The sequence below is a fragment of the Ovis canadensis genome, chromosome 3 (assembly GCF_042477335.2).
Source record: "Ovis canadensis isolate MfBH-ARS-UI-01 breed Bighorn chromosome 3, ARS-UI_OviCan_v2, whole genome shotgun sequence".
NCBI classification, from domain to species: Eukaryota; Metazoa; Chordata; class Mammalia; order Artiodactyla; family Bovidae; genus Ovis; species Ovis canadensis.
In genome coordinates this window covers 193066342-193127289 of record NC_091247.1, presented here as the reverse complement: position 1 = coordinate 193127289, position 60948 = coordinate 193066342, and the positions used below count along the sequence as shown (strand labels likewise).

The window sequence follows — 60948 nt, the reverse complement described above, 5'->3', positions numbered from 1 at the left end:
ATTGCCACATATCTATCTCCCAAACCTGAGTCTCTCTTCATTCACTGGTAGAAAGGTTAACCCAGGTAGAATTCTCAAGCAGCTCTTACTATTGACCAATAAGGACAAGCTCTCTCAAATTAAACCTTACATTGGGTAAAATTACCCCTGGCCTTAAAGTTCCTGACTTCCTCTCTCCCTGTTTTTCAGCTCTGGCTAACTCTCTGGACTAAGTTTCTTTAATTTTTTTCTCCTGACTTTTCTCTGCCCTCTCCACTCTTCACTTTGAATTGGATGTACTGTATAAAATGAAGTCTAGATAACTCAGCCAGTCCACTGAATTGAACTTAAATACTGGATAAAATAATTAAAACCACATTTTAAGTGGTTTTAAACTAAAAGCTAATGTGAAAATGTTGGAATTTGTACCAATATAAACATATTAAACTTAAGACCATATTCAAATACAGTTAAAAATTACATCATGTTCCTTCTACTAGAAATCTTAAAGGATATATATACATAAAATTCACCTTCTGAGTCATGATGTAATTTAGATTATATTTTATTAGACATTCTTTACAAATTTAAAATACTGCTATTTTTACATGCACAGAGGAAAATCAGTTTGGATAATTATATTTAGGCATTCATTAAGATCAACCACAAAATAAAGACACTTTATTGTGTCATTTATCAACATACTTGATATGTATATCTAAAGTGCATTATGTTACAAAAAATATAGAAATTCAGCAGCACCAAGATACATTTACAAAATAAATACATCAGTTGACAAAATAAATTATGGTAAATGTGATAATAATAATTGGATTAGCCTTGGCAAAAAAAAAAATATTCACAATAACCAATGTGCAGTTTCATAGAGCAATGGGGGAGACAGTTTTATTCCAATGCATTTACAATATTTACAGACAATAAATATTTCTAATACTTTCCACATGTTCATTATTACAGAATCCTGCAATACGTCTTCTGAAGGTCTCTGCTGAAAAATTCAATGCCTCCTGCAAAGAGAAAGAAGCAAAAAAAAAAAAAAAAAAGAGGAGAAAACAGGTTAATTTTCTTTGCAAATGAAGAGACATAAAATAAAGATGTAAATTAAGGAACATAGAAACACAATGAAAACTGATTCAGGGGACTTCTTGTAAATATCTTTTCCAAAAGGTGCCTGTGGGGTCTACCCAACTCTCCAGAATCCTCTGCTACAGGCAGGGTCTTTAATCTGATCTAATGATCAATGTAATACAGAAAGGAAAATGGGTCTGCATTTCTAATTATACTCTGTCAGGAAAAGGAAACCCTTTGAGAATTTTCCAAAGCTGCTAACTGGCAAGTTTGGGAAGAGGAGGGACACATCTGAGAATTCAGAATAAGGCCAGGTTGTGTTATCCATCATTAAATACACCTTGCTTAGAAGTTTATTCCCCAGGGATGCCCAACAGAGGTGATGCAAAGGTTGCTTATCCTTTTCAGGTTCTCATTTGGCCAATCTCTCACTCAGATTAATGGGCTGTTGTGAAGGTTGAGTGTGTGATTTGGGGTAAATGTTAGAAGGATGAGTAATTAAAGTATGTTTGGCTGATGATTTGAGGATGAGGATGAGGATATCTGTCCTTCTTTAGCTGTTCTTAAATACTAATGAATAAAATGATTTTGGATTTTTGTTTTTGAAGCCAAAACTACGATAGAATTGCTGCTAGTTTTTTGACTGGATCTTACGTTAGAAATTGGGAAAGTTATTTTAAATTAGAGAATAGGAATCTATTAATTCAAAAGTACAAAATAGCAATATTTCACATCACTGTGTTTGTTTTATTACCCAGAATAAGTTTTCACTTGGGACTGACATGGTTTCTAACCCTTCTAAGCACTATAATGACAGTATTTTCAGATGTGTGAGTTTAGTTGTTCAGTTGTGTCCCCTTCTTTGTGACCCCATGGACTGTAGCTTGCCAGGCTCCTCTGTCCATGGAATTCTCCAGGCAAGAACACTGGAGTGGAGAAGCCATCTCCTTCTCCAGGGGATCTTCCTGACCCAGGGATTGAACCCGGGTCTCCTACATTACTGGCAGATTCTTTACCGTCTAAGGCACCAAGGAAGCCCATTTTAAGACTAGCGACTTTTTCTCTGCTTCTCTCTCTGCTTTTTTCTTCTCTGTGTGTGGTCTATTTTGGGGAATACCTACTAGTGTCAAAGACACCAACTATGGAACAACTAGGAGCAACAGCTACGGAATGGAAGCAGTTGGCTGCATCACTGCATTAACAGCCAGAATTTTACATGTCAGACCTGCACGATTGTGTGACCTACCCAAAAGCAAACTCTTGACAATTTAGGAATTTTATGTGCAGCTTGAAGAATGAAAAGCAAGTTTAGCATTTAGAGTGTTTTAACTTCTTAAGGAATCGAACTCTTCAAGAATTTTGTTTGGATGAGAAAACAGCTCCTAGTAACAGAGGACAAAAATAGTTTACTATTAAACTTTTTAAATGGTGGGAAGATATGGATGGATGTTATGAATAAAGTCCAAAAGGCAACTGTCAAACTCAATCATTTGGGTATTGTACTGATTGCAAAATGTTTTGTTACTAAACGGTATCTAGTGAATTGTATTTAAGAGTAACACAAGCAAGGAGGGAATGAATAGCCTCTTGAACAATTTATTCCTCAGAAGGAAAGAAAAAGGAAATACATTAAAGGACCAAGGAAAAGCTCTTTTAATTATATTTCACCCTGCCCAGCCAGTTTGTTTGTTATCCTTCCTTCTGATTTCCCTTTGACAAAGGCATGTAGTGGGACAGTCAGGTAAAATATATACCATGACCTAAAAGTATATGTATAAGCACATTACACATATGAGTATGACAACACTTTAGAGCTCTTCTGAGTGCTGAAAAGCTTTCACTTTTTTTTTTTTTACATCAGTGTTTACCAAGGTAAATTATATGAGCCCCACTGTATCTGGACATCTCATGTGCAACATCAAAAATTCTAAAATATAATTTCCAAAATTTAAAGCTGTGTATTTCTCACTGAATGGTTCATGTAAAAGGATCCATACAGTGTAGGCTCAATAGTTGCTCTTAAGAAATACCACCACTATTACATATTGTAATAAAGTTCATGCTTGCCATATCATTAGATCTCTAAGCTCATCGCATTAATGCAAGGAGATTGAAGAGAGGATGCTAATAAAAGGTGAGTTGCTTATAAAACTTTAAAATGGTTATTCTGAAAAGATTCTATTCGGATGACAAAATTTGCATGGTCCCATATGTTCTCATCAGTACATTGCTGAATTTCCCCACTCTTGCCTACACCTCTGTTGGATTGTATTGAGAGAATGTCAACATTTGGCTGCCAAACATAAAGTGCTTTCCATGAACATCTCTCAGAACCAGGGAACAGAAAGGAGAGGCAGAAGCATTCTATTTCTTTCAGTCATAGGTGTGGATTTGATTGGGCACTGCCTAGTTTTTAGTAAATCTACTTTAACTTAGAGACAGTTTGGGGATATGAACTGACAAGAGCCACTTTCAATTCTCCAGATACTTAAGCGCATTGCAAATTTAAATGAATAGAATTCACTGAAACGTATTTCTACTTCTGTTTATGTATATATACAAAATAGATAAAAGTAGATTTTGGCAATAAAGCCCTTGAATTAGTTATAAATATGTACAATTAGGATCATATCTAAAAATACACTGAATGTGATTAAACCAATGCATTAAACCAAGATTTATTGTTTGTTATCCTTTATACATCCATTAGATATTTGCAGAATAGATCACTCATTGGGCTAAAGACTCTTCTAGTGCCACTATCTGTTGATTACTATTTAAGCTACACTACTTAGCCAATGTCATTGTCATTTCATATGCTTTTGAATGATGGGTTTTGTCAATTTAACTCAAATATCCCCTTTGAAACATCACTCTGTTATCCAGTCTTTACCAGTCAGAGGAAAGGACTGGAGAAGTGACAGGGGACTCCTTAAATAGCAAGATCATTAGCTGCATAGAATGCACCCTGTGTTGTTTCCCCCTTCCTTTTAAACCCCACAGAAGGGCTGTACTAGAAATTAAAAAATGAAAAGATCCCATCAGTGGAAATGCAGAGGTAAAGAGCAGCACCAGCACAGTGCTGGCCTAAGTGTCAAGAAAGGAATAAAGCCAGTTCTGAGGACCACCACTCCCCGTTGCCAGGTCTGCTCAGCTGCTTTACCTGTGGAAGGCTTTGGTTTTCAAATCGTATTCTAAAATGAGATGAATACTTACCCCCTTTTTGCCTCACAGAAACACACAGATAGAGAGATGGATGAATGGATGATAGAGCCAGAATGAAATCTCAAAGCACCTAAACAATAATGAGCTGCAATTTACTGAGTATTTACTCTATGACAGGCATTTAACCCGTGTAATCTCATTTAATCTTCACCTGACCCAGTGAGGTTGGCACAAGCACCATCTTCATTTTACAGAAGAGGAAATCTGTCTTAGAAAGACTAAGGTTGTGAACGTCAATAAATTCAGACCCAAGACTTGAACTTAAGGGTTTCTGGCTCCAAAGTCTGTGAATGTGAACAGCTGCAAGCTAAGGATAAACAAGCCACATAGATGTGGTTTTATTATTCCTACTGCAAAACCCTATAGAAAGTACCTCAACTTGTCAGTGGACAAATAGATACCTGAGAAAAACTTATGTCCTTCCCAATCTTTACTTAGAAATTTTCAGAAATCATGATTTTTGTTTCTGGTAGAAAACAGAGTTAAATTCAACTAAGTAAATTCAAAGTCTGTGTGTAAAATTTTAAATTTAATCACATGAAAATAAATTTAATTTTTAATTAAATAAGTTTAATTTTTCATGGTAGGATATTTTCTGTAGTGTTTGTAGATCATATCAAAGCCTTCTTTTTTTTCACCCCTTGAAGGGGGAAAAAAAAAGGAAGAAAAAAGAAAAATAATCATAAAGTTCGACTTGGTATAAGAGTGGGGGAAATAAATACAGTTCTCTAACAAATGGTTAAAGTGCACAAGCTTCTAAAGCTTGAGGAAAAAGATAAAAGTTGTTAATAGAGTATTAAAGGATTGGTATTGGGGTTTGCTGGTGGAGAAAGAAGCGAGTGATTAAACACCTTGTATGTTGAGGGGCTAGGACATTTTGCCTTAAGGCAGGCAATATTCTGAGCCATCTTGGTTTTGTAAGCTTTTTACAGCGTGGCGCGATGGACCGAGGCACAGATCGGAGATTCTAGGTCTGTGCAAGCCAGGGCAGAATGGAGTCTCCACACTGTACTTGGGGCACAAGGAGGGGCTAGGGGCCGGGAAGCCGGTTACCGTGAGTTGAGCTCCAGCGTTGTTGCGGAGATGTCAGATAGGTAGTCCTCTTCCAGCCCAGTCCCAGGCACGCCCGAGGTCAGCCAGGCCGACCGAGTTCGCCGTTTCTTCTTCTCCTGCTCCTTGCGTTTTCCAGGCTTGCTTTTCTTTTTCTTGCCGGGCGTCTTCAGTGGCTGCTCTTTGTATGTCTCCACCTTGTTAGTTTCCTGAGTCAGGTATTTGCCCTCATCATCAGACCCAAATCGGACGGGGTGGTTCTTGGTGTTGGGAGCAGGCTTGGAGTTGGGGGACACCTCCGAGGTAGCTCTGATTTCGGCTGTGTGGATTTCCGCGATCAGATGGTGGAGGAAGAACCGACGCCGTAAGTCTTGGATGGACTTCCCCTTGTCATGGAGGAGCTGGTGCTCAGACACAGCCCTTTTGCTGTAAAGAGGGAAGAGCAGGAGAGGAAGAAGACGGTGACAGTTTAATATCTGACCGGGACCACAAAGACGTGGGGAAAGCCTTTGAGTGGTCTAATTGGTCCCACAGGCTAAGCTAGAGGGCTGCAAGCTGGCTGAGCAGGGAAGGCAGAGATGGGAAGGGAAGAGCCAGCCTTTAGGAGGCTCCAGCCTAAGTCCGAGCTGTGCTGCTCCCCAGGTCTGTGACCTTGTTGAGAACATGAACATTCTTGGGCCCTTGGGGCCCCATCTTTTTAAAAAGATCAGATTCTACAATGTCTATGCTCTCTTCTCGATTTAAAATATTGAGTCATTGTTTCAAAAGTATGGACAGAAACCACTGAGCTTCTTTTCATGGTTTTGGGGGAAATAAAGCGTCCTAATCTGGGAAACAAAAAGGTGGCTGATTTCCCCTAAGTACTCACTCCAGGCATACATGTGCATGAGCGAGTGTGCATACATGTGCACGAGCGAGTGTGCATACATGTGCACGAGCGGGCGTACATGCACACACACTGATCCCCACTTAAAAGAAAATAATAATAATATTGAATCTCAAAGAACAGCAAGCTCTACTAGTAAAAGCAAACAAAGTCTGAAGGATGAAGTGAGCTGTGAAGTCTGTCTAGGAGACCACCTGACTACCACACTGAATTTGGACATGATTGATATTAGACTATAGGCTACCAAGAACCTATATATGAAGGCCAACTGTCAGAGCACGCATATTTTTCCGTAAAGTAGTGGGTGGTCTCTTTTAAATGGCTGTCTTTGTGTGTTTAAGTGAGATCATTTTATTTCCTCTGTGCATCATTTTTCTTTTTAATTTAGAATTTCAAACGTATTATCCTTAGGGCTTAATTAAGAAATTCCCTTTTCTATTTGTTCTTTGTCTTAGAAATATCTCTGGGCAAAAATATGAAGTGGTTTTTCTATTAAACAACACTGTAATGAAAATAGAGTGAAAAAAATAGTTTTCTATCTGTCTTTTTAGATGACACCCTGACTCTTGCTTAAATGTCCATTCATGTATTCTTTTATTATTCTGTATGTATTAACCAAATTTAAGGATTACATACATGAAGCAGTCATATTATATCTGCTATAACCACACTTCACATAACTTGAATTTCTACCATTGAAATAACCCTCCAAAGTGGCTCATTTTCAAATGTTTCTGAAGGCATTTCACAGGGCTGGATCCTGTGTATTTTCCCTCCCCAACACAATGATAGATTTATCTGGTCTCGTATTACTTTCATTGTTACAACTTATTTAACTCTTCAGAGAAATATGAGAATAAACAAAACTCTTCATTTTACAGATGGGGAAAGTGAGGTTCAGAGATTAAAGACTTCACACTTGCTTCTTCCCTGGTGGCTCAGACGGTAAAGTGTTTGTCTATAATTCGGGAGACCTGGGTTCGATCCCTGGGTCGGGAAGATTCCCTGGAGAAGGGAAATGGCAACCCACTCCCATGCTCTTGCCTAGAAAATCCCATGGACAGAGAAGCCTGGTGTCCATGGGGTTGCAAAGAGTTAGACAGGACTGAGCAACTTCACTTCACATGATAACAGGCAGAACCAGGGCACTCCAAAGATGATGTCTTCTGATTCTAAAACCAAGACTGTTTTCCAACTTCCCCAACCCTTTCTCTTACTGAAGTGTATGTTGAGGAAACTAGAAGGGAAGGGCATAGAATAAAGAGTCTGTGTTGGGAACCATGGCAATGGGCAAATGGACAGCAATTTATCCACTTCCTAGAAGACTGAGCTTGTTGTCCCAAGTACATTTTCATCACCAAAATAAAGAACCAGGATTCCTAGGGTCTGGATTATCACTGAGGGAACAACAGATTGTCTAGTTATATTGTGAGTCCAAGAAGAGGAAACCACGGAAACTGTCATTATTTCTCAGACCTTATGGCCAGAATACCAGCTCTCTTTCAGCATTTTAGTTGTGTGCACTGACTTTAAGCCGTGTAGCTTGTGCAAAAAAGACATGACTTAATGGAAAGGAATTTAACAGGAGCCTGGTTTAAATGAGGCATGAAGGAGTCTCTCTTCCTTTTGGAAGGTGCCACATGTGACCAGATTAAAATTCACTTACTTTGTGGCAATAGTTAGTATCCTGGAAACTTTTAGTGACCTACATGGAGGCTTTGCTACAATAGATTTATATAGTCTAATAACGGTTTTAAAGAACAGGACTGATACACTTACATGTTTCATAAGTATTGTACTTTTATAAGTATCTCTTAGCACAATGTCAAGTTAAAAAGAAGTTCTTACACATGATCATTTTTACTATTTGGAGCTTTTATTACTTTCTCAATTCCTGGCAGATAGCCATTCATCTGTATTGCTCTCCAAATGTATAACACAGCCCATTCTAGCTTACCCTGAAGCCAGACTTTTAATAGTTGGTCTGTTCTAATCAAGTCTCCGTTGCTCATGCCTCCTCTGACTGGCATATATGCCTGTCATCCTGGCTAGCCTGTCAAGTGTGAGTCACAGTGCCTTCCTAGCTCGGGCACTGCACTTTCCCAGGATGGTTCTCATGGGAAATGGAGTGAGCATTCTCTCCTGTTTTACAAAAAGCCTACAATATGGTACAACTTTGTCTAGTTTAAAATAGTACATCTCTTGCTGAGGTACAAAGCTTCATTCTGCCTTTGGGGGGGTAATTATTAATATAGTAGAAAACACAGATTTTCTTAAATGCCAAATCTGAAATGCTGTAGCATAATTGACTTACTGGTTCAAAGACTTCTGCATTCAAAATATTGTGAAGAATAGCTTTCTGGCTGAGCAACTGCATTAGAGGATCAGGAATAGCATAGTATCTATACTGTCAACAAGGAATCAGGTCCATGGAGTGTTCTATTTATTTTCCAAATAAGACATTAACTGAGCCAACAGTAAATGAGTAGCATGTACAAACTAGATGTACACAGGCGGTGGGCAATTCCTTCCAAGAGGGAGGCTTTCACTTTAGATAATTCTGAAGTACTTAAGTTGTAAATATGGCCTCAATAATAGTCTGTTACTTTATCTATCTATACACATTATATAGCACAATGGTCCACATGGCATTTATTACATCCCCAACATGGAAAAACAAGTGTCCTATGTTCACGGTTTCCTTTGATTATTATTTTAAAAAAGGAAAAAATGTGAAGGAAATGTGTAACCTCTAAATTCAGTCAAAATATAGCTTTTCTGTCTTTAAAAATCACTCTCTAGGGACTTTTTGGGGAAGAAGATTAAATTTCTAAGGAGCTCTCAAGGAACACAGGGAATAGCGGAGTGATGGGAATTCCTTTTTTCAGCACAGGAAGAGGCAGCATGCTCATGCTGATGCTAGGCTCCTAAGAGGAAGGAGTCTGGGTTTGAGAAGAAAAGTTCTGTGGCCCATGGAAGAGTCAGGGTCAGGGTGTTAGAGTTAAGATGACTCATCAGAAGTCCCTTCCAACCCAAATGACTCAGTCAGAAATTATGCTTTTCATTAAGTGGAAGAGACCCAGTCTGGCTCCTAAGCACATCAGCCAGTGATGTTTTAGGTTTCTGAATCTGCTGGGGTTCTCTCTCTAACTAAAACACAGAGACTGTCACCTGCCGAAAGCCCTGTTCATCTGGACGAGAACGTCCATAGGTATCCAACCAGTGGCTCAGACAGTAAAGAATCCATCCGTCTGCAATGCAGGAGAACCAGGTTTGATCACTGGATCGGAAAGATCCCCTGGAGATCTTCAACCTGGCAACCTACTCCAGTATTTATGCGTAGGAAATCCCATGGACAGAGGAGCCTGCTGGACTATAGTCCATGGGATCGCAGAGTCGGACACGACTGAGGGACTAACACAGCCTCACTGAGTAAAGTCCTTTTATACTCACAGGTCCAGAAGATTCACAACTTATATTGCCATGGCCTGGGAACTGTTACTGTTGTAGTAGTTTCCTCTCCTTTAAAAGTTAGCCTTTTTTAAGCAAACGTCTAAAGCAGTTTTCCTAATACTTGGTGTGAAAAGTAATTGGGGGATAATACGATTTGATTATATGTTAAAATTTCTTTTAAGATACTACGCCGATTTATTGTAATAGCAGACTAATGTTTTTCTAGCACACAAAAATGTACTGTTACTTGGCAATAATGCAAAAATAAATGACTTGTTTTTTTAAAAAAAACTCCATTTGGCCGTAATAATTTGATGAAACATGTTTATCTGCTGATGATTTCAGCCTCCATGAAAAACCATGGCTGTAATGTGATGATCTATTAGCCATTAACTATAAGAATGTTTTGTGGTAGTTTTATAACCATCTGCTGAGTGTGAGTGTTTAACTGCAATATTATATTTCACCCACAAACAAAACTATAACAGAGACTCTGGCTGCTAAGTGGTTTCTGATGTGTATTTTGCAAGGTGCAACAATGAAAGAGTTAAAAATAGCCTCTAGAACTAACTTAGCACCATTTTAATGCCATAACTGTAGATTTAATCATGGTCGATTTACTGTTTCTCAAAAGAGAAAACAGGTATTTCTTAAGCAACTGTAAAGAAAAAAAAAAATTGGCTCTGTTCCAAGACAGTATTTCTTGGCCAAATAAATACAGTATTTAAGTGTGCTTTTAAAATTTTAGGCTTCATTTATATTTATATATGGATTTTACATAACTGAATTAAATATGAGTCTCAAAATGAGCAAATAATCTGAAGACAATTTCCAGAAATACATCAGCAAAATCTTGATTTGAAGAATACAATGCAGCTTTATCTTCAGTACAATGTTCTACACAATTTGCCTTAGGAGATTCATAATAGATTTTCATTTCGGTGCCAAGGTTCAGACATGTCTAAGATAATTTCATTTAAGGATTTTCTGCTTTAATAATAATAGACCAAAGGCACATATTAAAAAGTTGCCTTTTGGTACACCCTCGGGAATTTATAAGGAAGCACCAGGAACCTGATTGTAAATATTAGATATTGCTATTTTTATTGTTATTGTAAAAGTTCCCCTTAATTCCTTCACCAGAGGCAAATTCGTCTCAGTTCTCACACTTTCTGGTTTTCCCATCCTGGACACTGAGAGTGCAGCTTAAAGATCACCCAAAGATGGTATTACATACATTCATAAACTGCTGGGTCCAACGGATTATGAAGCTAGTGTTACTTTCCCACTTTTCCAACTTTTCAGTTACACAACATGGTGCTATTTCTCTGGTGTGCTTTGATGTATGATTAAAGTCAAAATTATCCTTAAAGAATAACCAAATGAAAATGCCAAGATAACAGATTTTCTGTCTACAGTGCAAATATCTGACTGCAGATTAAAGAGCTGTTAGCAATAATTACAAGGGGGGGGGGAGTTTCCACACCTAATACTCATTTTGGAATCGAGCACTCTAGCGTTCTTAAACTGTATCAATACCGATGTTGGAGTTGTGCCATTGCAAAGTTGTTACTACTTCATTATATAATATGCCTACATTATGTAATGTGGTCCATTTTATATGCTTAAAATTATGTCATTCATAATAAAATTAGATGTAAAGTTTTTGCTTTTCACACAAAACCTGCCACCCACATTCAGTAGGTACGTATACAAGTGCACACACACAGAGGTATGCCGCCTGGATACCTCAGCTTCCTGCGAGTTATCTTAAGCTTTTCACAATCCTCAGGGTTTCAGAATCTTCCCAGGTTCTGAAAATAACCCTTTTCTCTCAGTAGAAGAGATTTTGCTAGAGTAGAATCAGTAAATCGCTCCCTCTCATGGAAACCCATGAAAGTTGTCTCTTGCCTGTCTCCCGCTGAGGTTTACCCAGTTCTCCCGCCGGCTTTGAGGACCCGGGCTCAGCTCCGGGCAGGTAGCGGATCTCGCCGCTCTATAATAACCCGGGAGAAGAGCATCCATGACCGCGGAGGGCCCTCGGCAGCGCCCCAGCCTGGTGACCTCTCCCCTTGGCCTCCCCAGCCCTCACCCGGCGCCCTGGGGAGGATCGGGCACTTACAGTCGGCGGCCGAGCTCCTCCACGGAGCGCCCGCAGGAGGGCACCGAGTAGCTCAGCAGGAACACCGCGACGCTCCATTGCTGAACTAGCTTCCACAGCATCGTATCCTCTCGCTCTGGGGACCTGCAACGGAGAGGAAAGGGGCCCAAAGTGTCAGTCTGGCACCTCCATCTCCCAGCACAACCCCGCAGCCTCCCTTCAGCCTGCTCTCAGAGAGCTTCTTCAACTTCAAGGGCATCTCCCAAGTTGCAAAAAAAAAAAAAACAACAAAAAACTTTCACTGGAGTCTCCCGGCACTTACTTATTTAGGAATCAGCTACTCCAACTGTGTTTTTTTTCCAAACCACACAGGCAAAAAAAGGGACCGAAAAAAGGGGAAGAAAAGAAAAAATCAGACGCGCCTCCTCAGAAATAATAACCGAAATGAAATGGTTTTATATACGTATCAATGATGAGCAACGTGTTTACACGTCTCCCATAGCAATGTCTAATTAATCTGGCCGGCAGTACCCGGGGTTCGGGGAGCAGGACTAACTCCTTCCTAAAAAACAGAAGGAAGTTTCCCGCTCCGAAGTCAGCTTCTTTGCGAACCAGGCCGGCTTGTTCCAGAGCCACTTGTAGCGAGACCCGCATATATATACCTAGCTGTCTGTCTACCTCCTCTGGTGGGCTGGTTGCTTCCGGAAAGTTGACTCCACACACCCTGAGAACAAGTTTTAAGTGCGTGTGTCGTCGATCAGGAGGGCCAGGTGGCGGCGAGGGCGGGTTACCAGCGGCGCGGAGGGGCGGCGGCGGCCCCGCTTCACGGCCGGGGAGGCATGCTGGCCGGGCGGTGCAGGTTGGAAGCGAGTTGAAAGCCGAGCTGGGCAATGTTCACACGCTCTCAGGGAAACCTGCCGGAGAAGTGAGCGAGTCGCAAAGAGGTGGCGCCCTAGGAACGCGCGCGGGCCGAGAGAGGGCGCGGGCGCGCGGGGGGCGGGGGCGGCGACCCGAGCGGGCCCAGCTGGGCCCGAGCGAGCCGAGGGGAGCCCAGAGCTGGGAACGTCCCGCCGGCGGCCGGGCGCCCCTCTCCCACCCCAGCCCCGCCGCCCCCGGCGCTGCCCCGAGCTCGGCCGAGCCCCACCCCGGAGCGCTGGCCCCGCCGCGCCGTCCCGGGACCGGGGGCGGATCCGCACGTTCCCGCCCGGTCCCTCCGGCCCGGGACTCCTCGGCGGATCAGCCAGCCCAAGTCCTGAGGGCGTGCGGACCGCCCGGGGGCAGCCACGACCCCCGGCGCGCAGCTGCAGCCGAGTCCCGCGGGACGCGCGGGCGCCCAGGCCGCCGGGGGCGGTCGGCAAGGAAGAGGCCGAGGAGCCGGGGCGGAGAGCCCGGGCGCCCGGCATCCTCGGCGGGGAGGTCGCGGGCCTTGGGCCAGTGCCTTACAGGAGCCCTAAGCCCGCCTGGAGGGCTCGGCAAGCGCGGTGGGAACCCTCCTCCCCGGCCCTTTCCTGGAACAAGCTGAGTGGGGAGCCTTGGCTAAGGATGGGGGAATCCTTCGCTTAGAATGGTAAAAATGGTTCCAGACTTCAGGTCGAGATGGCATTTCTAAGTGTCTCAGTACAGCTGAGGACTTCTGGAGCCCGTCCAAGAAAGCCCGCTCACAGGATGCAGACCCCGTTTTGAGTTGCGAGGGGGGACCGACACTTCTGCGGAGCGCACACGACCGTCAGGAGTCGAACCCACCCTTTCCCCGCCGATAACCTACTGTTCCCCCGCACCCCTCTCCCGCGTCCCCTGTTACATATTCTAGGATGTCTATCCGTGTCGCGTCAGCCCGCAGAAGCAGCGGGACTGTTGCTCTAAGCCGCTATGCCTCGGAGAAGCGAAGGGAAAGCAGGGGGTTCTTCCTTAAACTGTTGGGCGGGGAAGAAGGACTGCTCTGAATTACCGGGCAGTATCGTCTAGGGAGGGCTTGCAGCGGATGTGAACGCCCGCCCAACGGACTCAGTTCTATCTTTCGGAAATGAACCCGAGTGGTTGGGAACCATTCAAGAGATGTTTGTCTTCGAGACAGACAATCTCACTGGTAGGTTTCAATACTCTGTAGAAGGCTAGTGTGTCTTAGAGATGTGAGATGATTTGAGCCTGACCTTTATCAAGCCTGGCTTTCTGGCTGATGCTCCACAAATTTCACCAAGGTTGGGTGAAATAGCGCCCTCTCACTTACCCTCTTTCATCTCTGCTCCGTTTCCCCATCAGCTGCCAGCTAACTAGCTTTATCAAACATTTGCTACTTAAGTTGGGTGGGTGTCACCCCTTCTCAGAAGCTGCTATCTCCCTCATTTGATTGCTTTAAACTTCACACTTAAAAAAAAAAAACCAAAACACTTGGCTTCCTCCAGCTTAAAAAAAAAAAACAACTGGGAATTTCCACAACTTCCCTCGAACGTTTAAGAATTTCTAAATGTTAGACCTGTTTGCAAGGCATGAAAAGATGAAGTATCAGCACTCAGAAATGTTAATCTTTGAACATCTAACACTTTCTGATTTATAATAAATTCTTTCCAAAAGGATGCAGAAGCCTTAATGTAATCGTTAGATCTGAAGGGGGAGAAATCTGTAAAAAAGTAAATCACAAATGAGCTATTTAATACTTGCAAGTTGTTTAACATTAAAATGATAATATTTGCTTCCACAATAAAAAACCCAGAGGTGCTTAGCCAAGTTTCAAACCATCCAGGCTTTAAAAAGTCAACCCTCTCCCAATAAAAGGTTAAAACAAAAATCAGATTGAAAATATTAAATCACTTATGCTGTAAATAAATTCATTATATTCTCATAACATTATAAATTAAAGACTGGCCTCAATAGACTGCTTTGATTTATGTTGCTTTTTCTACTAATTAAACAAAATTGACCTCCCACCCTCTCCCCCCACCCCCAACACTTTTCTGGTGTTAATGGCAAAACATCTATCAAATATTTTTAGAATTTCCTCTCCTCTACAAAAAAAGAAAATATAGACACAGGAAAAATAAATAGTCTTTATATACTTGGAATACCAAAGCTTTCCTCATAATTTATTACTTCACCTTTTCCTTGATTTACAGTCTTCTCTGCTTCTCTGGCCAAAGGAGGGAGATCTTTGCAGCAGTCTCTTCCAGAAATAATTTTTTTGTTTTGTTCTTCAAAAAAAGTAAAGTTAAGTCTTAAATGAATTAAAAATTTCCTGTAAGGAGACTTCTGTTCTCACTGAAGGCAACTATTAGAAAGCAGGTCCGTCTTCTAAAGCTGCCTTGTGTATTACTCTCAGTTGAGATACTCTTCAAATATACCCTCAATATATACCTTTCTGAGAAGAATATTTTTCTGACATCATAATCTAGTTCCAAATATGATTGAATAACCTTTATGATAATGCTGAGGACACATGACTGCAAATGAGATGACTCCACACTACTGGCTTTTTTTTTTTTTTTTTTTAAGGCTTAGGAATAGAAGAAGTGCCAACAGAGCCTGAATGTTTGCTTAGGCCTTGCTATCATATAAATGCACCTTAGCAAAGGAGGATTTGAAGGCCAGACTTTAATCTGAAGCCTTGCCATGTGAAGACAGTTTAGCTTGTGAGACCTACACCTACATGAATGCCTAGCCCATGAGCAAGCCCCAGACTTCCATCTTCCCATCTCCAATGGCAACATTATATCCCAATTTTAAAAAGAGATGTTCTAAATTTCTAAGTGCACGTTTACTCTTAAATTCATGTTTACATAACCAGCTGATGTCTATCTCTAGAGATATCTTCTCTTGCAATTTAGGAGGGAAAACCTCTAGCATTTATGTTTAGCTTCCTTATCGTTCTTTCATTTTTCCTCTCAGGTTCAAACAAGCAAACAAATAAACATTCAAATGAAAAAAAGGTAACTTAAACTCTTTAAGGGAGAAGGCAATGGCACCCCATTCCAGTACTTTTGCCTGGAAAATCCCATGATGGAGGAGCCTGGTAGGCTGCAGTCCATGGGGTTGCTTAGAGTAGGACATGACTGTGTGACTTCACTTTCAGGCATTGGAAAAGGCAATGGCAACCCACTCCAGTGTTCTTGCCTGGAGAATCCCAGGGACGGGGAGCCTGGTGGGCTGCTGTCTATGGGGTCGCACAGAGTCGGACACGACTGATGCGACTTAGCAAACTCTGTAAAAGTGCACCTGGGCTCAGAAATTTCCTTCTTATTACCAATAAACATGCAAATTTAACATCTGCCAATTTCTAAGTTATATCTCTCAAATCTTATGAAACTGAACAACACAATGCATCTTTTCTTTTCTCTCTTTCTTTGTTTGCATAAAGAAGTTTGCATAATTAGCTCAAGTAAAATTATCATTTGATTACACTGGAACATGGTTCAAATCACTTTGAACCATGGCCTGGATTAGGATTTGAGATCTGACTTCTAGGTAGCAAGAACCTAGAGGGAAGTTTAAAGTAATGCCTGTAAATCCCCAAAAGGGGCAGGAAAGGGTGTGTTCTATTACTAAATCTCTTTATAGATGAGGATAGGACTCAAACTAGGCTGTCTGTATAAGAACAGGACTGGCTGCTGGCGGGGAGAGGGCTGCCTCAGAGAGAAGTGCCTAGACACCAACAAGCTGATGGGTTTCTTTTATTGGCAAAGTGAGTCTCACACCCTCCTGGTCTTTCCCTACTTTTTGGGCAGTGTTCAGCTTTCCCCAGACAGGACCAGAAAGCTCATGGGTAAGGCAGTTTACCCAGAGGGCGCAAGCCAATGTGAGATGAGCAGGTCTGTAAAAACGGGGTTCTCTGACAAGTTCTCCAAGGTCAAGTACTGGTGCAACCTCCCAAACCCATGACCATCAAAACATGAATGAGAAAGAGTCTTCCAGCTAGGGATGGAGACTGTGTGGGAGAGAGAAACAGAGAGAGATGGGGAGAGAGAAAATGGTTGTGTAGTGCCAGAGTCCTGCTCTCCTGGACTGATGGTTGCTGAATGCCCCTGGCTGGGCCCAACTCTGGCTCCCAGAGGCAGGCAGCTCTGGACTTGGACACCACAAGGAGAGTTCCGAGTCCTACCTGGCTCAGGTGACACCCTCTCCGTCTGAAACTGATCTGGGCCTGCCACACAGCCTTCCTGGCCCGGACCCAGCTCCTTCGTGAGCAAAGTCATCTTTTCTTACCATCTGAGCCCTGTTGTCTGGAGTCGCCCGAAGTTTGCAAGCAGTTCACATTCCTAATGCCACCCCCCACCCCTGCATACTGAGCCAGCTCTCAGGCTCTCCCCAAGGCAGCACCGAACGGGAGCCCATCCGCACGGGCATTAATGGTGTTTAGCCTCCCACTCTTCGAGGGGGTGCTGTGCCTATTTCGCTTGAGCTTGTGATTACGTCTTTGGACACTCTCTCCTCTTACTGGGATTCCTGTCAGAAATAAGGCCGCGGGAGAGCAGATTTGAAACCTGCGCGATCCCTCTCCCGGGTCTTCGGGCATGATTGTTGTGCTCTGGGTGCAGGAAGGGGAAGCCTATGTCTTCTTGTGGTTGGAGTTCCGGGTCTTGGAAGAAGCGAGACACGACAGGACGATTTCTATCAGCCCTCACCTGCCACTGCAGATTTAGGTCACCCTTGCGTATACATACGGTACCCCGGGACGGTAGACCTGATGGAAAGTTTAGAGGCCTGGGAGCCCCCCGGTGGGTGTAGCTAAGTTCGCTGGGTTCTCAGGCGTCTCTCCCTCAGCATCTGGACTCCGATGGCCGCACAGAATCCTTCTGTTCGCGGCGGTAGCACCCAGGCCTTCGCGCTCCTATCCCTCTGGGTTGACTGCGTGGCTTCTCACGCGTTATAGAGACGCTCCCTCCTCCCAGAAGGGCCCTGCTTCCCGCTGCGGGGGGTGGGGGGAGGGTGGGGAAAGAAAGCGTCGGGAACAGTGTGTCCTGAGCACAGGGTCGGAGGCACCAGCGAAACGCCCCCTGGCAGGGCCCCCTCCCTCCTCCCTCCTGGGCAATCGATGACTCAAACTTGACATCAGACCCTGGCGGACAGTGGCAGTAAGTTCCCACTGGGGATGGGGGACAGAGGGTGGGGCAGCTGTACTCCACCCCCGACCCGTCCGCGTCCAGGGCCGGTCCCTAGAGGGGTGTGCAGGCTCGACCCCTCCTTCTGGAGCCCCCGCGACTCGCTGTCCCCGGGCCCGCCTCCCGAGCTTCCGTCCGGCTCCGCGCGCCCGGAACCCGGGAGCCCGTCTGCTTTATTTCATTTAACACGATCTGCAAAGCCAAGGCTGGGAGAGGGACGGCGCGGGCCCCGGGGAGGAAACGAAGGGACGTGGAACAAAGTTCTCTGCCAAGTCTCTCCGTCGGATTCTTAGAATCCGGTGGCACCTTAAAAGGCCTGATATGAGGGCAAAGGGACAGGTTATTGATTCTTGAAGCCCACTCTGTATATATATAGCTGATCAGTGGTCGCAGTTGGCGATCGCGGGGAGTGTAGACCGTGAAACACATGGCATCTCTCCAGCGTGTAGAAATCAACCTCTCCAGTGGCTCCCGCGGAGTTCGCGAGCGGCTCCGCTCAGGCCGAGGGAAGCCAGTGAGCTGTCCATGGTGGTTAAGGCGCCTTGACGTGCGTCCTGGGCGGTCCCGGCGAGGCGCAGACCCCCGCGCCGGGGGCCTCCACTTCTCCGGCCCCAGCCTGCCGGCCACCCAGCCGGTGTGAGCCGGGCACCGGCTGCACGTGTTCGTTTGCATCGCTCTGGGACGCAAACGGGGCAGAATTCCAGAGATAGGCGGAAAATAAACTCTCGAGTCCAAATTGTGGGTTTCCTTTTAGCTCCTTCCTGAAGATGTCTTTCCTCGTCAGCCGACACTTCCTGGGCTTAAAGAAATGTCGGTCTAGCCAGCAGTTTACCTCCCTTCCCTACACTAAGGTTCTATTCTCAAAAGAGCGAGAAGCAAAGCCACCGGTCTTATGATGCCTCTCGTATTTGTTAAAAAAATCTAGGAACTGGCCATCGCTTTTGGATCCGTGTGGTATCTCTAGGGTGACGCACGACGCTTCTATTGAGTAGGGAAAGTTCTGGGGTTGTCAGGCGTCTCAGATATTTTGGTCCTTTCCGAGGGGTGGTTGGGGTCCTTTGTAAAATACTGCTGCTCAGAGGAGCGACTTCTTTATTATTTATCAGTGCCGAGGAGTGTCTGATGGCCACTCGTAGGGAAGGAGGAAACAAAGAAATTTGTTTGCCATATTGTAGGTTTCTTCTCTGTGAAGCACAATTCTGCCTGGTTCTTATGACATGATCTTAAGAAGAAATGTTTATGAAGTTAATTAAACTCTTATACATGTTAAGACAGAGCATGTTTTGCCTTTTTAATTATCACCACATTTTACCTTTTTGTCTTTTAATTTCTCTTGGCAATTTCCCCACTGCTTATCTCTATTAGCGATCTCATCTCCATTGAGTAACAAACTTCTTTAAATACTACCAAAGAAACTAAAAATATTATCGTAAACATTTATAACTCTTATTTGAGAGTTGTGCCTTTATTTAAGAGGACATTTAACTAACAACCAGAATGTAACAGAATCTTTTATGTTTCTGAACAAGACATCAGGTAGGAACACATCATTGCTTGCTGCTTTTACCCTTCTTTCTTACTGTGGTGTGATGCTTAAAAAAAAAAAAAAGAATGTGTGTACTTATTAATAAATCTGAGAATGCCTTGTGTAAAACAGAAAGTATTATGAGTCAATAATTTTTCATAGCTTTTCTTCTCTCAGTTTCTGCATTTGTATTATAATTAGTGAAGGAAAATGGAATATTTCCACATATCAATAAAATTGATGTTAAGATTTTACTTTCTTTTTTTCTATTTATAAAAATTAACAAAATAAGGCTTGAATGTGTATGCTATTCTTTGAAAAGTGTGAAATAAATTGGCCTAATAATATTTTATTATTGTTGTTTTGCAATTTAGAAGTTCAGTTTTGTTCTATGAATCCTTTGCTAGCTAGTCTTCTTCCATATATCTCTTTACTCTTCTTTCTATGAAAGGAGAAAAAAAATGATAGATATAAATAGACTTCATTCTATTCTTTATCTGCTCTTATAATTTAGGAAGTCCCCACCCCAACCCCCCCTCCCCCAGCACACACTGGTAATTTAGCATTTTCCTTTGTCCAGTGTTGATACCAATGGAGAGTTCCCCCTTTAAAGTTCAGCCAATTTCCTTCAGTTTCCTTAATTTTTTAAAAATTAGCTTTCTCCAACAGCTTATTAGATTTTTATTTTATTTTATTTTATTTTTTTTTAAATTTTAAAATCTTTAATTCTTACATGCATTCCCAAACATGAACCCCCCTCCCACCTCCCTCCCCAGAACATCTTTCTGGGTCATCCCCATGCACCAGCCCCAAGCATGCTGCATCCTGCGTCAGACATAGACTGGCGATTCAATTCACATGATAGTATACATGTTAGAATGTCATTCTCCCAAATCATCCCACCCTCTCCCTCTCCCTCTGAGTCCAAAAGTCCATTATACACATCTGTGTGATGAGATGGATGAAACTGGAGCCGATTATACAGAGTGAAGTAAGCCAGAAAGAAAAACACCAATACAGTATACTAACACATATATATGGAATTTAGGAAGATGGCAATGATGACCCTGTAAGCTTATTAGATTTTAAAGATCTCATTCTTTTATCTGTTTATTAGAGAGGGTATAAATCCTTTCCATCAGCAGCTCTGTTAAAACTGCAAGATATTTTTTCTGCTCCCAAGAGGAAAGCATTTAATTAGTATAATTGTCTATCAGCTGAAAAAGAAAAATAAAGTCTATCAATATCTTGTTTGTGTTCTGCTTATCTTCCCAATGTGTTTAGCACTGCTGTGAGCCCAGAGAAGGTCTTCAGAAGGTATCTGTGGAATTGAATTGGATTGCATTTCTCTCTACCTGCACTTTTGAGAAATGAAAGTATGTTTTTAATTATTTTAGATCTACTTCCTCAAATTCATATATGAAGCTCATTTCTCAGCAGCTGCAAACCTTATGTAAGGCATACTCTTTTAAAATTCATAGTGGATCAGGGATGAGGGCATCCTGTCTGTTGTGCTGTGCTTAGTCACCCAGTCATGTCCAACTCTTTGTAACCTTGCGGACTACAGCCTGCCAGGCTCTCATGTCTATGGGATTCTCCAGGCAAGAATACTAGAGTAGGTTGCCATGCCCTTCTCCAGGGGATCTTCCCAACCCAAGGATCGAACTCAGGTCTCCCGCATTACAGGTGAATTCTTTGTAATCTGAGCCATCAGGGAAGCCCATCCTGTCTGTTGGTCAGTCTTAAAAGTCTGTCTTTCCTTAATGCTTGGTGCATGGTATCGCTTTCCTGAAGATATTTTTCTCTTCATTTCATTTGTGCTTCACTTCCCAAAGACTGGTAAATGAGGGGGAAAATGTGGATTCATGATGCACCAAAATACATTGAGATCAATTACTGTGTGGAAGTACTTGTTAAGAAAATTTACTGACCTTAGCAGAATTTTGTTGCATTTTGCTCCTTTACTTCTTATTCTGCTAATTCTGCTAAGCCGTTAATTGTACATAGAACTGCCAAGGCACTTTTAATGGTTAAAAAAAGGAAGCTGTTCTTTGTGGCAAGGATAAATTTTTTCTTCTTTTGTCCTGTAAACAAAGGTCACATTCTTTGTAAAGCTGTATTTTAAATGGCAAAAATGCACATGTCTTTAGCAGCTAAAATTGCCCTTTAAAAGGCCTAGCATGTCCTTAAATGAAGCAGCAACTCAAGTGTGGTTGATATGATTCCCAAAAACCTTCATGTTAAAAGGGATTCATTGTCGAGGTACACCAGGATGTGCTTTTAGGTCTATAATACACAGTCTGGGCATCACGACCACAGAGTTTCCTCATCTCATTCCAACCCCGGTGTGGTGAAACCAAAGAGATTCCAGATCAAGGATACTCTGAGGATTTGTGGGGAAAGGGCTGTGTAAGTATAGTGAGTACGAATCTTTAAGATCTTCCCCAGACTTTTAAACAGTTGAGAAGGTAGCTTGTTTGCTAAGTAGGGCAAAGTGTCTCCAGGTCTATCGCTGGAGCTGCTGACATAATTAATGATTTCATTCAGAGCCTGAAAGAAGGTACTTGTATTCCCTCTGGCATGAGCAGGCCAAGTTCATGTCCAGACTCTAATATTTTGGGTTGATTTTAGCTAACAAGACTGTTGGTCCTCTTGTTACACACCCAGAACTCGAAAGCCAAATATTATATTAGGCTATGATACTTCCTAGCCTTGAGGAGGTTGACATATCCTAAATATATAAACAGTCACTATTATCTAAAGATGAATTACATTCTGGTTAGAGATTCATTATTCCTAGGTCAAACTGGGAAAACTAAAAACCATAGAACAACCCACCAGCACCGCCAAACACACAGCAAGCTACTTTAAAAATCAACATATTCCACTAAGCCTTATATGCAAAAAATTTCTTGCTCCAGTTTGTACTATGAGGTTAATTAATGGCAATCCTTGAAAATTAATTATGATACTGAAAAATACTTTAATAACATTTCAGCTAAAAATAAACTAGAGGCAGTGTAGTGCCCTGGATTCATGATTGCTTACATCTGGTTTCTATTTCTGTGAGTTTCATTTGGTTCTCAGAGAGTTCATTCACAGTCATCACGGGTTTAGTTTCCTGTTCTCCAATGGGAGAACTTGTCTTGATGACCCATCTATTTTTCATCTGAATGCTACACTTCTTTATATTAGGAAACATGGAAAAGAAGAATGAAAAATGTATCAGGTCTAATTTAGGCAAACTAAAATCTGGACAGCATCTTTTAACACCTGACTTATCCTGAATCCAGTGGCAAATAACAATGAGGAAATCATTCCCTTTTAGATCCTTGCAGAATCAGGTAGGAAAGAAAAGAGAAAATAGAAGGAAGGAAAAGAGAAGATGGAAGGAAAGGGAAGAAAGAATGAAGTTAGGAAAGGAAAGGAAAGGAAGGGAAAGGCTTCTTTGTCAATAAGAACACCCATGCCCAGCCCATTAAATTCCCATTGCCCATAAGATATGGTAATGCCTTCGTCTTTCTTTCCATGTTAACTTTCAGACCTTTTTCAAAGAAAAGAATGATCTGTACTGTGTGCTGGTTAAAAACAATCTCTTGGACTCCTTAGTGTGTCCAATCTCTTGGACACTCTTAGGGCGGGAATAGCAAGATACCATAGGAACTTTATTCCCTGCTGATCTGGACTTGGGTAGACTACTTTGACTTTAGTTTATAAGCTATCCTATCCAATATCTTTTTTCACCATCTGAAACTTCCCAGTGTTTCTCCTTTGTGTAAGTAACAAGCACCTCCTTTTTGAGATGGCTGCTTTATCTAAAAATCCTGTCTAGTTTATATTCCAAAGTTTGATGAAGCCTATTCTTTTCACCTCACCATATGATTATCCTAAGTTTCTTTCCTGTTGACATCTCAGAACATAGGTCTCCAAAATATTCTAGATGCTATCTACGTTCAATAACAGTAATTACAAGTATTGTTGAACTCCTATACCCTAGGACTGTGAAGACTTCAAACAGCATCATTTCATTCACAATGGACTGCTGCATTGTCTTTCCTGACTGGGGTAAATAATTATTAGAACTGAGATTTGAATTTGGTTTTGTCTGACACTATGGGCCTCTCTAGTATGACACTGGATCTGACTTACATGTCTTATATCCCCTGATCTATAAAGGTTGATTTGGCTGATGTGACTGACTAAGGCAACTATTACCTTCTCTCACCCATTTATGTGGGTTCCTGAAAGCTATGCACTTAATTAAAGAGGTTGAGAAGGACCATTTTTCTATCAAGGGCTTTGAGACTCTAAGCATCTTCACTTGAAAGCAAACTTTAGGATGCTCTAACTCAACAGGCCAAAATGAAAAGATGAACATTCTTTCTCCCCTGATTACATGATCTTATTATACACTATAGAAATAGCTCAAGAATCAGTCTTATCTGATGGTCTCATATCAACATATATTGAGGTTCTGCTTTATGCTAAGTTCTATTCTTAGAATGTTGAAGAAAGCCACATGCACAGCATTGTTGCTCTGATGTCCATAGAAGTGCCTTATTCAAGATAATTTCTTTCCCTTTTCTTTCAGCCTCATATTGGGACCTATCCATTTCAACTTCTGTTGAGGGACATAACAAACATATATTTTAAAGTCATGTGAAAAATATGTATGTATTTTTTTGGAAATTGCTATCAAATATACTTTAAGCTATTTATCGCTGATTATGTCTGAGCTGTGTATTTTTTTTGGAAGGCACACACTATGACTACATTTCTTCCTTTATTGCTTAAATTGCTTAAATATTCTCCCTTTTTGTTGAAAGTTACTTTAAATATATTTTTTTGGAAAAGTAGGTAGAAAACAAAATCTAGTAATCTTGTACAAGGTTGAGATATAGTGTCAGGGCTATTTTCAGAGAACATGAAGTCTGTTCACTTGTTCATTCAGCCATTCAACAAATATTTCTTGAATGTCTACTAGGTCAGGCACCTGTAAGTGCTGGGGTTACACTGATGACATGGAATTTGCAACCTCGTCAGAAGTGTGAATCTCTTACTTCTTGTTTGCTAAACATTTGATATTTTTAGTATAAATCTTTGACTTTTGACATAGGAAATGTTTAACTCCCATTGTTTATTGTCTGTCTGCTTCTGCTGGAATAAATTGAAACTCTGTGAAATCCAGGATCTTTGTCTGTTTCTGTTGTACCTCCAGAACTTAGACCAGGGCTTGCACATGGTAGGAAGTCAATAAATATGTCAAAGAATGAAAGGATAAATGGAGATTAAATGGTAAAAATACTTTTCCTTTTAATACACATCCTGGTACACAACATGTAGGCAAATTTCTTTGATAGGACAGATTTCTACCCTGAGTTGGAAATTTTCTTCACAATTGCCACACACTTCTTAGTACCTTACATCAATAAACTAAAGGATTACTGATAAATGGTAGTAATGTCAGTTTAAACACAATCATCTTTTAAAATATCCTGTGTAATAATAAGTTAGACTTGCCCAGAAATGAATTAGTTTTATCACCAATGGTGGTCCTATTTTCATTCCTGTGTACATTCATTTTACCCTCCAAACGATAATACAATTAGAATAGTCTATTATCAGATCATGCAGCCAAAGTGGAGAATGTTATTTCACCACACCCCAGTAAGGATTCCTGCTAATGGGAAAAGACTGGCTACTCCCCTTTAGGTGCTTCCATCATAGCTGAATCATTAACCAACCAAAGCCTTAAGGATGTTGAATTTGTCTTTTTTTCCTACAGCAAGTAAATACATTTTATTGTCATGGCAGCTGAGCCAGGCAGAATAGAATCATACCTGAGTCAGTTCCTTTCATACCTCCTTTCAAGGGCCGCCGCATCCAACTGTATCATAATGTCTATGAATGCATTTTTCAGTTGTTTTAAAAAACCACATTTTCTTCTCAAATAACCTGCTGTGGCTATGGTTTAAGTGCTACATTTTCCTTACAATAGCTCTGAGCAATAGCCTTCCACTTTGCCATGGAGTTTTGAGCTTAATATATTTACTACTTCAATTCAGTAGAATGAAAAATTATGTTAAAAAGCTAAAGTAAATCATATCTACAAATCCTATCTTTTATAACCCTACCTCTCACTGGAGTTTCAGACATCTGTAAATGCCTGAAACCTTATTGTTGAGTTCTTTTTCAGCCCCATCAAGAAAGGCTATTGCATAGTCCGATAGGTTAAAACCTAAAATGCAAGCAACATTGCCTGTTAAAAACACCTCATTGGCTAGGACTTGAAAACCATAGTTGCTGTCTGGCTCAGTCTTCATAGGTCTTGGGCTAGAGTTCTTGGCAGGGGCAGTGTTTGAATGGGGCCTATCTCAAGCTCTAATAGAAGCTGTAGAAAGAGTAACAGTTGGCAACATTTTCTGCAGAGGACCAAGGGTAGTGGAAACTATTTTTCATATTACAAACTGGAGATTATAGAGCAGCATGACCTTAAGTGTTGCTTTTAAGAGACATCAGACCACCCTATGTTTAGTAAGGTGCCCTATTCTTGATTTAAAGGATCAAGCTCAAATAATCTGAACATCATTGAAATATAAATATTTGAAAATCAGGGGGAAAGTTGAGTGCTATAGCTATTTCAGGGGGCAAAAGTTCCTTGGTGTCACAGCCAGCCTTCAGCATGTTGTACTTTCCAAGTCTCCCTGGGAATATTACTCATTCATTAGGTTCTCCTAAATGCTCCTCAAAGAAATGTCATTGCTATCTAACATTAAATCTAAGGGAAACAGACAGGAAGGCAAAGCCACAGGCTCCGCTTAAAGGAAGGAGCTCCTCAACTGCAATCTGTTGGCTTTCAGTTTTTGCTACTTGTGTTTAGGCAATGAGGGCTATATTCATATATATTTTGTCATGATTGTATATTGGCAGTGTAGGCAGTGGAAAAAGTGACTAAAAGCCTTAGAATTTAGCCCTGGCTCTTCCTTTCACGAGCTAGTTTTGTAAACTTAAAAAAGGCACAGAATCTCTCAGAGTTAGTTTATTCACCTCTGAAATGTGGATAGCCTTGGCACATACTTCATAAAACTGTCATAATGATTAAATGAAATAATGCAGGTAAAGTTAAATCCTCATTGAGATATTTAATTAAATACATATATTACATTTGACCATTATTCTACATAGAAATACATAAATCTTAATCTAAATTATTCCCTCCTCAGGCATTCAGATGAGTATTTGATAATACATTGGGATAATTAGACAGTGAAAATGACTTTAAGATTGAGAATTTTTGTTTGGCTTTTTACTCTTTCAATATTTTCCTTTCTTTACCTGATAAATATTAGCATTGTGTAAATCAGGTCAGGAAATACCACTCTCCTTGATTCCCAGCATGAATACCATACTGAATATCTTTTAAATAAAGGGTAGCTAATTGATTTGTAACAGGAGCTGGTCTTTTTCAATAGTTGCTGTTATCTGAGGATCTTTGTTAGGACAGCTATTTCAGCTGCAGCGTAATCCCCATGGCATCCCATGAATCAGCAATGTTCAGTTTCAGGGAATCAGTTGGACCCTTTGGGTAACCATGGTATCTAAAGACTGCCCAGACATAACAACAAACCTTGAGGTTGGGGTCAGAATAGAGAGATAAGAATTGGAAGTCAAGGAATAGAAATCAAAGTGCAGAAATCAGTATATTCAGCAAATACACTGTTCTACAAGAAAAAGACTGCACCAACAAAAGTCACCAAGTCAAAGCTATGGTTTTTCCAGTAGTCATGTATGGATATGAGAGTTGGACTATAAAAAAAACTGAGCTCCAAAGAATTGATGCTTTTAAACTGTGGAGTTGGAGAAGACTCTTGAGAGTGTCTTGGACTGCAAGAAGATCCTACCAGTCCATCCTAAAGGAAATCAGTCCTGAATATTCACTGGAAAGACTGATGCTGAAGCTGAAACTCCCAACACTTTGGCCACCTGATGCGAAGAGATGACTCATTTGAAAAGACCCTGATGCTGGGAAAGATTGAAGGTGGGAGGAGAAGGGGACGACAGAGGATGAGATGGTTGGATGGCATCACCAACTGAATGGACATGAGTTTAAGTAGGCTCCGGGAGTTGGTGATGGACAAGGAAGCCTGGTGTGCTGCAGTCCCTGGGGTCGCAAAGAGTCAGATACGACTGAGTGACTGAACTGAACTTAACAAGAAAAAGAGGAAAAACCCAAACCTTTTAACTGGGGAGACTAAACGAGGGAACAGGATGGTAAGGAGAAAAAGGGAAAAATCTCAAATGGTGTAGAGAATTTCATTTGAACTTAAATCTGTCTGAATTTGTTGAAGTTTTGATATTCCCTTCTCAGGGATTTTCAACCCACTAGTTTTAGTAAGGAAGATCTAGCTGATGGACAAAGCTGAAAGGAAATGAATTGGAAAGATCTGATCAAAGTCTGAATTTCTCCAGATAGTTCTTTGCTTGATTTAGGATCTATAAATTTTTTCCCCACCTAAGCCCATTCCATAGTCATGAAGAGCATTAGAATTCCAGCTTGAAAGTCCCTGCTTCTGGGTCATATTTGTGGTCATGGGGAAGAAAGCATCTTAAAGCCAAATTATCTCTGCTAACGCACACAGGATGGATGTGGACCACACCTATCTTAGAGCCTTAACTCTAAGCTCTCATAAAGGTTTATGTTAATCCTAGAAAGAATTAATGAGATTAACAATTCAATTCATCATTTATTTATTGAATTGAGTTTCTACTATATAAGGCTAACTCCTTTGGAGATATAAATATGAAAAAGACACCATCTATTCCACTGGAGAGTTTACAGACTTGTATCTGTAGGGATTAGGCCTACATGAAATCATTAAGCCCTCCATTTTTACTTCTTTTTTATCAGAGGGATAACTTGAATAAAAGCAGTTCAATCATATGCAGTGTCACTTCTCCAGTAAGAAAGAAAGGACATACAAAAACCTCCACCTCCTTTTGAGGGTGCCAAGCTTCTGATGGACCAGAAAAAAAGCCCAGTGTACTATACCACAATAAAGCTTAAAAGGAGCACAGAATCCTGTCATTACAAGTCTTCTTTTATCAATAATGATTACTCTAATGTGCTAAGTCACTTCAGTCGTCTCAGATTCTTTATGACCTTCTGGACTGCAGCCCACCAGGCTCCTCTGTCCATGGGATTGTGCAAGCAAGAATACTGGAGTGGATTGTCATGCCCTCCTCCAGGGATCTTCCCAACCCAAGGATTAGACTCATGTCCCTTATGTCTCTTGCATTGGCAGGTCTCCTTGGAAGAAAAGTTATGACCAACCTAGATAGCATATTCAAAAACAGAGACATTACTTTGCCGACTAAGTTCTGTCTAGACAAGGCTATGGTTTTTCCAGTGGTCATGTATGGATGTGAGAGCTGGACTGTGAAGAAGGCTGAGCTCCGAAGAATTGATGCTTTTGAACTGTGGTGTTGGAGAAGACTCTTGAGAGTCCCCTGGACTGCAAGGAGATCCAACCAGTCCATTCTGAAGGAGGTCAGCCCTGGGATTTCTTTGGAAGGAATGATTCTAAAGCTGAAACTCCAGTACTTTGGCCACCTCATGCGAAGAGTTGACTCATTGGAAAAGACTCTGATGCTGGGAGGGATTGGGGGCAGGAGGAGAAGGGGATGACAGAGGATGAGATGGCTGGATGGCATCACTGACCCGATGGACGTGAGTCTGAGTGAACTCCTGGAGTTGGTGATGACAGGGAGGCCTGGCATGCTGCAATTCATGGGGCTGCAAAGAGTCGGACACGACTGAGCGACTGAACTGAACTGAACTGAACTGAGTGCCACATTTCTAAGAAAAATTAATATGTTGGAGAGAATAGTGATTCTGTAGATACCATTGGCTACCTAATGTCTTTTTTCACACACTCTTCCTCTTTCCTATTAGGGCCCTGGTTTTGTTCAGGCTTTTTACCCTCTCTGTGTGACCACATTCTTTAGAGCAGGTGGGCCCTAAGGATACGTCCTGATGGGTCTAAACCAGTCGTAGTGGGTCTATTCCTTTGCCAGTAATTGTTCAGTTATAAGCATGTGACCCAGTTCTGTTTAATAAAGACTAGAGTAGAAAAACACTGGGAAATTCTGGGGAAAGTTTCTTTGCTTCTAAGAGAAACAGGGAGAGTCGCCTCTACCTTCTATAGACACAGTTGCACCTGGATATGTACCTAGATCTGTGTCAATCCTTTTACTTTCAGTCTGAGGATGAAGCTAACTCACTTAGGAAGACAGACCCAGGAGAGTCTTTGAGGAGCATAGTCAAGATCATTTATATGACACCTAGACTTCTTTGTGTAGGAGAGAGCTTTGTGTAGGAGAGATAATATATGTTAAACTAACTGGGAAATTTCTAACAAATATAGTTAGCATTTAAGGGAATCAGAGCTTTCACTAAGTAGTTTGAGAGAAATATAGTTTGGAAGAATTATTTTCATCGTTGTCCATACTCGAAGCCCATGAGACTGAGCAGAGTTCGTCTAGTTGGAAGCCCAGTATACGCCTTGACATGGAGAACTCAGAAAGCAACCGAATATCAGATTTTATCCTATGGAAATATTGATACTTTCCTGAAGGAGTTTTTTGGTCTGGGAAACTTGAGAGGAATGAGAGATATGAAAATCTAAGTTTCAAGGTGCCTTCCTTAGTGCATCACTAGGAAAGAAAGTCCTCAGTTTCATACTTTTTGTTTGAAAGTCCAAATCAGCTAAAATTACATCTATTTTCCTCTCTCTGAGACTACTTATTGCAACCTCTCAGTAAATTAATTTGAATGTGTGTCATAGTCTTATGTGTTAGGCTGGTGGAAACTGTAGAACAGGTGGCCAGGGACAGAGGTATTTGCTTTATTTTAGTTATTTTTTTTTTTTGTACTGCTAACCAGTTTTTTATTTGATGGACTATAACATAGCATAGCAATGGACACTGACAAATAACCTTGGAATCACCGGTGGAGCCTGAACATGCTTCACTTTTTCTAAGACAATGTTTTTCCCCTAGCATACTTATATCTCTGAAATTATACTGAATTTCACAATTGCTGTTAACCAAGTGTTAGTCATGATGCAGCCTGTCATTGCCTGTTCACACACATCAACACCCTTACAGTTGGCTCTAGTGAATGAGAAGAAATTCCTAGAGACAATAGTGGAGCACTCACTTAAGAAATGTTACATCATGAACAGTCCAGATGGCAGAAGGGATGACATTGTGTGCCAAGACGTGGACATGGTTGACTGTGAGTCTGAAAGTTATTCAGGAAGTCATTCTTAAAATATATTGGTTCAGTTACTGACATTCCAATAACTTAACTAATGTATTTTATGAAAATCTATTTCTATATATCTTCATGTCTAACACATTTTAAAATAAATATAAAATAAAAGCCATAAGTTATAAGAACACATTGTATCCCAGCTTTATTGGTAGTATTAAAAATTGCTTTAGAAGCATGTGAAATAATGATACATTTTTAGTGGATAACATCTCAGATTCAATGAAAGATGGTTACTGGACAGTCAGATTGCAGTGTCACTGAAGAACCACATGCTTCTTCTACTACATTTGCCTGAAGATTTCTTCCTCTGAGCACAGTCTCCTCTCCTGTTGCTCTTTTTTGAATCAATGCAACAAGTGTGTATTCTTGATTGGTTAGACTCAAGTCATATGGCTTCTTCCTAACTATAAAGGAATCTGGGTATGTGATCTCTAATGATGAGACTCAGGACATGAGAATATCCCAGATTGTAGAAAAGCAGTCATGCCTCAATAAAGAAATGGCATTTGAGATGGACGTCAAAGGTTAAGTGCTGTTTGTAATGAGTAGAGAAGAGTAGGGAAGATGTTCTTAGCAGAACAACTAGTATGGAAGCAGGAAGGTATTGCCTATGTTCGGGGGAAAGGTATTGCACATTTGCAGAGATAATAGGAAAGGTACGCAAGAGCTAGATAGTGGAAGATCTTGAGTTTCAGGCTTAGGAGTTTGTGTGTATTTCAGGGGCCTTATGGAACTGTTAGCACAGGAAGTGGAAGATGTGTTTCTTTGGTCTTAAATAACCCATGGACTCCAGCGTACCCCCAGACGGACAAGATTTTTTCAAGGAGTTGTTGTTGTTCGGTCACTAAGTCATGCCCGACTTAGTGATGTCCGACCCCATGGACAGCAGCATGCCAGGCTTTCCTGCCCATCACTGTCTCTTGGAGTTTGCTTAAGTTCATGTTCATTGAGTAGTGATGCCACTCAATCATCTCATCCTCTGTCACCCCTTCTGCCCTCAGTTTTTCCCAGCATCAGGTTCTTTTCCATGAGTTGGCTCTGTGCATCACATAGCCAAAGTATTGGAGCTTCAGCATCAGTCCTTCCATTGAGTAGGCTTGATTTCCTTTAGGATTGACTAGTTTGATCTCCTTGCAGTTCAATGGACTCTCAAGAGTCTTCTCCAGAGGACAATTCAAAAGCTTCAATTCTTTGGCACTCAGCCTTCATTATGGTCTAACTCTCACATCTGTACATGACTACCAGAAAAACCATTGGTTCAGGATACCTCTAGGTATTACAAGTGATCTGTGTTCAAATTTAATTTGGGTAACTTTCTTTATGAATGTTCAGATTATATTATTATTTTCTAAAACAGTCATTGTGGGATGTAGTATGGATATGGGTTCTGTCCTTTATGTATTTCCCTATTTTTTTGTCCTCCCTTTAGCAAGAGAATTTGAAATGGTTTGAGGTTTGGAAGAAAGGTTGGAAGACACATGCTCCAGCAAGCCAGTCTTCAATATTGAATGAGCATTGAAAGAACAGTTTCTTCCTTTTTTCTTTATTTTTTGTTTTTTCCTCTTGGACTTCAAAGCATAGTTCTTATTTCATGTTATGAAAACTTTGAGGTTCCATTGTAAGGGGAAATGAATGTAAGTAAAGGGCTATATTCAAACTTGAAAGAGCTGAATCCAGCCATCACAGGACGAACTGCCTCAATTATTCTCATTACCAGCTTAGCTCTCTATGAAGAATGCATTGGAAGAGGTAGTGAATCACAAGGATTTTGTTATCAATAAATCAAGTGGTTGATGCCTCTGTAGCTATTTGTGATCTTTCTATTAAGGCTTTCAAAAACAAGCCACTATGCATAAAATTTATTATCTTCTTTTTAAAAATATACGGCTAATGGCAACTACCAACTCTGAGACTATCACATGGAAAGTTGACATGATAGGCAATCTCTATGCCATGCAGAATCTTTTTGTTTTTTAGTTTTGCTGCTAATTGCAACAGCTGCTGCTATTTGCAAATGGAACTTGAGCTTCATGATCTGTCCAATTTGTTTGCTTCTAGACTTGCTCATTATATCACTTAGCTTTGGCTATAGACAAACCATCTAAAATCTAGTGGCTCAAAACAACAACCATTTATTGTTACTCATGAGTGACAAGTCATTTGGGTGTTTCTGCTGCTATCTATGGGGTCACACAGAGTCAGACACGACTGAAGTGACTTAGCAGCAGCAGCAGCAGATCTGAGGCAGACAGGTGAGTAGCTAAGCTCACTAATATCTGTTTTCCCCTGGTGACTTGGCTAGGAACTGTGTGAGTGAAAATGACCTCGCTTAACTATCTGGTGGTTGTCTCACTATTAGTGAGAAAAATGAGGTGATTTGATCACAAACCTCTCACCATCTAGCAATCTGAAAGCTGTTAGGTTTGTGAAGGCTCAGGTGCAAAACTATTATGTTGTAACTTCCTCCATATTCTATCAATCACGATAAGTCATAAGGCCAGCCCACATTCAAGGGGTGGGGAAATACACTCATTGCTTGATTGAAGAACTACAAAGTATGGTGGATATTTTTGTAACTATCACAATCACTTTCAAGATAGAGTGACTGGGTGGTACATCCTCCTTTATAGTATTCTGGTTGCAAAAATCTACACTATGCAAACTTGTTTTCCCTCTATTTACTTTGCTTTTTATTTATCTCTGGTTATAGATCAGAAATTTTGCTCTCTTTCCTTCTCCTTAAAGACTCAAGTGAATATACCCTGATCCAACCAGTGCAGGTAGGGCAAAGAGCACTAAGTCTTTGCTTTCACTTTGATGTATCAACAGGCAATGGGAAAGTTCATGCAAGTAAAGTCTCTGGTACAATTTTAGAAAGTGTACTCTGCATAAGGTTACCTAGTTGAGATGGAATGGGCACTTAACTCAGCAGATCAGCATCCCAGCTCTTTTTCCCCACAGAGGAAGGCTCGTCTTTCTCTAATTCATACAAAGGTACCGTATATGCCAGTGGCATCCTAATTAAAAGCTTTCTGAGTCCTAATTTCATCAACTGAAAATTTAGCAAGGGGGGCTTTCAATTCAATACCCTTTTATGACAAAAACTTTCAATAAGTTAGATGTGGAAGGAATTTATCTCAATATAATAATGGCCACATATGAATAGTCCACTGCCATTAATAACATCATACTCAATGATGAAAAGCTGAAACCTTTTCCTCTAAGATCAGGAATAAGGCAAGTGTGTCCACTGTCACCACTTAAAAAAAAAAAAAAAGCAACCGTAGTACTAGAAGTCCTGGCTAGAGCAATTTGGCAAGAAAAAAGAAAAACAAAACTCATCTAAATGGGAAAGGAAGAAGTGAAATAATCTTTGCTTGAAGATGAAATGATCTCAGAGGTATAAAACCCTAAAAACTTTACAAACAAAATTATTAGACTTAATAAATGAATTCAGTAAAATTGCTGGATGGGAAATAAACCTGCAAAAATAATTTCTCTGTACTAAGAACAAATGATCTGAAGAAGAAATTAATGAAACAATCCCATAGCATCAAAAAGAATAAAACATTTAGGAATTAAAAAGAACTTAAACCAAGGAGGTGAAAGGCTTATATACTGAAAAGTACAAAACATTGATAAATTAAAGAAGACACAAATAAGTAGAAAGATATTATGTACTCATCAACTGAGACTTAGTATTGTTAAAATGTCCACACCACCCAAAGTGATCTATCAATTCAATCCTTTATTAAAATCCCAATTATAGTTTTCACAGAAATAAAAAATAAATCATATAGAAGTACGAAAGATCCTGAGTAGCCAATGTAGTCTCGAGAAAGAAGTACAAAGCTGGAAGTACAACACTTCTGATTTTACATTTTATTACACGTCTTCAGTAATTATAACAGTGTGGCATTGGCTTAAAGATAGACAAATAGACCAATGAAACAGAACAGAAATCCTAGAAATAAGCCAAGCAAGTACAGCCAACTGATCTTTGACAAAGATCTCAAGATTGCACAGTAGGGAAAGGGTAATCTCTTCAACAAATGGTGATGGAAAACTGGATATCCACATGCACAAAATGAAACTGGATCCTTGTCTCAGAGCATACAAAAAAATTAACTCAAAATGAATTAAAGATTTAAATGAAGACTGGAAACTATAAAGATCCTAGATGAAAACATAAAGAAAGAGCTTCATGTTATAGGTCTTGGTAGCAAATTTTGAGATATGACACCAAAAGTAGAGGCAACAAAAGCAAAAATAGGCAAGTGAGATTACATTTAATTAAAAATATCAGCACAGCAGGAAACAATGGAGTAAAAAAGGAATCTATAGAATGAAAGGAAACATTAGCAAATGCAATATCTGATAAGGGGTTAGTATTCAGAATATACAAGGAATACCTAAATTCAACATATAAATAAATAAATAGTTTAATAAATATTCATTAAAAGTGAGTAAAGGACTTGAGCAGACATTTCTCCAAAGAATATATACAAATGGCCAACAGATATATGACAAGAGGTTAAAGATAACTAATCATCAGGGAAATAGAAATCAAAACCACAATAAGATATCACCTCACACCTATTGGGATGGTTATTATATATATATATAAAAGATAACAAGTGTTGGCAAGGATGTGAGAAATTGAAAGTTTTGTACACTGTTAATGAATGTAAAATAGAGTGCATCCAGTATGGAAAACAGTATGGAGTTCCCTTAAAAAGATAAAAAATAGAATTATCATATAAAGCAGCAATCCTACTTCTGGGCATATACCCAAAATAATTGAAATAAGTATCTTGAAGAAATAACTGCATTCCAATGTTCATTACAGTCTTATTCATAATAGCCAAGACATGGAAACAACTTAAATTTCCATCTACAGGAGAATGGATAAAACAAACATGGTATGCACATAAAATGGAATATTATTCAGGCTTAAAAAAAGAAGTAAATCCTGCCACATGCAACAATATGGATGAACCTAGAGGATATTGTGCTAAGTGAAATAAGCCAGTTATAGAAAGACAAATACTGCATGATTCTGTTCGTACAAGGTATCTAAGACAGTCAAACTCAATGAAACAGAAAGTACAGTGAGGTTGCCAGGGGCAGGGGTCGGGGGTGGTGGGGAGTTACAGTCAAAGGTGTATAGTTTCAGTTATGCAAGATGAATAACCCAGAGGTCTGTCGTTCAGCTTCATGCCTGCAGTTAACACTACTGTGTTGTGCACTTAAATATTTGTCAAGAGTGTGGATCTCATATTAAGTGCTCTTACTCTAATAAAAAACAAAAACTCCTTCAACCATTGTCATGAGATTGTTCTGGAGATTCAGTGAAATAATTCCTATGGAATCTCTAAAAACCATAAAGTGCAGTAAAAGTAGTGGGTTGCTATTCTTATGGATATTTTGAAAGTAAAAGTCACTCAGTCGTGTCCAACTCTTTGCGAACCCATGAACTTATACAGTTCATGGAATTCTCTAGGCCAGAATACTGGAGTGGGTAGCCTTTCCCTTCTCCAAGCGATCTTTTTTTTTTTTTTTTTTTTTAGTTTTTTATTTTTTACATTTTAAAATCTTTAATTCTTACATGCATTCCCAAACATGAACCCCCCTCCCACCTCCCTCCCCATAACATCTTTCTGGGTCATCCCCATGCACCAGCCCCAAGCATGCTGCATCCTGCGTCAGACATAGACTGGCGATTCAATTCACATGATAGTATACATGTTAGAATGTCATTCTCCCAAATCATCCCACCCTCTCCCTCTCCCTCTGAGTCCAAAAGTCCGTTATACACATCTGTGTCTCTTTCCCTGTCTTGCATACAGGGTCGTCATTGCCATCTTCCTAAATTCCATATATATGTGTTAGTATACTGTATTGGTATTTTTCTTTCTGGCTTACTTCACTCTGTATAATCGGCTCCAGTTTCATCCATCTCATCAGAACTGATTCAAATGAATTCTTTTTAACCGCTGAGTAATACTCCATTGTGTATATGTACCACAGCTTTCTTATCCATTCATCTGCTGATGGACATCTAGGTTGTTTCCATGTCCTGGCTATTATAAACAGTGCTGCGATGAACATTGGGGTACATGTGTCTCTTTCAATTCTGGTTTCCTCGGTGTGTATGCCCAGAAGTGGGATTGCTGGGTCATAAGGTAGTTCTATTTGCAATTTTTTAAGGAATCTCCACACTGTTCTCCATAGTGGCTGTACTAGTTTGCATTCCCACCAACAGTGTAGGAGGGTTCCCTTTTCTCCACACCCTCTCCAGCATTTATTGTCCAAGCGATCTTTTCAACCCAGGGATTGAACCCAGGTCTCCCGCATTGCAGGTGGATTCTTTACCATCTGAGCCACAAGGAAAGCCCATCAACATTTTAATTAATTAAAATTTATATTTTAATTAATTAAAATTGATATTTTAATTAATTAAAATTGATATTTTAATAACATTTAAATGGATGACATATTTTAGAATCTTCTAGTGATAACTGTGCCTTTGCCATTTAAAGGATCACTCATCATGACCAATGAAACTATCCAGGAAGACAGTATGAAGTGTTTATTGTCATTATTCAACCAAAAAGGTATTTGCTAAGCTTCTATTATTATTTAGCAATATTGTAGGCACTTCAGGAAATAAGACAGACACCATTCTTGTTTTTTAAGCAGTTTAATGATCGGTTAGGAAAATAACACTATCACATACAGGGCAGTTAGCAAGGAATGAAATAGTACCGAATCAAGTAATTGATTACTTGAGCCCAGTTGAAGTTCAGACAAGAGGAAGATCCTGAAGTTAAGAGTGCTCTGCGGCATCTTCTTGCCAAATATGAGACCTCAGAGACTTAGGAGAGAGGCAATTGCAGTTGCTATGGGTGCTCTTTTGGCACCATCCTGCTTTTTATGGTCTCCAAAACCATGAGGGCTTTCGTGATTCACTCGTCAATCATTAGACAGTATGTGGTTTAAAAGCAGAGCTCCTTCTCTAGCCTGGAAAGAAATTTTGGCTCACATGTCAGGTTTTCTTGATACAGGCTTGTGCATGACCTTGGGCCTTTTTAGATTACAGAAAGTTTTTGCAGAATCTTCACAGCCAGCATCATTTCTGACAGGAGGATATCTCTGATCTTGATGATAATCATCAGAAATTTACATGTATTATTATGCTTTCAGAGGATTTGCAGTTACTAAGTAGATTCTCCCGGAGATACTCATCAATCAGCAGGCAAATTAATTGGTATCCTCATTTCATATGTTTCTTTTTCTTTCAACAGTTCCATAATGCATTGCTTCTCAAAGTGTGGTCTGTGGGCCACCTACACCAGAATCCACTGGATGTGGTAATTAAAAATTCAGGTTTCTGAAACCCAGGCCTACTGAATCAGAATCTTTGGGGAGAACCCAAGAATCCACATTGGTGTGAGCTTTCCAGATGACCTTTTGCACATCAGTGTTCAACAGTCATGCCTTAATGCTCATTGAACATATAAACATCCCAATGTCCTGTCCACTTCCCAACTCTGCACCCCAATCAAATCAGATCTCTGACACAGGGACACAGGCATCAGCGTTTTTAAACCTTCAAGACAGTTCCAAGGTGCAGCCACCACTGAAGACCACTGGCTTACAGCAGTGCTTTTCAAGCTTTACTGTGTACATGAGCCACCTGGGGATTTTATTAAAATGTGATTCTGATTTAGGAAGTCTGGAGAAAGGCCTTAAACTCTGCATTTCTAATAAGTTCCCAGATGATGTAGATGCTGCTGGTACATGGACCTAATTGGAATACCTAGGGCTTAGAGAAAAATATATTTAATTGTTTAATTGCCCCATTCTTCATTGGCACAATCTTCTGCATGAATTATATTTGATCAAACTTAATTCCATATAAACTGATTTATGGCACAGTGAAATCTCTGTTCCAAAGAATCGTTTTTCCAGCTTCCCATAAAAGTACTATTTCTTCCAGACTTCATATATGGGCCAATAAACCCTGCATCTCTACTTTTGACCTCTTTTCTCACCTCTCCCTCTAAACTTGCTTTCTTTATATTCCTCACATAAACCAGCTCATTCCTACTCAAGGCCTTTGTCTTGTGATTTCCAGGCAAGCACTTCTCCTAGTTCATAGCAAGGCTGGCCCTATCTGTCCTTTCAGGATTAAATTTCAATGTCATTTCTTTAGTGGGAATGACCCTGACTGTCTTCCTCCATCCCACTCCAAATAGATATTCACTATTACAGCTCATGTTTTGTTTTCTTTATACAACTTACTACCTGAAATTCCTGTTAATTTATTCCTTTCCTTTTGAATTTGTCTATCTCCCCCTTCTATCCCCACCTCAGTGGAGGCAGCACAAAGATTCAGGTCTGGTTTACCTTGTTCACAACTAGCCCAGTGCCTGGAACAATGCTTGATATCTAGTGATTGATCAATAAATGTTTTTGAAGGAATGAATGATAGTCTGTGACGTCATCTGTTGTGTGTCTGTCTATAGTACCAACCCCTAGTTCTCAGCCTCTGAATATCTGTTTCAGTACCTCTTGAATGGGCTCCAAAGACCCTAGGTTGGGAAACAAAGTCCTAAACAGTGTGTTCCTCTCTTGATTGACTGAATGTTCTTGGACAATAGCTGTGGATATTAGAATTCCTAACTTCTTTTAGAAAAGGAATGTATCATAAGAATAGGATGTATTTCTCTTGCCTTATGAGCTAGTGTAGCTATTATACAAGCACTGCATCAGACCACACCTCTGATCTACTGAAGCAATATTTCTGGGTATTGGTTCTAGTGATTTTTTTTCTTAAAACATCTCCAGGTCATTCTTCTAAGTATTCAGTTTTGTGCAGCACTGGAGTGTGAGGGCTTCCCAGTTGGCAATAGTGGTAAAGAACCCTCCTGCCAATGCAGGAGACATAAGAGACGCAAGATCGATCCCTGGGTCAAGAAGATCCCCTGGAGGAGGGCATGACAACCCACTCCAGTATTCTTTCCTGGAGAACTCTATGGACAGAGGAGCCTGGCGAATTCCTGGTGGGCTACAGTCCATAAGGTCACAGAGAGTCGGGCACGACTGAAGGGACTTAGCACGCGTGTATGCATGGAGTGTGAGGGACTCATTATTAGGACTGATGGGACATGAAGCAAGCATTGATGTTAATTCTCCAAAGGCACATACATAAAGCCTCTGAATAACACGCTGTATCTGATAGAAATGCTTTCGGGGCAAGCAACGACAAAAAACCTGATTAATAGTAGGTTAAACAATGGATGCTTTTTTCCTCTTTCATAACAAGAAATCTGAAATTAGGTGTTTACTGGCATTGGTTCAGTCATTCTGCTCAAGGATTCAGACTGTTTCCATCTTTATCATCCACCATCCTCATATGCTTGCCTTCTTCCTCATATTTGTAACTTTGCATAAAGCCCTTACAGCTTCAGGAGTCACGTTCATGTTCAAGGCAAGAAAGAAAGAGAAGCCTCTCCCAGGAGCTACCTCAGAAGGCATCTTATCTTTCTTTGGCCAGAACTTGGCATTCTACTCTAGCTGCAAAGAAGGCTGGAGATGTGAGTAGCAACCTTTCCAAACCATAGTGGGAGGGAAGTGACCAGTGAGAAGGGAGTAGCATTTGCCCCACATGCCTTTTGTGGAAACACGATTCAGCCCAAGATGATGTCTAAAGAGAAGCTTCTACCCTTTCCTGCTCCATTCAATCCATGATTTCCTAGGATTACCTTTTTCTTTGCCTAGAGAATTTTCACCAAGTGACTGATTTTCACTTCCAAAGCCTCTTTAAAAAATTGAGATATAATATATATTATACTAGTTTCAGGTGTACAGCATCATGACTTGCTATTTGCGCATGCTAAGTCACTTCAGTCATGTCTGACCTATGGACTATGCAACCCTATGGACTATAGCCTGCCAGACACCTCTGTCCATTGGATTTTCTAGGCAAGAATACTAGAGAGCTTGCCCTGCCCTCCTCCAGGAGGTCTTCCCAATCCAGGGATTGAACCCATGTCTTTGATGTCTCCTACATTAGCATGCAGGTTCTTTACCACTAGCCACCTGGGAAGCCCTTGCTATTTGTATACATTGAGAAATGACTGCCACGTGGCTCAGAGGGTAAAGCATCTGCCCCCAGTGTGGGAGACCTCCATTCGATCCCTGGGTCAGGAAGATCCCGTGGAGAAGGAAATGGCAACCCACTCCAGTATTCTTGCCTGGAGAATCCCACGGACGGAGTAGCCTGGTAGGCTACAGTCTACGGGGTCGCAAAGAGTCGGACACGACTGATCAAGTTCACTTCACTTCATTAGTATAGCTCACATCCTTGTCGCTTAATAGAATTACAAATCTTTTCTTGTGATGGGGACTTTTTTGATCTACTCACTTAGCAACTTTCAAATATACAGTACAGTATTGTTAACTATGTGGGTTTCCCTGGTGGCTCAGTTGTAAATGAGAAGAACCCACTTGTCAATATAGGAGATGTGAATTTGATCTCTGAGTCAGGAAGATCCCCTGGATAAGGAAATGGCAGCTCACTCCAGTGATCTTGTTGGAGAATCCTATGGACACAGGAGCCCAGCAGGGATTGCAGAGTTGGACACAACTTAGTGACTAAAACAACAATTATTAACTATAGTCACCATGCTATACATTACATCCCCAGGACTTATTTATTTTATAACTGGAAGTTTGTGCCTTTTGACTCCCTTCACCCATTTTACTCATCCCCCCCGCATCTGCTGCCTCTGTCAATGACCAATCTGTTCTCTGTGTCTATGAGTTTGGACGTTCCGCTTGTTTGTTTGCTTTCTTTAGTTTCCACGTATAAATAAATCATGCAGTATTTGTCTTTCTCTGACTTATTTCACTTAGCACAGTGTCTTCTGATTTCAACCATGTGGGTGAAGATTTCCTGCTTTTTATGGCTGAATAATCCTCCATTACATCTATCTATCTTATATCTGTGTCTACATAAATATATCACATTTTCTCTATCCATTCATCTATCTTTACCCATTTACCTATTTATGAATACTTAGGTTGCTTCCAAGCTTCTTGGATATTATGCTGCTGCAGTGAACACGATGGTGCATATATCTTTTTAAGTTAGTGTTTTTGTTTCCTTCAGGTAACAAAAATGGAAGTGCTGGATCACATTTTAATTATATTTTTAATTTTTTGAGGAAATACCATACCATTTTCCACAGTGGCTGCGTCAATTTACGTCCCTACCAACGGTGCACAAGGGTTCTTTTTTCTCCACATCCTTGCCAGCACTTGATATTTCTAGTCTTTTTGATACCTACCATTCTAACAGGTGATATCTCATTGTGGTTTTGATGCGCACTTCCCTGATGATTACCAAATGCTTGGTTTACTCCTGGAGATAACAGCAACAATTTATATGTTCCAGGCATTATCTATAAGCACTTTATATATATTAACTACTTAATCTTCATGAAAAACTTATGTAGTAGATCTCATTATTATCCCCAGTTAACAAATGAGGAAACTAGGTTATAGAGAAGTTAATTAATTTGCCCAAGGTCACTCAGCTAGTGAACAGCAGAGTGGGATTCAAAGCCAGGCAGTTTGGTTCTAGAGTCCATGTTCTTAACCGTAATACTATACCCTTCCACGGGTGCTTAGGTTAAGGTCCACTGACTAAAGAATATAACTTAGTCAAGCAAAGATAGGCTTCCTTAGTTGTTGCAGAAAGGGAAACACACATCAGGGGAATGATGAGGAACTTGAAAGGGGAAACCAAGTAGGAGTATTTAAATGGCCTGGGGAACAGGAGTTATTTATTCGTAAGTCTTATCAGGGATAGCTTAAGAATTTGTAAGCTAGATTAGTTACTAGAACACTCAGTGGTCTTTAGGACACAGGGGTTGATGTGCAATTACTATTAGAATAATTGGATCTGAAGGAGCTGGACTCAAGAGAGTTTGAGCTTAGTTAATCTTCATGTCACCTCATCTGTTTTGCGAGTTGCACAGTTTTGTAAGTGGTGAATTATATCTCCATACTTAGTACCCTCCTCACGAGTTAGCTGCCAGCAGGGTGATTTTGCATCTATCAGTCTTCCCTTCCAGTCATTTTTCAGTCTAGTGGAAGGATGCTTGCATGCTCAGTCACTTCAACTGTGTTTAACTCTTTACAGCCTCATGGACTGTAGCCTGCCAGGCTCCTCTGTCCATGGGATTTTCCTGGCAAGAATACTTGAGCACGTTGCCATGCCCTCCTGCAGGGATCTTCCTGACCGAGAGATGGAGAGATGGAAATCACGTCTCCTGCATCTCCTACATTGCAGGTAGGTTCTTTGCCACTGAGCCACTGGGGAAGCGCCAAGTAGAAGCACAGATCACTGTCTTTTAGGGAAATGATGAATCCAGATTCATGTGTGTGTGTGTGTGTGTGTGTGTGTTAGTTGCACAGTCATGTCTGACTCTTTGTGACCCAACAGACTGAAGCCCACCAGGCTCCTCTGTCCATGGAATTCTCCAGGCAAGTATAAAGGAGTGGATAGCCATTCCTTTCTCCAGGAGATCTTCCTGACCTAGGGATCCAACACAGGTTTCCTGAACTGCAGGCAGATTCTTTACCATCTGAGCCACCAGGGAAGTCCTGGTGGGGCTTCATACCCACTATTCAACTGGTTGCGATAGTGTTTGCAACCTCAAGTGACAGGCCTTCTGATTCTTTTTGCTGGATGATTGTTTGTGGAATCTTCTGGAGTGAAAGTGGCTCTGGAGTTATTCACTTTGGCTGCAATATAGAAACAGGAAATTTTGTTCCTGTCTCAATATGAGACGGGAAATTACTTAAGTGAAACTTCATTCTCATGAACCTTAAGCTACTTAAATCTTTTGTTAACCATGTGGCTTTTTCCTTTGACTTAATGTAAGTAGTTCATCTTTCCCCATTTCTGGAGGATGAATCTTATTTGTAATAATTATTGGGAGCCAGAATATCAGGAGTACCATGATGAAAGGGTAAGACTGTCTACTAATAATGTAGATTGTTGAACCAGCACAGAAGGAAGAAACTAACCAAGAGTATAAAGAAAAAAACTTACAAAGACGTATAGCAATCAATGGCTTTGGGCATCTGGGGTCTTAGGCATAAACCATCTACTTAAATTGTCTTTTTCTTCTGGGCCAAAACAACCCTATAAATGCTGACTCACTCATAGATGCATGTCTAAAGTGATGAGGACGATGGTATCGATGAATTTATTCTCTCCAATATCAGTGGTTCTTTACTGAGATTCTTTAGATTTTTTCCCCCCCAGATAACTCATTTCCTTAGTATATCAGAGTACTCTTAAAGATACATGTTTTGGCCAAGAGAGAGGGGAACTCCATCACAAGTACCAAGAAAAGGCTGTGTTCATGTTCTGTGTACTTAGGGTCAGCACTACACCAGTGCAAACATATTTGAATACACAACATAAAAGGGCAATCCATCATTAATTTCTCTGAAAACACATTTGCACCTGCAGACTTCCTGGAGGTTCTTTTTTTTTTTTTTTTTTCTTTAGGGGGAGTGTCTTGAAGTACAGGGACTCTCAAGCACCTGGAGGCCAACAACTGCAGATGTCTGCCTGAAGGCAAAGATTTGATCAGGTTGATGAAACCAGCGTGGTATGTCCTAGCAAAACAATGATCTACAGATTACAAAGCTTGAAGTGGTTTTAATTCTGAAGATATGAAATCTATGCCTGCAAAAGGGGTGGGAGATTCTGCAACAAAAGTCTGGAATGATTCCCAAATGTGCAGAATCAAGAACTAGAATTTTTGTTGATGTTAAGGGTTTCATTTCACAAAGATTAATTCTATATCCTTTGAATATAGTAAGTGGTTGTCTTAAATATGGCCTAAGTAGGAAAGAAAGGAAAGTTCTTTATTGCCTTATATTCAGCATCTGTTTTTGTTAATGGTCCGATGCAGGACTCTCTGAATTTTTCCCAGAATTTAAACTGAGTATTAAATTTAAAAATAAAAAAGATATAAATGTTTACTTAAAAAAAATCTCTAACATCTTTTTTGGCTACCTAAAATATATCAAAGACCAATATTTGGAACCAGAGCAATTAAGTAAATTTTCTTTGATTAATAATTTGTCTTCCATTTAAAACAAAACAGGAAAGTTAAACTGTTTGCTTAAAGTTCAATCAGCCAAGATGTGTGTTTAATAAGCTCTTGGGTTTGCCTATACCTGGCTATTCTCTAATTCACATAAAGGCCCAGGTTACTGCTTACAAACCTATTTTGTGAAATCACTAGAGTTACACTGCTCCAAGTGAGACTCTTTATGATGTTGTATAAAAATTAAGCATTTTGCCTGCTTAGTCACACCACATAATTGCAAAGATTCTTAAGTCTAGGTCGACCTGAGCAAGTTTGTTCTTGATTTATATACTACTTCCAAAAATATGTCAAGGTGTTTATTTCTTTGCACAGAGGAGCAGTGGGGCAAAATAAGTTGTGACTGGTGATTGCACACTCACTTGGAACTTTAGGACCCACTCTGGATTTTGATTGCACTAATTTGAAAATTTTAACTCTTGTGATCACTTACTATCTACTGATATCCTCTTCTTAACTTCGTTCTAAATAATTTCCTGCCTTTCTTGAGCCTGACAGCCAGGAGACCAGAACCTTCCACACCTCTAACCAGATGAATACAGGCAATTAGGCGGGAATGCCGCTTTAAACATAGGTTTGAGTGTACCAGGTATAATTTTCAGACTTACCTGGATCCAAGGGTTAAACTCAAGAAGCTCTTGACTCAAGCTATAAATTTTCAGAACTATTTACTGGGGAAAAATAAATCCAAACTCCTGTTTTTTCCCATTGTTTAAAACTGTATATTTAGAAGCCATCATACTGCTCATGGGGCTTCCCTGGTGGCTCAGTGGTAAAGAATCTGCCTGCAATGCAGGAGACAATGCAAGAGATGCGAGTATGATCCCTGGGTCAGGAAGATCCCCTGAAGGAGGGCATGGCAACCCACTCCAGTATTCTTGCCTGGAGAATCCCATGGACAGAGGAGCCTGGTGGGCTACAGTTCATGGGGTTGCAAAGAGTCGGATATGACTGAACCAACTTAGCACGCACGCATACCACTCACGGTAGTAGTGTGATACAACACAGGATGGATGGATGATTATTCATGTTATTTACCTTCAGGAATACTAAGAGGCATCTCACATTGGAAAAGTAAAAAATATATATTTTGCTAATTTTTAAACATTATTTCAGATAGATTCATTGCATTTCTGTCAATAGTACTTTCAATTAACTCTAGAAGATTAATACATATCTCCCCAACCAATGCATCAACATATTCAAAATGGACACTATTTTTTTTTAAGAACTTGGTGTATCTTCCCAGATTCATATAGGAACTGATAAAATGGTCTATCAACAAATGCAAAGATGCAAATTGAGATGTTAAATAACACTTCCAAGCTCTCTTTTCTCCTCTAGTTGAATTGATCAGCTGTTGGCTGTGCGGATGCAGGAGGGCCTAGAGGAGCCATCCCATGTTGAAGATCAGGAAGGGCGGCAGTGAGGAGATACCCCTCATCCAAGGTAAGGAGCAGCAGCTGCACTTTGCTGGAGCAGCCATGAAGAGATACCCCATGCCCAAGGTAAGAGAAACCCAAGTAAGATGGTAGGTGTTGCAAGAGGGCATCAGAGGGCAGACACACTGAAACCATACTCACAGAAAACTAGTCAATCTAATCACACTAGGACCACAGCCTTGTCTAACTCAATGAAACCAAGCCATGCCTGCGGGGCACCCCAAGATGGGCGGGTCATGGTGGAGAGGTCTGACAGAATGTGATCCACTGGAGAAGGGAATGACAAACCACTTCGGTATTCTTGCCTTGAGAACCCCATGAACAGTATGAAGGCAAAATGATAGGACACTAAAAGAGGAACTCCCCAGGTCAATAGGTGCCCAATATGCTACTGGAGATCAGTGGAGAAATAACTCCAGAAAGAATGAAGGGATGGAGCCAAAGCAAAAACAATACCCAGCTTTGGATGTGACTGGTAACAGAAGCAAGGTCCATTGCTGTAAAGAGCAATATTGCATAGGTACCTGGAATGTCAGGTCCATGAATCAAGGCAAATTGGAAGTGGTCAAACAAGAGATGGCAAGACTGAACATCAACATTCTAGGAATCAGCGAACTAAAATGGACTGCAATGGGTGAATTTAACTTAGATGACCATTATATCTATTACTGTGGGCAGGAATCCCTCAGAAGAAATGGAGTAGCCATCATGGTCAACAAAAGAGTCTGAAATGCAGTACTTGGATGCAGTCTCAAAAACGACAGAATGATCTCTGTTCGTTTCCAAGGCAAACCATTCAATATCATGGTAATCCAAGTCTATGCCCCAACCAGTAATGCTGAAGAAGCTAAAGTTGAACGAGTTTATGAAGACCTACAAGACCTTTTAGAACTAACAGCCAAAAAAGATGTCCTTTTCATTATAGGGGACTGGAATGCAAAAGTAGGAAGTCAAGAAACACGTGGAGTAACAGGCAAATTTGGCCTTGGAATGCGGAATGAAGCAGGGCAAAGACTAATAGAGTTTTGCCAAGAAAATGCACTGGTCATAGCAAACACCCTCTTCCAACAACACAAGAGAAGACTCTACACATGGACATCACCAGATGGTCAGCACCAAAATCAGATCGATTATATTCTTTGCAGCCAAAGATGGAGAAGCTCTATACAGTCAACAAAAACAACACTAGGAGCTGACTGTGGCTCAGATCATGAACTCCTTATTACCAAATTCAGACTTAAATGGAAGAAAGTAGGGAAAAACCGCTAGACCATTCAGGTATGACCTAAATAAAATCCCTTATGATTATACAGTGGAAGTGAGAAATAGATTTAAGGGCCTAGATCTGATAGATAGAGGGTCTGATGAACTATGGAATGAGGTTCATGACATTGTACAGGAGACAGGGATCAAGACCATCCCCATGGAAAAGAAATGCAAAAAAGCAAAATGGCTGTCTGGGGAGGCCTTACAAATAGCCATGAAAAGAAGAGAAGTGAAAAGCAATGGAGAAAAGGAAAGATATAAGCATCTGAATGCAGAGTTGCAAAGAATAGCAAGAAGAGATAAGAAAGCCTTCCTCAGTGATCAGTGCAAAGAAATAGAGGAAAAGAACAGAATGGGAAAGACTAGAGATCTCTTCAAGAAAATTAGAGATACCAAGGGAACATTTCACGCAAAGATGGGCTCGATAAAGAACAGAATGGTATGGATCTAACAGAAGCAGAAGATATTAAGAAGAGGTGGCAAGAATACACAGAAGAACAGTACAAAAAAGATCTTCATGACCCGGATAATCACGATGGTGTGATCACTCATCTAGAGCCAAACATCTTGGAATGTGAAGTCAAGTGGGCCTTAGAAAGCATCACTACGAACAAAGCTAGTGGAGGTGATGGAATTCCAGTTGAGCTATTTCAACTCCTGAAAGATGATGCTGTGAAAGTGCTGCACTCAATATGCCAACAAATTTGGAAAACTCAGCAGTGGCCACAGGACTGGAAAAGGTCAGTTTTCATTCCAATCCCAAAGAAAGGCTATGCCAAAGAATGCTCAAACTACCACACAATTGCACTCATCTCACATGCTAGTAAAGTAATGCTCAAAATTCTCCAAGCCAGGCTTCAGCAATACGTGAACTGTGAACTTCCTGATGTTCAAGCTGGTTTTAGAAAAGGCAGAGGAACCAGAGATCAAATTACCAACATCTGCTGGATCATGGAAAAAGCAAGAGAGTTCCAGAAAAACATCTATTTCTGCTTTATTGACTATGCCAAAGCCTTTGACTGTGTGGATCACATTAAACTGTGGAAAATTCTGAAAGAGATGGGAATACCAGACCACCTGACCTGCCTCTTGAGAAATCTGTATGCAGGTCAGGAAGTAAAAGTTAGAACTGGACATGGAACAACAGACTGGTTCCAAATAGGAAAAGGAGTATGTCAAGGCTGTATATTGTCACCCTGCTTATTTAACTTATATGCAGAGTACATCATGAGAAACGCTGGACTGGAAGAAACACAAGCTGGAATCAAGATTGCCGGGAGAAATATCAGTAACCTCAAATATGCAGATGACACCACCCTTATGGCAGAAAGTGAAGAGGAGCTAAAAAGCCTCTTGATGAAAGTGAAAGAGGAGAGTGAAAAAGTTGGGTTAAAGCTCAACATTCAGAAAACGAAGATCATGGCATCCAGTCCCATCATTTCATGGGAAACAGATGGGGAAACAGTGGAAACAGTGTCAGACTTTATTTCTGGGGGGCTCGAAAATCACTGCAGATGGTGACTGCAGCCACGAAGTTAAAAGACGCTTACTTCTTGGAAGAAAAGTTATGACCAACCTAGATCAGTTCAGTTTAGTTCAGTCGCTCAGTTGTGTCCAACTCTTTGTGACCCCATGAATCGGAGCACACCAGGCCTTCCTGTCCATCACCATCTCCTGGAGTTCACTCAGACTCACGTCCATCTAGTCCATGATACCATCCAGCCATCTCATCCTCGGTCGTCCCCTTCTTCTCCTGCCCTCAATCCCTCCCAGCATCAGAGTCTTTTCCAATGAGTCAGCTCTTTGCATGAGGTGGCCAAAGTACTGGAGTTTCAGCTTTAGCGTCATTCCTTCCAAAGAAATCCCAGGACTGATCTTCAAAATGGACTGGTTGGATTTCCTTGCAGTCCAAGGGACCCTCAAGAGTCTTCTCCAACACCACAGTTCAAAAGCATCAGTTCTTCAGCACTCAGCCTTCTTCACAGTCCAACTCTCACATCCATCCATGACCACTGGAGAAACCATAGCCTTCAGTAGATGGTCCTTAGTTGGCAAAGTAATGTCTCTGCTTTTGAATATACTATCTAGATTGGTCATAACTTTTCTTCCAAGGAGTAAGCATCTTTTAATTTCATGGCTGCAGTCACCATCTGCAGTGATTTTGGAGCCCCAAAAAATAACATCTGACACTGTTACACTGTTTCCCCATCTGTTTCCCATGAAGTGATAGGACCGGATGCCATGATATTCGTTTTCTGAATGTTGAGCTTTAAGCCAGATTTTTCACTCTCCTCTTTCACTTTCATCAAGAGGCTTTTTAGCTCCTCTTCACTTTCTGCCATAAGGGTGGTGTCATCTGCATATCTGAGGTTATTGATATTTCTCCCGGCAATCTTGATTCCAGGTTGTGTTTCTTCCAGTCCAGCGTTTCTCATGATGTACTCTGCATATAAGTTAAATAAGCAGGGTGACAATATACAGCCTTGACGTACTCCTTCTCCTATTTGGAACTAGTCTGTTGTTCCATGTCCAGTTCTAACTTTTACTTCCTGACCTGCATACAGATTTCTCAAGAGGCAGGTCAGGTGGTCTGGTACTGCCACCTCTTTCAGAATTTTCCACAGTTTAATGTGATCCACACAGTCAAAGGCTTTGGCATAGTCAATAAAGCAGAAATAGATGTTTTTCTGGAACTCTCTTGCTTTTTCCATGATCCAGCGGATGTTGGTAATTTGGTAATCTGGTTCCTCTGCCTTTTCTAAAACCAGCTTGAACATTAGGAAGTTCACGGTTCACATATTGCTGAAGCCTGGCTTGGAGAATTTTGAGCATTACTTTACTAGCATGTGAGATGAGTGCAATTGTGTGGTAGTTTGAGCATTCTTTGGCATAGCCTTTCTTTGGGATTGGAATGAAAACTGACCTTTTCCAGTCCTGTGGCCACTGCTGAGTTTTCCAAATTTGCTGGCATATTGAGTGCAGCACTTTCACAGCATCATCTTTCAGGAGTTGAAATAGCTCAACTGGAATTCCATCACCTCCACTAGCTTTGTTCATAGTGGTGCTTTCTAAGGCCCACTTGACTTCACATTCCAAGATGTCTGGCTCTAGATGAGTGATCACACCATCGTGATTATCCGGGTCGTGAAGATCTTTTTTGTACTGTTCTTCTGTGTATTCTTGCCACCTCTTCTTAATATCTTCTGCTTTTGTTAGGTCCATACCATTCTGTCCTTTATCGAGCCCATCTTTGCATGAAATGTTCCCTTGGTATCTCTAATTTTCTTGAAGAGATCTCTAGTCTTTCCCATTCTGTTCTTTTCCTCTATTTCTTTGCACTGATCACTGAAGAAGGCTTTCTTATCTCTTCTTGCTATTCTTTGCAACTCTGCATTCAGATGCTTATATCTTTCTTTTTCTCCATTGCTTTTCACCTCTCTTCTTTTCATGGCTATTTGTATGGCCTCCCCAGACAGCCATTTTGCTTTTTTGCATTTCTTTTCCATGGGGATGGTCTTGATCCCTGTCTCCTGTACAATGTCATGAATCTCATTCCATAGTTCATCAGGCACTCCAACCTAGATTGCATATTCAAAAGCAGAGATATTACTTTGCTGACTAACGTTCGTCTAGACAAGGCTATGGTTTTTCCAGTGGTCATGGATGGATGTGAGAGTTGGACTGTGAAGAAGGCTGAGCACAGAAGAATTGATGCTTTTGAACTGTGGTGTTTTAGAAGACTCTTGAGGGTCCCTTGGACTGCAAGGAGATCCAACCAGTCCATTCTGAAGGAGATCAGCCATGGGATTTCTTTGGAAGGAATGATGCTAAAGCTGAAACTCCAGTACTTTGGCCACCTCATGCGAAGAGTTGACTCATTGGAAAAGACTCTGATGCTGGGAGGGATTGGGGGCAGGAGAAGAAGGGGACGACCGAGGATGAGATGGCTGGATGGCATCACAGACTTGGTGGACGTGAATCTGAGTGAACTCCGGGAGCTGGTGAATGACAGGGAGGCCTGGCGTGCTGCGATTCATGGGGTTGCAAAGAGTTGAACACAACTGAGCGACTGAACTGAGCTGAACTGAACTGTTTGTCTATGGGGTAGAATGGGGTTGACATTTACTCCTTCAATGTGTCTCGTGTTGAGATAAGCCAGTTTTGGGTGGAGGTTGTAGGGTGAGAATGAGCTAGCTGCCTGGATCACTTTTAGACTGGTTGTGAGAGAACCCACATGCCACTCACCTCCCCAGAGTGGGTAGAGGACTTAGTTTATACATGGCTCCCCCTTATTCATAACCCTTTTATATCAACTCTGAATGTACCACTAAGAAAATCCGAGAGTTAACTACATAGAAACAATTTAAGCTGTAAATGAACTGAGTATTCTCTAGGAAGAGACAAAGCTTTTTTCCCTGAACACTTGATTGCTAAGGAACCAGAAAGAGAATACTCTTGAATAGAAGATTAGAGAAGTTGTGTTTTAACTAGGATTTGGACACAGTATCTTTTAAAGTTTCAAGTATGAACAGTGATTAAACCAAATTAATTTGCTATGGAATCAACTTCTTCCACAGTCATAGGAAGTATTGTCACAGAGTGATAAAAATCTAACTCCCTCCCCACACTGCCAGCTGCTTATCTCTTCCCATTTCAATCCATCCTCCACTTTTCTGTCACAGTTCTCTTTTCTAAACTTCCAGCATAATACATGCTATTTTCTCAGCCTAAATGTCTTCTCTGGATCCCCATTCCATAGGAAAATAAAGTTCAATGCCTCATCTAGGCACTAGAGGTCTTTCATAATCTGGTCCCAGTCAAAGTTTCTAGACTCTTCTCTTTTGACCCAGCTTGTCCTAAGCCACACTAAGGTTTTCGCTGTTTCCTGACCATGCTGACTCTCCTGTGTGGTTCTCTCTACCTGGAATGCCCTTTCCTCACTAGGATCTACATGTCCCAGGGAGCAGCTGAGATATTCCCATTCTGCTCTCAAAGAAGAAACAACGTCCAGACTCTGAACTTATCATATGGCGTTTTTCGTAGTTAGTTACATACTTATGAATCTGTCCTACCAAGTTGTGAATTCCTTGATGGAAGAGACAATACATTACCCATCTTTATTCCCTGTGCGTCTTGTGTAAATAGGGTGCATAACACAACTTCAATAATTATTGAATAGCAGAGTAGTTGTTGAACAGCAAATATGGGTAGGATATGCTGCAGATGTGTGATGTTTTAAAATATTGACTTATTTACTTTTGGTTCCAATTACTTATTCTGCTAGAGCAGTACTGTCCAGTATAAATATAATGTAAGCCACAGATGCAAGCCACATATATGATTTAAAATTTTCTAGTAGTCATATTAAAAAATAAAAAGAAAGGTAAAATTAATTTTCATAGTATTTTTATTTACCAAATATGTCTAAATATTATAATTATTTTAACATAGTATTAGCATAAAAATGATTAATGGGATAGTTTACATTTCTTTAAGAAGTCTTAGAAATTGAGGATGTATTTTTCACATCTCAGTTTGGGCTAGCCACATCTAAGTGCTCAGTAACCTCATGTGGCTTGTAGCTACCATATTGGACAACACAGCTCTAGATATTTCTACTGCTTCCATTCAGGAATTTGCTGGGGGCTTTATAATAACTGCTACGAAGGAGGCATGAAAAACCAGAAAGCCAGGAAGTAGAAGTTCATATCCCTTTTGACTTAAAAAAAAGCTGACTGATGAAGAATTGATGCTTTTGAACTGAGGTGTTGGAGAAGACTCTTGAGAGTCCCTTGGACTGCAAAGAGATCCAACAAGTCCATCCTAAAGGAGATCAGTCCTGGGTGTTCATTGGAAGGACTGATATTGAAGCTAAAACTCCAATACTTTGGCCATCTGATGTGTAGAACTGACTCATTTGAAAAGACCTTGATGCTAGGAAAGATTGAAGGCAGGAAGATAAGGGGACAACAGAGGATTAGATGGTTGTATGGCATCATTGACTCAATGCACATGAGTTTGAGTAAGCTCTGAGAGTTGGTGATAGATAGGGAAACCTGGCGTGTTATAGTCCATGGAGTCACAAAGAGTTGGACACCACTGAGCAACTGAATTGAACTGAGGTCTTTGTGGGGAAAGGATAGCTTCATGCAGAGGAAGTGAAATAGATTCAAGAGAAAGCTTATGACATGAAAAGAAGACATTGTTTGGTCTTCTTCCACAAGTATACATGGGAAAAAAGAATCTGTAGGTCAAGAAGTGGGACAAAATTTAGGGAAGTAGAAAATGAGCAGGCTTCCCAAGTGGCACTAGTGGTAAAGAACCTACCTGCCAATGTAGGAGACATAAGAGACATGGGTTCAATCCATGGGCCAGGAAGACCCCCTGGAGGAGGGTATGGCAACCCACTCCAGAATTCTTGCCTGGAGAATCCCATGGACAGAGGAGCCTGACAGGCTTCAGTCCATAGGGTGTGCCCTCAAAAGCTCAGACAGAACTGAAGCGATGTAACATGCATGCACAGAAAATGAACAGACAGCATGGGTTCTTGAGAAAAAAGACCCATACCTCTTTTTCTCTCTCAGGTTCTGAGAAGATGACAACAAAAATTCAAGTTGATTTGAGGATTTGAGAGCAGTGGAGTCCTGGGTCCCTTTCTCCAAGAAGGGCTTAGGGAGATGGCAAGTAGAAAGGCTGCTCCATAGTGTGTCCAGGCTCATGGACTTGAGATGGTCTCGTGGAATTCCCATGTGTGCCAGAGATTTATGGCTTCCCCAGTGACTTAGCAGGTAAAGAATCTGTCTGCAATGCAAGAGATCCAGGTTTGATCCCTGGGTCAGGAAGATCTCCTGGAAGAGGAAATGGCAACCCACTCCAGTATTCTTGCCTGGACAATCCCATGGACAGAAGAGCCTAGTGGGCTACAGCCCAAAGGGTTGCAAAAAGTTGGACACAACTGAGCACACACAGACACACACACCTAGAGAGCTTTATAGTTAGCCCCATGCACCCAAGAATAGCTCTGAAACAATGACCTCCTATTAATAGTCCCACTGGGCTTCTTGGAGCTCACCCTTCTGTAAGAGAAGCTGAAGGATCCCATCCCCTAGAAGGAGAGAAGGATGGATATCAGCAAAGAGACATGGACAGGAAGATATAAACAGATAGAGACAGATGGATTAAACACACAGACATGGGGAGGAGTCCTGTCGATAGGAAGGGAGAACAGCTGAGCTGTGACCTATGTGGATATGGAGTCAAAGATCAGATAGAAATAGCAGAGCTGAACAGATGTCACCATGCATAGGTGATGACTCTCATAAAAGGACACCTATCTCAGGGTTGGGTACCTCATATAACTTCCTGGAAATTAGACACACCTCCAGGGAGAGAAGGACAGGCTTAAACTGACTGGGTTTCAGTTTCTACTACTTGAAGCATCAAGGCTTATAATTAAAATGAAGTTCAGTCATGAAAACTATAGAAAGTTGTCTTACACAGCTGGTTTTGTGCACTGAGATTCATGACCACCATTCAGAAGATATTCTGGACTCCTGGTCATGTATTTTCAACAGTATTTTGGCTATAGTCTCCCCTCACGCTTAAATATTTTTATTCAGGAAGAGCTTAAAATCATACAAAGAACCTCAATGTTTTCAATCACACATTCTAATTAACTATAGTTAGCTAAGTGTCTAGGAGATTCAGAGCATCCAAAAATTGGAAGACTGAGGTATATGTGTATAGTCAGTGAAGGAGAGAAACTGAAATATAGGCAATGCTGAGAAATACAGGCTTGGTGAAATTAATCATTATCACTAGTGCTCTAGAGAAGTGCTCATCATGAAGAGTCTCATCTTTCTACAGGGCTGCAGTGTACCCTGTTGCTTTTACAGTTTTATAGAAATTGTTGGAGGGAGAAAGGAGAAAAATTTAAACGGTATGAAAATTGAGAATTAATTCTGTCATAGGTTTCTCATAAAGAAGGAACTAAAGATCATTAGTTCCCAGGTGGCTCAGTGGTAAAAAGAAAAAAAAAAACAAACCTGCCTGCCGATTCAGGAGACCTGGGTTGGATCCCTGGGCTGGGAAGATCCCCTGGAGAAGGGAAGGGCAACCCGCTTCAGCATTCTTGCCTGGGAAATCCTATGGACAGAGGAGCCTGGGGGTAGGGGCTTCACAACCATGGGGTTGTGAAGAGTCAGACAGGACTGACGGACTAACACTTTCACTTTCATTATAGGTGGCTGGAGGTTGTGAGGCTAGGGAGGCATGCAGGCAAACCAACTCTATATTATGGATAGAATATATTTAAGAACCAAGATTTGATGTAGTGAAACATAAACTCTAAAATTATTTAAATGTCAGCTCCCAAAAGACTTCTGTAAGTCAAATACTTTTGACATCCTTTCCTCTTCCAAACTGAGATAGAGAACTAACGAAAACCTCACTAGTTGCAGAATAAAGATTTTTAACCCACCACTTCTGAAAAAAGCCTTGATTCTAATCATCCTGGAAGTTCACCTGACCCAACTGGTCAAGAGGAAATAGAGATCCCAAACTTTCCAACAAGTTCAGAAAAGTAGAAAAGGATTATCCAGGAAGTGATAAATTGAGCACATTCAGAGAAAACCTGCTTCAAATAATATGGCTCATCTGAGAGTTAAATATATTGAAAAAACTTAAACAGCTAGAAAAAGAGAGACAAAAATAACAAGACAAGAGTCATCCTTAAATAATGGGGGTGCACATTGCCTCACAGTATTGCTTTCTCCCTGTCCCCATCCCCCATCAGTAGGGCCTTGTGAAAGACTATTTTTCCCCCTTTAGATGCGATAAAGGAGAAAACACAACTGTTCATTTGCAGGATGGCCTGAGGAATGCAGACTAAAGGACAGACAGCCTCCTTACTTTTCCATAAGAAATGTTTTAAGACATCTAGTTTAGTGATGGCTGTTGAGATTGGAATTGCAAATGCTCTTTGCCAGCTCTTGTTTCCTGAAAAGTAAAGCAGTAACTTCCATTCTCTAAGAAGTTTCTTAAAAGCTAGCAGAAGGAAAGTTGGGAGCTAGAACCTATGCAAGCAGAGAACTTTCCTGAAGATGTTCATTCTGTACCCATGTCAACATCTTCTCATTTGGATCCAATTGATTTTTATGTTATTTGTAGCAGCAGTCCTATTAGCAGTGGTGGTAAAGTATTAATAGTAAGTAAGCAATAAATACTGAATACTTATTGAGATCTTATTATGTGTCAGGCACTGTAGCAAGCATTTAACCTAGAGTGATTTAATTTTCATTATAACTTATTGTTGTTGTTATCAGTGTTATTCCCATTTTAGAGATGAAGAGACTGAGGCTTAGGAAGGTTAAATCACTTTGCCAAGATCACATAAATAGCAAGTGGCAGAGCTAGGAGTTTAATAAATAGCACGTGGCAGAGCCTTGAACCTGTTTTTTGTCTTTTATCTTAAAATGCAACATTGAATGCGCACCACCCCAAGAGGATGCATAATTTGCAGGGCCTGTTGCAAAGTAAAACAAAACAGGTGCCCTTAGTTAAAAAAATATAAGAGAGTCAAGATGGTGCCACAGGGTATTAAACCAAACTCAGGTCCAGTGTGATAACACAGATCATGGGACCATGAAGCTGGTCCTGACTGTGTATAACTTCTGGGGATACAAATATGAATAATATCTAGTTCATGTCCTTAAAGACAGCAGAACAGACAGGCAACCAGGAAATTCCTATTACTTTTGAGGTATGATAAGGCCACAGAAGTCATAGACAGAGCAACCATAGCCAGCCTGGGGCTGCAGGAAACAATAGTAATTATTATTTGTAGTAAATAGAGTAAGAAAATGACTTTTCTCAGTCGTCTTTTCTTTTGCACTTTTTATTTCCTTCCCTGGTTGAGAAACCTGATACGGGACACTGAGAGGTGGAGATAAAGTAAAGCCTTAATACTGATGGGAGAAGTGGCTTCAGATGCGTGGCCTGCTCTTCAGTCAGGAGGCTGTGGTCCCTGTAGAACCATTGGGAGCCCTGCACGCTGCCTGAGTAGGGGGCCCTGCTCCACTCAGCCCATGGAGCATGAACTTTGTGAATGGCTAACTTTGAACTGTGGTGTTGGAGAAGACTCTTGAGAGTCCCTTGGACTGCAAGGAGATCCAACCAGTCCACTCTGAAGGAGATCAGCCCTGGGATTTCTTTGGAAGGAATGATGCTAAAGCTGAAACTCCAGTACTTTGGCCACCTCATGCGAAGAGTTGACTCATTGGAAATGACTCTGATGCTGGGAGGAATTGGGGGCAGGAGGAGAAGGGGACAACTGAGGATGAGATGGCTGGATGGCATCACTGACTCGATGGATGTGTTTGAGTGAACTCCGGGAGTTGGTGATGGACAGGGAGGCCTGGCGTGCTGCGATTCATGGGGTTGCAAAGAGTCGGACACAACTGAGCAACTGAACTGAACTGAACTGAACCTTAACAGAAACGTTCAAGGTCTTCTCCAAAGGAGCAGGAAGGTAAGTGAGCAGCCAAGATTTGTCAGGAGTGGTGTCAAATGAGGTCCCTCTATCTGGAATCACAAGGAGGCCAAAATGAGTCTCTCTCCCAGTGGGTCTTATACCTTCTGTTTTAAGATGCTTTGTTGTTCAGTTGCTAAGTCGAGTCTGACTCTCTGACACCCTGGCCTGTGGCATGCCAGGCTTCCCTATCTTTCTCTATCTCCCAGAGTTTGCTCAAACTCATGTCCATTGTTGGTGATCTGTACTACCATTTCATTCTGTCGCCTCCTTCTCCTCTTGTCCTCAATCTTTCCCAGCATCAGGGTCTTTTCCAATAATCTGAGTGCTAAGTCTTAATACTCTTGCATTTTGTAGGCCTATCAGGATAGTAGTAGTCTTACTAAATCCCTTGATCTTTGTTAAAACTCTATTATATAATAATTTTTGAGGAATGGGAAAAGAGTCTGTAATCAGAATATTATTCTTCCAATTTTTTTCAGTCCTCAGAAAGTAGGGAAAACCTTTCTTCTCTCTAGATAGTGAGAGGCTTCTGGTTTATCCTTCTAAAGGCAAAAATTTCCATTTTGAATGCTCTAGGTTAAATTAAAGAATAACAAGTTTGAGTGGATAGAGCTTGTTTGAGTGAAGTAGAAGGATGAAGACACTAAAGTCTTTGTTAGAAGTGTTTATTACTCCAATAATTAGGAAATTGGGAAACAAGGAAATGTTTTAAAATATTGGACTCCATAGTGGGCTTTCTTTTCCCCCACTTTTTAAGTGAATGTGTTGAAAATTTTTCATTTTTGTTTACTGATAGTGTGAGAAAATTCCAGGAAGAGTTTCCCTGGAGTGTGTGTGTGTGTGTGTGTGTGTGTGTGTGTGTGTGTGTGTAGAACAGTGCCTCTCAAAGTATGATTCTTGATTCTTAGAACAACTGCATCAGAATCACTAGTGAAACTGATAAGAAATGTGTGTTCCATCTGGAACCAGTATGTTTCCGTATTCCACCATACTGAATCTGTAGAAAGCCGAATCTATTCCTTGCTCCTTAAGTGAATCTTTTCCAAATTGAAGTTTCAGAGGCCCTGAAATCCATTTAAAATGACCCCTCTCTGAAAATATTTAGTAATTTATGATGCATGTAAAGTAGGTCTAGAGGTGAACCTGAATGAAGATTCACTCTTGGCTGGGTAAGGCCTTGGGCAGAGGGAGGAAAACAGACTTGAACAGGGGAAAGGAAGGATATTTCAATGTGGAGTGAATGAAGGCCATGGAGAAAGCTATTAGGGATGGGAGGGAATGGAAGATAAGTGTTTCCTTTGTGGTTCGGGCAGGAGGTGGAAGTGAGGAGCATATGAATCATTGATCTTTCCTGCAATTTTCTGCTCCTAACTTACGAGTAGAAAACACTTACTCTCATGAGCCTGCAGAAGCAGAAGATATTAAGAAGAGGTGCAAGAATACACAGAAGAAATATACAAAAAAGATCTTCAAGACCCAGATAATCACAATGGTATTATCACTCACCTAGAGCCAGACATCCTGGAATATGAAGTCAAGTGGGCCTTAGAAAGCACCACTATGAACAAAGCTAGTGGAGGTGATGGAATTCCAGTTGAGCTCTTTCAAATCCTGAAAGATGATGCTGTGGAAGTGCTGCACTCAATATGCCAGCAAACTTGGAAAACTCAGCAGTGGGCACAGGACTGGAAAAGGTCAGTTTTCATTTCAACCCCAAAGAAAGGCAATACCAAAGAATGCTCAAACTACCACACAATTGCACTCATCTCACATGCTAGTAAAGTAATGCTCAAAATTCTCCAAGCCAGGCTTCAGCAATATGTGAACCATTAACTTCCAGATGTTCAAGCTGGTTTTAGAAAAGGCAGAGGAACCAGAGATCAAATTGCCAACATCTGCTGGATCATTGAAAAAGCAAGAGAGTTCCAGAAAAACAGCTATTTCGGCTTTATTGACTATGCCAAAGCCTTTGATTGTGTGAATCACAGTAAACTGTGGAAAATTCTGAAAAAGATGGGAATACTAGACCACCTGACCTGCTTCTTGAGAAACCTGTATGCAGGTCAGGAAGCAACAGTTAGAGCTGGACATGGAACAACAGACTGGTTCCCAATAGGAAAAGGAGTATGTCAAGGCTGTATATTGTCACCCTGCTTATTTAACTTATATGCAGAGTACATCATGAGAAACGCTGGACTGGAAGAAACACAAGCTGGAATCAAGATTTCCAGGAGAAATATCAATAACGTCAGATATGCAGATGACACCACCCTTATGGCAGAAAGTGAAGAAAAACTAAAGAGCCTCTTGATAAAAATGAAAGAGGAGAGTGAAAAAGTTGGCTTAAAGCTCACATTCAGAAAACTAAGATCATGGCATCTGGTCCCATCATTTCCTGGCAAATAGATAGGGAAACAGAGGCCGACTTTATTTTTCAGGGCTCCAAAATCACTACAGATGGTGATTGCAGCCACGAAATTAAAAGACACTTACTCCTCGGAAGGAAAGTTATAACCAACCTAGACAGCATATTAAAAAGCAGAGACATTGCTTTATCAACAAAGGTATGTCTAGTCAAGGCTATGGTTTTTCCAGTGGTCATGTATGGATTTGAGAGTTGGACTATAAAGAAAGCTGAGTGCCGAAGAACTGATGCTTTTGAAGTGTGGTGTTGGAGAAGACTCTTGAGGATCCCTTGGACTGCAAGGAGATCCTACCAGTCCATCCTAAAGGAGATCAGTTCTGGGTGTTCATTGGAAGGACTGATGTTGAAGCT

The 60948-nt window shown here is 40.8% G+C and overlaps 1 protein-coding gene across 2 annotated transcripts; it reads right to left on the bottom strand.

Moving 5' to 3' along the window:
• Positions 1-531: 531 nt before the first annotated feature.
• Positions 532-12689, bottom strand: PTHLH (parathyroid hormone like hormone). Of its 2 annotated transcripts, none has more exons than XM_069585466.1 (4): positions 12446-12689; positions 11805-11927; positions 5347-5769; positions 532-1007 (listed from the first exon to the last, which is right to left on the bottom strand). In XM_069585466.1, the coding sequence occupies exons 2-4, from the start codon at positions 11903-11905 to the stop codon at positions 998-1000; spliced, it is 534 nt and encodes a 177-aa protein (XP_069441567.1). In that variant the 5' UTR covers positions 11906-11927; positions 12446-12689; the 3' UTR covers positions 532-997. The 2 variants fall into 2 exon arrangements, with proteins under 2 accessions (XP_069441567.1, XP_069441566.1); XM_069585465.1 differs by lacking the exon at positions 12446-12689 and adding an exon at positions 12106-12411.
• Positions 12690-60948: the final 48259 nt, after the last annotated feature.

What these genes read in the sequence shown, in the direction of transcription:
- PTHLH (XM_069585466.1), bottom strand. Translation starts at nt 11,905, where the DNA reads ATGCTGTGGAAGCTAGTTCAGCAATGGAGCGTCGCGGTGTTCCTGCTG. An exon ending in GAGGAGCTCGGCCGCCGACT is followed by an intron (nt 5,770 to 11,804) that starts GTAAGTGCCCGA and finishes CCCTCTTTACAG; the next exon opens with CAAAAGGGCTGTGTCTGAGC.